This window comes from Gymnoscopelus microlampas (assembly GCF_963454915.1).
Source record: "Gymnoscopelus microlampas genome assembly, chromosome: 19".
Taxonomy (NCBI): domain Eukaryota; kingdom Metazoa; phylum Chordata; class Actinopteri; order Myctophiformes; family Myctophidae; genus Gymnoscopelus; species Gymnoscopelus microlampas.
The window spans coordinates 40318437-40385026 of NC_139956.1; the positions used below are offsets into that span (position 1 = coordinate 40318437).

At 41.7% G+C, this 66590-nt stretch overlaps 2 protein-coding genes across 2 annotated transcripts in view; both read right to left on the reverse strand.

The window, feature by feature from the left end:
- Positions 1-14423, reverse strand: part of cfap53 (cilia and flagella associated protein 53) — a gene marked incomplete at both ends in the record, with an annotated part of 19767 nt that extends 5344 nt beyond the window's left edge. The window contains 9 exons of the mRNA XM_084043207.1: positions 2496-2708; positions 4039-4112; positions 6264-6443; positions 7079-7297; positions 8387-8404; positions 8670-8973; positions 10673-10846; positions 11231-11466; positions 14364-14423. Of these exons, the coding sequence (XP_083899333.1) occupies positions 2496-2708; positions 4039-4112; positions 6264-6443; positions 7079-7297; positions 8387-8404; positions 8670-8973; positions 10673-10846; positions 11231-11466; positions 14364-14423 (1478 nt within the window). The remainder of the gene's footprint in view (positions 1-2495; positions 2709-4038; positions 4113-6263; positions 6444-7078; positions 7298-8386; positions 8405-8669; positions 8974-10672; positions 10847-11230; positions 11467-14363) is intronic.
- Positions 14424-29276: 14853 nt separating this feature from the next.
- Positions 29277-59083, reverse strand: LOC311035477 (uncharacterized protein). Its single transcript, XM_084043712.1, has 25 exons — positions 59026-59083; positions 47429-47482; positions 46626-47333; positions 44115-44813; positions 42827-42918; positions 41623-41649; positions 39468-40317; positions 38705-39049; positions 37294-37409; positions 36424-36472; positions 36283-36333; positions 36162-36197; positions 35849-35898; positions 35623-35675; positions 35107-35333; positions 34634-34890; positions 33619-33738; positions 33393-33531; positions 33054-33143; positions 32868-32939; positions 31671-31756; positions 30258-30351; positions 29939-29980; positions 29517-29762; positions 29277-29424 (listed from the first exon to the last, which is right to left on the reverse strand). The coding sequence occupies exons 1-25, from the start codon at positions 59048-59050 to the stop codon at positions 29405-29407; spliced, it is 4548 nt and encodes a 1515-aa protein (XP_083899838.1). The 5' UTR covers positions 59051-59083; the 3' UTR covers positions 29277-29404.
- Positions 59084-66590: the final 7507 nt, after the last annotated feature.

Here is a 66590-nt window from a genome sequence, read left to right on the forward strand (position 1 = left end):
GTCACATAGTGAGGCGGGGACCCTACTGTACATCCGCCACTGTACATGCTGTGTGTGTGTGTGTGTGTGTGTGTGTGTGTGTGTGTGTGTGTGTGTGTGTGTGTGTGTGTGTGTGTGTGTGTGTGTGTGTGTGTGTGTGTGTGTGCGTGCGTGCGTGCGTGCGTGCGTGTGTGTGTCCTATGCAGAAACAAGAAGACATGTCGAGGGAAGTGCGTATCAATAGTGCAACAAATGAGTTTCAAATATTCAGAATCAATATGTCAAAATGCATATTTGGCTAAAACTGTGTCCATTAAAAGTGAATATGCAATGTCCACTGAAAAAGAGAATATTACATTTATATATTTTTTCATGAAATGAAATGGACTGCATCGCCCGCCCGCCCGCCCGCCCGCCCACCCGCCCACCCACCCACCCACACACACACACACACACACACACACACACACACACACACACACACACACACACACACACACACACACACACACACACACACTCATATAACTATAACTCATGCCCTGTTTGACCTACAGCCATGAGACTGATATACATGAGGGGTGATTACAAATCAGATACAGCTGGGGCAAACAGGAACATAGAACCAAGAATACTAGACCAGGGAACAAAATACATATAAAATATAAGACCTAGAAACTACAATCAATAACAACAACAAAAAAAAGTTCAATATTTGTTTTGGAAAAAAGTTGGAACAATATAGGGCTAAAGTGGTTAAACTGATTTTGGCTCGGGACCCCCCAGGAATCCACTCAAGGACCCCTAGGGGTGTGGACCACCATAACTCTGAGAGGGTATAAATATACACTCTCGGAGTTGCAGTCCCTGTAAAGGTCCATTTGGTTCCTATTTCCTAACTATCAATCATTTAGCCGGGGTATCCTGACCTGAAAATGTATTTTCTGAAGAGCTGGAGAGACATGGAGATCCCTGTTACTGAACAAACACTCTATAGCAATGATTACTATCGCAATATAGAGCTTTAACCGTTTAACAAAAAAAGCATTTTGTTTAAAAGCCCATAAATATCACTCACAGCTCCGTCCAGTGCTTAATTCGTAAATTATTAGCTGCCAGAGCTCATGAATCCGGCACAGGCACAAATTAAGCCCTGCCGTTAACTTAACTCATTGAGTGGCAGATTTTTTTTTTTTTTTTTACGTTTGGCAATTCTGGCACTCAATTTTACTACCTACTGTATGAGTATGTAAAAGAACAAAAACTAATGAACAAAAATTATTTCTATATTATGTTGTCCCAGTGCCAGAGTTTTTTTCACAGAAAACAAAAAGTGCTTAGGAAGCGAGATACAGCCTTAAGTTAAACAAGGAGTGGATGGAGCTGCAAATCTTCAGATGATGATATCTTGGGTTCTGGACATGTTTTAAAAAAAAAAAAGTTTTCTTTTTCTTTTCTTTTTCTACTATTTTTTCAAAAACACGTCAAACACGTCATTGGCACGTTGAGCCATAGCGGTAAAAACACGTGAAACACGTTAATGGCACTCAATGAGTTAACATAAATCTTCTCTTCCGGGGGGTCCCTGGCACAAAACATTTTTCAGATGGGGGTTCGCGGCCAAATACATACAGTATGAATGTGGCTGTCCTTGAAATGAAAAAGTTTGAGAACCACTGTCATAAACAACACAGAGTCACATTTATTTTTTTATTTCTTATATTTGGAACACAGATCTTATATATGACGCGATCTAAGATTCCTCTATGGATATTTTCAATAGAAAAAAAATACTTTTGTGACCCAGGGGTAGCGGAAGCGACGTCAGGATTCCAGTCCTCTAATAGAGCTTTACCGTGACTACTGTAACGGTTGCTTTACATATATCTATACATTCATCTTTACAGATCTCCCTAAAGAGTCCATCAGACGACTGCAGGTGATTCAGAACTTGCTCGATGTTTTGTGTAAATCACATTGAATTGCCTTGTTGTTGAAATGTGCTTTACAGATACATGCACAGCAGCCATATTGGATGGAAATTGGGCCTCTTCCTTACTTCCTTCAGAGGTGTTACCAATGATACTAATGAAGGCTCTGTTCCATTTAGTGTAGCACAGTGGCTCTCAAACGTTTTAATTAATTCCAAGCCCCCATAACTCTGAGAGTGTACACATGGAACCAAATGGACCCGTAAGGGTCCATTTGGTTCCATGTGTACACTCTCAGAGTTACACACCCGTAAGGGTCCATTTGGAACCCCCCCCAAGGAACCCACTGGTGTAGCAGAGTGTTTCCAGTGAGCCAACATGCACAATATCAGCACCCTGACTCTGTTTGACCAGAATGGAACAGAGCCTTCAGTAGTATCATTGGGAACACCTGTGAAGGCAGTAAGAAAGAGGCCCAATTTCTTTACAATATGGCTGCTGTGCATAGAGCCAATTGCCTTGTAAAACCCCCCCCCCAAAAAATATCACTCACAGCTCAGTTAACTCAACTGAATGGACTGTGACCTGGCTGAGCGTCTGAACGGGTGGACGGCCAGGCTGCTAGAGGAGACCGGCTGGGACAGGATGTCCTCCATCTTCTTTTGGTAGCGCTCCTGGACCTTCAGACCCTGCTGATGCTCCCTCTCTGTCTGAAGCGTGTCTGCGTCCAGCAGACCCTGTCGGTGCTTCATCTGGGCCAGAAGATCCTCCTGGTACGTCTCGCATCTCTGCTTGTGACTGCAGGGTTTCAAGGACAGGTTAGGAATACGTATTATGAAACATTCAGTCGTATTACCTTGATTCATTGGATATTTAATGAATATTACACTATCGTTCATCACTTCCATTAAAACAAAAGTCTGAGTTTGATTGTTGAAAGCATAACAGAAGGCTCAGGCCTGCAGCCTGGTGGAGCTCAGGTCTGCTTCTGACGGTTTAGCAAACACATCAACCTGGTTGGAAGTGAGAAAGTCTCTTCTGCCTTCCAGTGGGTCTAGTGCAGGGGTGGGCAACTTTGATGATGGAGGGGGCGGCTATATTTCCACACTCACTCCAGAGGGCCACATTGCATACTGTCGGGCCATTCTATGTCACACAAAAGTAGCAAAAATAGCAGATCTACATGCTCAAAATGTGCCGCAGTAAGACGCGTTTTGAGCTTGTAGATCTGCTATTTTTGCTATTTTTGAATTGGAATTCAGATTTATTTTTTGTGAATTGTAATCCTGAAAAGTATCATTTTTATTTAATTTCAAATGCATTTAGTTACTTATGTTAACTTTATGAGCTTAAATACAAATACATTGGACATAGAAAAGACAATAGAATTGTAGTCATTAAGCTGCTAATATAGACTGAAGTAATTAAAGCGGGTCATGTTTGCGTATTTGGAATTGTAACAGCTGAAATCAATAATATATCAGTATTCCGATTAACACATTGACTGCCATCGGCTAATCTCAGAACGTCCATCGTAGTGCCACGCTATTTCTTACCTTTTTTGTTTTTTTGATTCCGTCATAGGCCCCGCTAAATCCGTTTAAAATCCGCGTTCATTTGGTTCGACACAAACACGGGACCCGACCGAACAAAACGCTGAAAACCGTGCGGCGATCCGACACTGCATTCTGGAGAACGAGAGGAAAACGCTAAAATGGTGGATGTGGTGAGAAAAACAACAAGCCAGAGATAATGGCGTCCAAAGTTGACCGCTAGACAGGAAACGGAGGCGGGAGAAAAACCGGAAACAGTATTATTTTGTTTCCGGTCCGCCCCCTGGCGGACCGGAAGTGCAAAAAAAATCCGGAATCTGCACCTGCACGATTTAACATGGGAAAACTACGGGACTACGGGCTACGGGAACGGCAGTTAACGGTTGGATTTAACGGCCCGTAGGACTACGGGCCTGGCAGTGGATGTGTTAACCTGTGGGATGCATTAAGTGAAGGTGGGGGCCGCATGTGGCCCCCGGGCAGCCATTTGCCCATGTATGGTCTAGTAGGAACCCTCTGTATTTATTTACTTTTGGTATAAATAAATCCTAAGTGTTAAGGTGTTTGTTACATACCATCTTTTCTGTTCCTCGTCCAACAGTTTGAACTCCTGGACAGTTCTGTTCAACTCAGTCCTCTCTTCATCCAACTGCAACTGTTGTTGCGCGCTCTGATCCACTATGACACACACACACACACACACACACACACACACACACACACACACACACACACACACACACACACACACACACACACACACACACACACACAATTGTTATGCCGTGAAAAGTACAATCTTTGCCTCTGAGTCGTTGCACCTACACCTAACCACTTAAACCCTCTAAACTGAACCTCAGCAAGGAAGCATACCAGGACCTTTACTGTTCCTGGTATATGTAAACGACATGTCATCAGCTTGTGACTGCAACCTGTTCCTGTTCGCGGATGACTCGGCTCTGCTGGTCTCGGACAGGGAGGCTGCAGGTTGAAAAAGCCCTCAGCTCTGAACTCGATACGATCCGCATCTGCCTCGCTGATAGAAAACTATCATTACACCAAACTGAATCCATTATCTCTGGGTCTAGTTTTAACCTCGGCGAGGCCGACGGCTTCACAATCAAAGTGGGTGACAATGTTATCACAAGAAAAGAGGAAATTACCTACAGTACCTAGGTTCCATTTTAGAGGCAAGCCTTTCCAGTGATAAAATGGCAACAAAGTAATCAAAAAAGTAAACCAAACAACACGATTGTTGTATAGGATTTCCAATCTAGTCAGTATGAATACTTTGAGGACTCTAACAGGGGCCCTCATGCAAGGTCACTTCGACGATGCATGCACCTCATCATCCCACAACACCACTAAGGCCTTAAAAACAAGGCTCCAGACATCCCAAAACAAACTGATAAGGCTAATGCTTGGCCTTAGATCCACAACTCATCTAACCCCTGCTCACTTTGCTAGGGTTGGATGGCTCAGGGTTGAGGACAGAGTACAGCACCTTGCAATGGGCCTGGTCTACAAGATACACCACAACGTTAAGACACCCATGTACCTGTCAAAGTACTTCAAAAACATAAATGAAGTCCACAATCACAACACCAGAGGAAGCTCCACTGATCACGTCCAACCCAGATTTGGCACAAACAAGAGGTTGAATTTGTTCTCCTGCTATGCCACAACAATGTGAAATGCCCTACCAAAAGCCGTGAAGGAGTGTAAAACCCTACTTTCCTTCAAAACCGCTCTAAAAGAGTACCTTCAGGTGGCTGCAATTCAAAAATGCCCCCTGTAAAAGTCAAATCCTAGCCTAACTCGTCGAATTCTGCTGGCGCATCCTTAACTCGTCGACAAGTTTTTTAATTGTTTTATAAAAGAACGCGCTGTGATCTATAATCCGGAGTGACCACTTTCACTGTAACTCACTCACTCCGTCCACTTCCTGTTTAATGGTTTCCTGCAAATGCTTGTAACATGAAATCATTTGTTTTGCCCTGAATTCGACGAGACACAGTGGTTTCAACATGCTCTGGCAAAGGAAGCGATAGTTCCGGTTAAAACAAATTTTCTCTGCACGGAGAACAGTGATCCCCTTTGTATTTACCAACCGTCTGACAAGCAATTATAATTTATATAAATGTTCTGTGGCCAGTTGGGGAGGTCGGAAAGACATGCATTTTTGACAAATGATGCCGTTTTCAGCGTGCCTGTGACAAGCTGAAAGTTACCTCACCGGTGAACTTTTTTTTTCTCTGGGGATTGGCCACAGATCCTGTTTGTGTCTACACGCAGTAGATCGATGTATTATTACGGATCTGCATTTTCTGCAACCAGTTCAACAGGTTATAAAACATGAAAATCGCTGGCAGTGGGTGAGTTTATTAATGTATACACTCTGGCAGTTAAAAAGTTAATTCATATTAGCTGACCTTGTATTGAACTGTACTTGCCATTATAATATATATATATATATATATATATATATATATATATATATATATATATATATATGTATATATGTATATATATATATATATGTGTATATATGTATATATATATATATATATATATATATATATATATATATATATATATATATATATATATATATATATATATATATATATATATATATATATATGTATATATATATATATATATATTATAATATGAATATAATATTACATGTGTGTTGAAGCTGTAGATGTCGTGTCTCCATCATTATACATATATTATAATATAATATGAATATAATTTTACATGTGTGTTGGAGCTGTAGATGTCGTGTCTCCATCACATCCCTCATCAGTCTGCTCCTGGCGCGTCCTTCCAGCTGTTTCTTCTCCTCTCTCTCGCTCCAGATGTGCTCCAGCTGTGCTCCTATGAAGCGCTGCGTCTCCTCCTCCTGTCTCCTCTGCTCCTCCCTCTCCTCCTGCAGGTACTGACGGTATCGCCTCTCCTCTTCCTGGAGCTGGAGCTACACACGCGCACAGTGGTGTAAAGTAACTAAGTACATTTACTCAAGTACTGTACTTGAAGTACAGTTTTGTGGTACTTTTACTTTACTGGAGTATTTCCAATTGCCTATACTTTTGTTTCTACCCCACTACATCTCAGAGGCAACAACTTTAGTTACAAGTTACTTTGCAGATATACATTATGACATTGTAAAACATACATTAAACCACTTTAGCCCTATGTTATACATAGGCTATTTGAAAATAGCCGATCTACAAGCTCACAACGCGCCACATCCATTATTATGTTGCGTTTTTTAATAATAATCAAAAATCAATACAAAGTAACAAGTAACTAAAGTTTTCAAATACTTGTAATGGAGTAAAAGTATAACATTTGCCTCTGAGATGTAGTGGAAGAAGTAACGTAATGAAAATTTAAAATACTCCAGTAAAGTAAAGATTACACAAATATGTACTTAAGTACAGTACTTGAGTAAATGTACTTAGTTACTTTACACCACTGGTATTATTATTATTATTATTATTATTATTATTATTATTATTATTATTATTATTAGTAGGCTAGTAGTAGTAGTAGTACTACAGTTACTTTACACTACTGAGAATACACTGTAAGTAATGATGATGTCACCTTCTTGTGGGCGGCCTCCTGCCGGTCGTCGGTGTCCTCAGAGACGAGCTGCTGGAGGAGACACATGTCCACGGCCAGCTGGTCCTGCTGCTCCCTGGACACACGCCGGCTCTTCAGGCGTAAACATCTGTCCAGCTGCCTGCGGCGTTCCTCCTGGTCCTTCTGCTTCTGGAGACGAGCCTGTTGCTGCTCCGCGCTTAGTGTCTGTCTCTGTCCTATCTGAGGGACGACACAATGTACACAACACACTGGCCCTCATTTATCAATGGAGTGTAAAAAACGGCTTATATTTTTGCCTATATTTCGTCTTACACCAAAGTCCAAAGTGACATTTATCAAGCGGTCGTATACAGCCAATTCTGGCGTACATTTGGTCGGAGCTTTGATAAATCTGACGGCTGAAATATAACACTCCCTAAATATTCTCGAAACCAGAATACGACCAAACAAAGCATGGAAAGCCAATAAGAAATAGTTTCGCCGCCTCGCCTTGCTGCCTGTCAAGTCCACACACACACACACACACACACACACACACACACACACACACACACACACACACACACACACACACACACACACACACACACATTTGTATACGGAATACGTTTGTATTAATTTATTCAACCCATACCGAGCAGTGCGCGTTCGAGTTACACTAAAATAAAGCAGTCATGTAGGCTATTACCATGTCCCAGTGAGACTCGGACGGGCGAGTCCCGTGCCGCGCCGCGTTAATGAGAGATAGCTAGCCTGGAGAGAACATTAATGGATGAAGGCTGGTGTGTGTTGGACCGTGGGTTAAATGTCCGATCTCTCGGTGGCCATGAAAAGATAACTGCGGCGCCGCGACACTGGTCCAAACTCCCGAAAATGCTCTCGGATAAGCGCTCGTATATTTTGAAGATAGCAGATCTACAATTGTAGATTTGCTATTTTCAAATAGCCAATGCAGCCAGATGTGCAATCTTATCTGAATGACTGTTGAAGCAGTTTGTTTAAATGAGTTTATAAAATGTTATATTTTCAGGGATTATATATTAGTGTGATATATTGGAGTGGATACATGTGTCCAGATGCCTGTCAGACGGTCAGACAATGCTGCTCCGCAGGTCTAGGATCATGGAACAAACGCGTGTAGCCAAAGTCAACAATTGCCTCCAACCTGACGTGAGATCTGTGCGTGCCATACGCTAAACTCAAAGTCAGGATTTCCATGTATTGATAAATGACGAAAGTTGCGGTGATCTCGCCGTACGTTTGTACACAACACAACACACTGTATGTCCTCTCTGAACAACGTTGTACACAGCACATCTGTCCTCTCTGAACAACACAATGTACACCACACCACACCACACCACAGGCAGCGGTTCCGGTAGGAGACACACAGGGTCTCCTTTGTGCCTCCTACCGGAACCGCTGCCTACCAGCCCACTGGTCATCAAATTGTTGGCTTAGGAATGCGACAAAAACAAAAGAAATATCCATGAATTCAAGTCTCCATGGGGTGACTAATCCATAGGAAAACATATTTTTGGGGGTGAACTATCTCTTTAATGGGTTAAAATATTTGCAACCAGTCTCTCACCAGAAGTTGCGCCTCCTCTTCTTTGAGCAGCATGGTCTCGCGCCTCTGCTGCTCCACCACCTCCACCTGAGCCTGCAGCTGAGCCAGCACCTCCTCGTTGCTCCTCCTCTGCCTCTGCCCCTCCTCCTGCTCCCGCTCCTCCTTGGCCAGCCGGTCCGCCTCCCACAGCCTGGCGTAGAGCTCCTCCTCTTCCTGCCGCTGCCGGCGCGCCTCCTGCGCGCTCCGCAGCTGAGCGCCGCGCTCCACGCACACCTGGTCCTGACGGCGCTTGGTCTGTGTCGCGCGCAGCTCCTCGCTTTGCTCCCTGGAAAACGGTTAAAAACGCGCGTTAAATAATAAACGCGTAGCAACGGAAAAGGTGTCCCGTCACAGTTTTTACAATGTACACCCAGGCTAACTTCAGGTTTTCCATCAAGAGCAGCTTGGGGACCCCCAGGGGACCCCCCAAATGATTTTGAGGGGTCCCCAAACGATTAGCTTAATGTGCAACTTTGTTTTCTCACTCAACACAACAGTAAACAAAAATATGATTATTTTGGGGGTCTCCACTTTAAATATGATTATTTTGGGGGGGTCGCGGCCTGAAAAGTTGGGAATCCATGAGCTAGACCACACTCTCTCATCACATCATTGCATCGTTAGTCCTATTATGACATCAATCAATCAACTTTATTGTCACGACACAGTTACAGGTAAAAGTGAGGTGAAACTCTTATTCATGCAGGCCTGGCTTCACGTGTGCAGTACAAAGGAATAAGAAAGAAGATGTGAAAAAAAATGAATATAAAATAAGAATACAAAAAAAAGAAGCCTGACTATATATCAGCATGTTAAAATCTATATCCTGTGAATTAAAAGAGGTGAAGTAATGCATTCACTGTAGTGCAAGTCAGTATCATGCAGCTTGTATTTAAAACTGTTTATTAAACGGCGTGGTTGAATGCTTGATTCTCATTGGTCAATCGCTGAATTCAGCAGTGTGTTATTTCTGGATATTGACCGATGAGCTCAATAACAGACCTCTGTCTAATCAAAGACTCAGAACACCTGCTCATATCAATCTGTCTAATCAAAGACTCAGAAGACCTGTTCATATCAATCTGTCTAATCAAACAGTCAGAACACCTGCTCATATCAACCTGTCTAATCAAAGACTCAGAACACCTGCTCATATCAACCTGTCTAATTCTAGACTCAGAACACCTGCTCATATCAACCTGTCTAATCATAGACTCAGAACACCTGCTCATATCAACCTGTCTAATCAAAGACTCAGAACACCTGCTCATATCAACCTGTCTAATTCTAGACTCAGAACACCTGCTCATCATCAACCTGTCTAATCATAGACTCAGAACACCAGCTCATATCAACCTGTGCTGCTTGATTTTATGCTGTATCCAACATGACAGCCACGGGAACAAACAGAATGTCATGTACAGCTAAATGTTGCTCTCAAGAATGTTTTTGAAAACATTTGAAGTGAGAAATAGACGATGCAGTAACAGAAAATGTATTCTGTTCGATCAACACTTCCTTGTTTTCCGAGGCGACCGTGTCCGCCCAGCGCAACACTTATAGAATACTTTCATGGCTGTAAGCAAGGGAATACTTTGTTTTGCTGTTTCTTTTGGGTCAATTTATTAATTTATTTATTAAGTAGCCGTGTAATAAGAGGGATAATTGATAGATGTTTTTTGGCTTTTATGACTTTATTTGACAGGAAATGGGGAGAGAGATGGGGAGTGACAAGCAACAAAGGCCGCCAGGGATCGGGATTCGAACACGCAACACTGAGCTTAGGTGCCTGGACCGCTACGCCAGAGGTCCAGGCCTGCAGGTCATTATTGAGAAATAAATCGTTTCAGGGTGATTATGGCCCCTCCGCTACGTGTCGGTGCCTAATCATCCTGTCGGGATTTATTTCTCAATAATGACCCATCAATTATCCCTTGCATAACTGCTCATAATATAATTATTATTAGTATTATCATTATTATTACCTGTATAACTGCTCCATCTTGTCTTCCACCAGCTGCAGTCTCTCTCTCTCTCTCTGCTCCTTCAGAGTCCTAGCTCTCTCTCTCATCCTAGCCTGTCTCTCCAGTACCGTCTCCTGCTTGGCCTCCAGTTCTCTCTGCAGTTCCTGCTCCTCTGTCTGCAGCATGGAGCGCAGCCTGCAAAGGGTTAATATTATATTAATGATATTATATTAACATAACGTTATATTACAACTGTCCGCAGCATGGAGCGCAGCCTGCAAAGGGTTAATTCATAGTGGGCCTTACCCATTATCCTTAAACTTCTTTGCCATTTTTTAAACTATTTTTAAAAACATTTTCAAATAGTTTAACTAGATCTACATCGACACGTTGTGAGCTTGTAGATCGGCTATTTGAACAATTTGAATTTATTTTTTTAAATAGTAAAAAATGGCAAAGACGTTTAGGGATAATGGGTAAGGCACCGGCAAAAATAGGGCCCTATATTAATGATATTATATTAACATATTGTTATATTATTATATTATATTATATCTGTGGTCATCATCTCATACTGACCTGGTCCTTCTATCCTCAATGGTCATCTCATAGTGGTCCAGGGCCTGCTGGGTCCTAGTGCCCACCGTCTCCAGGATAAACCTCTGAGCGGTGCTCTGCTCCCAGCTGTTCTTCAGCTCCCAGGCCTGCTGGTTCTTGCCGAACTCTGCTGCCCCCTGGTGGCGGGCGGCCTCCTGCCTCCTCCTCTCCTGGAACAGGAGGTCTGGGGGTGGTCTGGAGGAGGAGACCCTCGCCCTCTTCAACGCATTAAAAAACGATCGAATCAAACAGTCATCTTAGATTTGAACCACCTTAACCATTATTTTATATGTCGGCTATTAAAAAATAGCAGCTCTATTGATTGATTGAATACTTTATTAGCACTTTTTTTTTTTTTAAGCCCACGAAAGTACAGTTCAATACAAGGTCTGCTAAGATGATTTATTTTAACCCATTAAGACCGGGAAAGCATCTGTCATTATTTTAACCATTATCTTATACTTTGGCTATTCAAAAATAGCAGATCTACAAGCTCATAGCGTGGCACCGAGTGCAATGAGCTTGTAGATCTGCTATTTTTTGAATCATGAAAACTTGTGCAAATCTTTGAGTATGTATTTTTCAAAGTGAACATTTGTAACTCAAATCTTTGCTTCTGGGGGATTCTACAAATGTCTTCTAAATCCTAACAGTTTAAATGTTGCTATAAGGACCCCCAAAATGATATGTATTTGGCAACGGACCCCTCCATCTCAAAATCTTTTGTTTCCAGGGACCCCCACCAGAAGCAAGGATTTGAGTTACAGAAGTTGGCTTTAAAACATATATATTCAAAGATTCAAGGACAGAGACACTGAGACAGACAGTGTGTTGTGTACATTGTGTTGTCCCTCAGCAGTGGTGGAAAGGAACTAAGTACAGTTTTTTTTTTAAACGTATGTTGCTATAATATCAGTGGTTCTCAAACTGTTTCATGTCAAGGACCCCCACATTTATATGTATTTGGCGGCAGACCCCCATCTCAAAATATGTTGTTCCAGGGACCCCCAGAAGCAAAGATTTGAGTTAAAAATGTTCGCTTTAAAAAAGTATAATATATTCAAAGATTTGCACACATTTTCAAGATTTTTCTAAAATAGCAGATCTACACGCTCATGCTTATTTGATTTTTTCTAACAAAAATATGTACAATAAAATCTACAAGCAAACATATCTACAAGCTCATAACGCGTCACTTTGTAGTTACTCACAATATAGAGCTATTTATATAGCTCTATATTATATACCCCCCAAACTGTTTACTGTACATATTTTTGTTTTGAAACTGTTTATATGATGTTCTGCATAGTATACTATATTTGTCTGTCATTAAATGTTGTACTTAAGTACAATTTTGAGGTATTTTTTACTCTACTGGAGTATTTTCAATTTTTGGTACTTTTACTTCTACTCCACTACATCTCAGAGGCAAATATCGTACTTTTACTCCACTAGAATTATTTGAAAACTTTAGTCACTAGTTACTTTGCAGATATAATTGATTACGTTATAAAACATACATTAACCACTTGAGCCCTATTTTATACATAGGCTATTTGAAAATAGCCGATCTAAAAGCTCACTGCTAGATCTGCTATTTTCAAACATTTTAGTACTTTTACTTTTGGTACTTTAAGTACATTTTGATACCAATACCTTTGTACTTTTACTCAAGTACATTTTGAATTCCGGACTTTTACTTGTAACGGAGTACTTCTACACTGCGTTATTGATACTTTTACTTAAGTAAAACATTTGAGTTATTTTTCCACCACTGGAATTGAGTAGGCCTACAAAGGACCCCAATGGAAACAAGCCATAGGCTTTCTTGGGTTTTAAATCCTCTTAGCTGACCTTGTATTGAACTGTACTTGGTGTGCTTTTTTTTTTATTTTATTTTTACAAACGGCTAATAAAGTATTCAATCAATCAACCGAGAATCACTAAAGGCTGCAACAGAGATTCTCAAAGTGTGGTCCAGGGACCCTCAGTGTTCCTGGGGATTCTAAATGGACCCTTACAGTATCGTTCCAATTCTTAGTTCCAGTAAAAGTCCAAGAAGCAATATGCTTGACTTGAAAAAATCACACCTTGAAATATTTTAACTACTTTAGTGAATAACAAGTGCACAGAACAAACAAAAACATGAAATACAAATCCAAAAAGGTGTTCTAAGTTGGTTTCTGAAGTAGGGTAAAACAAACTGTGTTTGCTCCTAGGCTTCCAGCTCTAAACTGACAAACCTGCTGGACACAGCTGCTGTTAATACAGAATGAATTAGCTGACTTCTAATCATTGGCTGCTCAATCAATTGACTCATGAACTTAATTAACTCCAAACTCACAAGCCTGTACAAAATATTAGCAATCAAATACTACTCAAAATAGTCAAATACAGATTTATTTTAAATATGTCTCTTACAGGTCTGTAACTCTGAGAGTGTACAAATGTAACCAAATGGACCCTTACGGGTCTGATAAGGGTCCATTTGTTTCCATTTGTACACTCTCAGAGTTATTGGGGGTCATTGAAATGAGAGATTGAGACCCTCTGGCTACAACACAACAAACACATCACTATAAACTAAGCGTCTCTTAATATAAATGTTAAATGTTTCTTAAAGTCTCTGTCTTCGCTCACCAATGCACCAAAGTAAATAATAATAAGGGTAATAATAATAATAATAATAATAATAATAATAATAATAATAATAATAACAATACCAGCGGTGTAAAGTACATTTACTCAAGTACTGTAGGCCCTACTTAAAGAACACATTTTCTAAATCTTTACTTTACTGGAGTATTTTAAATGTGCAGTAGCCTACTTCCAGTTCCACTACATCTCAGAGGCAAATATTGTACTTTTACTCCACTACAATTATTTTAAATCTCTAGTTACTAGTTATACGCTTTGTAAGCTTGTAGATCTGCTATTTTCAAAATACTTTTTATACATTTTGAAGACTTGTGTAACAGAACATTCTGCATAAGGAGTACTTTTACTTTTTGGTACCGGACTTTTACTTGTAACAGAGTGTTTCTGCATTGCAGTATTGACACCTTTAACTTAAGTAAAACATTTGAGTACTTTTTCCACCACTTATACTACTCACCACGGCACCAGAGTGAGGCGTCGGTCCAATGAATTCCTTCTGAGGTTTTGTCTTCAACATTTTCATTAATTTGTCTACAAACAGCAACACGGATCAAACTGGTCAAAATGGTGCTGGGCGACGCTTATAGGTTCCCATGGCAACCGTCAAACAAGGAGTTAACACGTGGATGACGCCAGCTTCACTCTGTTTACATTCCACGGCCTTTGTCTCCCTCCAGTGGACACGGTCAATATTACAGCTAAGTATACCCACACGTCTCATAATATTCACATTGTTTATTAAACAATTGTTTGCAAACATTATGTTTTTGTCATGTGTGTGTGTGTGTGTGTGTGTGTGTGTGTGTGTGTGTGTGTGTGTGTGTGTGTGTGTGTGTGTGTGTGTGTGTGTGTATATATATATGTGTGTGTATATATTTATATATATATATATATATATATATATATATATATATATATATATATATATATATATATATATATATATATATATATATTATAGGGAAAGAAGATGGGGATCAAATATCATAGACCCCTGGAGGACTCAGGTTAACACAGTATATAGGGTTTAAGTGGTTACTTTAAGTATGAGTGAGGTCATACCTCTCATACTGTGCATCGGTGTGAATTGTTGCTAGTGTAGACAGTTGACTGATCGGACATGCTTTTGTCTTAGATACTGTGTGACTATGTCCATCAGTGGTTCTCAACCTTTACAGGCAGTGACCCCCCAAAATAATCATATTTGAACTGGGGACCCTCCACCCTGACAAGCACTATAAGGTAGGAGTTGAGGCGTTTAATTATTTATTTATTTTTATGTTGTACTCAGACTGGAGTCAACCCCAAAGGGAGATTCACTGAAGACCCAGAGAGAGGGGGTCTTTACTTGTGTCAAGTCTACACTCATCAAGCAGGGTGGTCTTCAACGTCAACGTGCCCCCTCTGCTCCTCCAGCTCGCGTGAAAAATAAACACATCGTGCCGTACATTATAGCAGAAAACCCCCCAGAGAGCAACAAACAAACCACTCGCCTTAAGAGGAAGTCAGCATCCATTAGTGGTATTGCAGTACTTTGACAAACAGCAACAGGCTCACGAATGCTCTGAACACCCTCCCCCGAATGCCATACAGCAGGACTCTGTCTCTGTGGTTCACACGTCTTTGTAATGACCTGTTGTCACAAACATCACTCACACAAAGTGCAAAAGTCAGTCAGTCAGTCAGTCAGTCAGTCAGTCAGTCAGTCAGTCAGTCAGACAGACAGACAGACAGACAGACAGACAGACAGACAGACAGACAGACAGACAGACAGACAGACAGACAGACAGACAGACAGACAGACAATAAAGATGATTCTGATAGGGAGCTATTGAGAAAGCCCATAGAGTGCTCTATGGCCCTAGTGCAGTGACGCTGACTGTCCTGCAGAGGTCACCATAGAACCTCTCATAACAGAGAGAGAGGAGAATTCCAGAGAACATCAGCTGGCCCTATTCAGTAGTACATTTACTCAAGTACTGCACTAATAAGTGCAACGTGTCGCTTTGGGACGCGTTGTGAGCTTGTAGATCTGCTATTTTCAGAAGATGTTTTATCCATTTCATACATTGAGTATTTGTACTTTTGGTACTTGAATTATATTTTGATGCCAATACTTTGGAACTTTTACTCAAGTAAAGGTTGAATACCATTTTACAAGTAAGCCTAAATAAGCAACTACACTTTGAAAACAAGCGCCAAAAAACCCTGCAACCCGAAACTACCAATATTCACAAGCGACCCTCGGTTTGACCTATGCCCTTCAAAAATGACTTGAGGCCACATAGCATTGACGACCGTCATGCCTGTGTCTACACTGTCCCAGCTCATTTCACCCTTTTAATACAGTTTGTATACACCATGTGTCTTTTGTGGGAGTATGCTCTATAAACAGCAGCCATATTGAAAATAAATTTGGCCTCTTCCTTACTTCCTTCACAGGTGTGACCAATTATACTAATTAAGGATTGACACCCACGGTTTGCTTAAACTCAGGGACCAAATGGTTACATTGTTGCATTTTGCATTTGGTCTGGTTAGCGTTCACACAGGACCTTGTTAACACATATACTGCCAATCCCGAGATATCTCGGGACATTAAATCCACCCCGTTACCTGCGTATCCCGAGATATCTCGGGATCGTCTTTTTATGTGGTTTAATAACGAAAAAACATTTTTTTGGTACCATCCTTGATTATTTTTTTTTCCCCGTGACGCTTCCGACCCATCCTATGAGAAAATTTCCGACAACCGTTTCCGGTTCGTTTTTATCTTGAAAAAACAGTTTTTCCCTGGTTTTGGCTAAAGATCATGGTTTTCACACGGTTTAAAAAACGAATGGTAAAAAAGGAAATGGTATAAAAGGAATGGGACATGACACTTTACATCACTTTTAAAACTCTTACTGTCCTTATTTACAGTCATTGCTTTAAAGGCTGTGATTGTTGTTATTATTATTATATTTATGTGATTCCGTTCGTTTTAAATTTGTGTTTAGATTAGGGGTTGTAATATTATTCATTTAAAATTGTATTTAAAAATTCTGTATTTAAACTATACACATCTGTAGGTATTGTTGCTGGCACAGCTATTTACATTGATATTCACACAACAACTTAGGCACCGCACAGCATCGGCGATTGCAATGTAAGCCTGCCCTATAGGCTACTGTAAGCTATAGGCCTACAGCTGACATCAATAGCTGTCTGATTACAGACAGAGCACCCATGGTCCATAAAGTTATGTCTTTCTTTCTAGAAATGACACAACTAAAAAAAAAGGTTGGGAAACACTGCACTATAGGATGCCAGGTCTACATATGGCCTGGCATGATGTGGCATATCTGTCTACATAACATGCTATATAAGTTATTTTAGCCTTTGCATAAGCCTGCAAGGTCATCAAGGCTAGGGCAAGTGCTACGGCTATGGCTATGATATGAACTGTGGATATTCCCTTAGCCAAAGTCTGCATGGATGCTGCCTAAAAGAAAGGGTGCATAGCCTCAGCCTGAGCCCTCATTGACTTACAGAAAGGGTGCATAAAGGGCTCTGCCTGAGCCCTCACTGACTTACAGAAAGGCTGCATAAAGGGCTCTGCCTGAGCCCTCACTGACTTTTCAAACACCCATTTCAAATAGGAGGGACAGACAGCCCTCGAAGACGTTCACGTGAACACACACCTAAATCAGTGAGTCAGTAAGGGAGCGGATTGGAATTGGGCCAATATCTGTTCACTTCCTCCCTAGTAGGCTGCAGGTGTAATGGAGGTTTTTTCCCCGTGACGCTTCCGACCCATCCTATGAGAAAATTTCCGACAACCGTTTCCGGTTCGTTTTTATCTTGAAAAAACAGTTTTTCCCTGGTTTTGGCTAAAGATCATGGTTTTCACACGGTTTAAAAAACGAATGGTAAGCTCCGGTTGTATTTTCTTGTCTTTGATCGACGAACGGTTATCCTCTTTGTGTTTAAAAACGATCTGATAGCCGATCGGATGCTAAGCTAATCTAAGATGGCCGGTGGGGAAACGTCACAGCCACGTCACAGCCAAACGGATATGACGTTTGCAGCCTCTTTGGGCCGCTGATATCACAGAAGAAGAAAAAGAAAAAAAAGTGTCAACATTATGAGGGCTCGAACGTCCGTCGTTGCTGTTTATAAACACCATCCGATCGCGGATTTTAATGAATATAATTTTTTTTGTGAACGGTTCAAAAGGCTATAAAACTCAAAAACGCTGGCAGTGGGTGAGTACCTTATGAATAAACTCTGGCAGGGAATGTGTTAAGCGAACCAAATATGTAAACAAATGACGCGTGGTCAAACAGACCGTTGATCTATTGACAGAATAGGCTATTTCTAGGGAAAATTACTTCACTGACAAACTACGCACATTTAAATTAAATATGTGTTAATCAAGGCCCCGGCCGCTTTTTATTTAAACCCACCAGCCCTATGTAAATTACGCCACTGCTGAAAAGCATCCAGCCCAAACATTAAGGTAACTAATAATTGGGCCGCGCGACCCGGAAATGACCGTAATAATCCTAAAACGGGAGCAAAAATATTTTTCTAGTGGCCCAGCGGCCCACTGGCACAGCGACCCACCGGGCCCGGTATGACAAATGGCCAGTCCGCCCCTGCAGGCACCGCACAGCATCGGCGATTGCAATGTAAGCCTGCCCTATACTGTAATAATAATAATAATAATACATCAGACTTATATAGCGCTTTTCTGGTACCCAAAGTCGCTTTACAAAACAGCTTAAAAACAATTTTATTAGGAGCAAAAGAAAACAAAAGACCCGTAAGCTATAGGCCTACAGCTGACATCAATAGCTGTCTGATTACAGACAGCTACAGCACCCATGGTCCATAAAGTTATGTCTTTCTTTCTATAAATGTTCAAACTTAGCTGTAGTTTATAGGCCTATAAACAGTTTCGGGCAATATTACTTATTTGCATATTGGAACAATAAATATCAATATTCAAGAGATGTCACAAGGATGTATGACAAGTAGGCCTACATGCACTGTGAAAATCTTAGGTTGGGGTGCTCCATTGATACACAATACATAAATAACAACACTAAATAAATCATATTTGAACTGGGGACCCCCCAAAATAATCATATTTGAACCGGGGACCCCCCACCCTGACAAGCACTTGGAATTGTAGGTATTACATTTAGTTTGACTCAGCTCCACAGATAAATATTGTGAAAATAGCCGATCTACAAGCTCTGTGAGCTTGTAGATCGGCTATTTTCACAATGTTTGCCTCTATCTCATGTAATATTTGACAATTTGGCCAATTCGGTATTAAAAAGTTATTAAAAGTCATTAAGTTGTAACTTGGTAAATGTGCAGATACCCTGTATACACTTATACTGTATGTTGGTTTGTTTACTGTTGAGTGAGAAAACAATGTTGCACACTATAAGCTAATCGGCTGGGGACCCCCCATAATAATTTGGGGACCTCTCTGGGGGCCCCGAACCCCAGTTTGGTAACCAGTGGTCTAAGTTACTACCAGCAGAGATAAATATGAGGATTTATATTTCTATATATTATATTTTATGTTTCTCTACAGAGGCTGAGTGACATTTTAGTGCCACGAGAAGACATGAAAACATGGCTACCATCATCATCATCATCATCATCACCATCATCATCATTTATTAAACTAAAGACCAGGGGTTTTCAAAGTTTTTCAGGCCAAGGACCCCTTAGCTGAGAGAGAGATGAAGCAAGGACCCCCACTACATATTGGATTCATGTTAAATGTGTTTTCAGACATTTACCACTTGAAACCTCAATACTTTGTAAACTTGACCTTTGGCTCTGTACTTGGTCTGCTCTTTTATCCCTCTACTACACCAAACCTCTTTGCAGAGAATAGCCGATCTACGATCTAGATCTGCTATTTGTTCCCCCTAGAAGAGATGCGAGGGTTCAAGTGGTTAATGTTGCTTCATTGGCCCAATTCCAATGTCCGCCCTGCACCCTCAAGCCCTGCTCCCTCACTGACTGAAGTGACGTCAGCTGTTAAGTGCTTGAGGGAGAGAGGCAGCAAGGGCTCCAAATGGTATAAAAGGAATGGGACATGACACTTTACATCACTTTTAAAACTCTTACTGTCCTTATTTACAGTCATTGCTTTAAAGGCTGTGATTGTTGTTATTAGGTTTCGAGAGCCTGTAAGGCTTCGAACCCTATTACATCTCTACACTTTCACTATTTAGGTTTCGAGAGCCTGTAAGGCTTCGAACCCTATTACATCTCTACACTTTCATTATTATTATTCTTCCGCCGGTTTTGCCAGTTCTGGCCTAACCGCGTGGTCACTTTTTATGAAATTCGGCAATATGGTAGAGGGCTATGCCAAACGGCGAAAACCCGAAACTCACAAACATTGGCCAAAGGGTGGCGCTGTAGCACTCAATTGAAATATGCCAACTTTGAACAGGTACAACTCATGCCCTGTTTGACCCACAGCCATGAAACTTCGATGCACACATGCGTCTCCTCATGCCTAACAACTTTCACACTCTGACTTTTGACCTCTGACCTTTAGATCTCCCACCATTTCGAATTCTATGAAAAGCAGTAAAAAGCAGTCAAAAAATCACTTCTCCTGGGATTTATGAGCAATCTGTACGAAACTGTATACACATGAACTTTGGACCAATGCCGACAAACGTAACTTAGCGGATTTTCCATAAGTGAAAACGTTAAGCTTTTATAAGCCAATGAAAATTGCAGCTTTTTTTAAATTATTCATCTGCCCCTAACACATACATGCAGACTCACATTTGTTTGACACTTTGCAATATTGTAGAGGGTCCTTCCAAGTATCACTGAAACCAATCTTACTCCAATTGGTCAAAGGGGGGCGCTATAGCAATTTTTTGAAAATGCAAACTTTAAACAGGCAAAAGTCATGCCTCGTTTGGCCGACAGCCGTTAAACCTGCTTACACATGTGCCTTGACTCATGAGGAACACATGTATCACTTTGACCAGTAAGCTCTGCCCTTAGATTGTCTGCAATTTTGAGCAGTTTGAAAAACATTTAAATCCAGGATTTCTGAGCAATTTGCATGAAACTGTGTCAAATACATGTTTGAGGCCCTTTTTCACAGGTTCAGGCGTGTTGGTTCAATAGCTTGATCGCTTAATCATCTGCCTTGAAACCATAGGGTAGCCGGTTCGAATCCCACCTCAGGTAGACTTAATTATAATTGCATTGCACACAACATGACTATACCAATGAATACATGTGCAATTGTTAAAGATGACGAGAAATGCATACTTGAAAGTAGTTCTTTTCAATGTATGACGTACTTCATTCGCGCTTTTGTTTTGTTTTGTTGGATTCTCCCTTTTCACTGTCTAAGGCTGTGTATTGGATAGCTCCACCAGTAGAGTGTGAGTCTCATGTGCCGAAGGTCCCTGGTTCGAATCTCACTTATTACAGTTCACATTTAAATTGCATTGTACAAAACATGACCCTGTTAATTCAGACAAGTGCAATGTTTAGACAATAACACGAAATGCTTTTGAGAGTAGTTTTTTTTTATGTATGACATACTTTCTTGTGAAAATAGCCGATCTACAATCTCACACCTTTTTAGATAGCAACGCGTTGTGAGCTTGTAGATCGACTATTTTCCACTAGTTTCCATTCCGAAATATATTGAGCAGTTTGAAAAACATTTAAACCAAGGATTTCTGAGCAATTTGCGTGAAAGTGTGTCATGTGTGTGAACTCCCTTTTCACTAGTACAGGTCTGTTGGCCCAATGGCTTAATCATCTGCCTTGAAACCACAGGGTTCCTGGTTCGAATCCCACGTCATGTAGAATTCATTATTAGGTTTCGAGAGCCATCAGGCTTCGAAAGCTATTACATCTCTACACTTTCACTATTATTATTATTCTTCCGCCGTTTTTGCCAGTTCTGGCCTAACCGCCTGGTCACTTCTTATGAAATTCGGCAATATGGTAGAGGGCTATGCCAAACGGCGAAAACCCGAAACTCACAACCATTGGCCAAAGGGTGGCGCTGTAGCACTCAATTGAAAATGCCAACTTTGAACAGGTACAGCTCATGCCCTGTTCGACCTACAGCCATGAAACTTCGATACACACATGCGTCTCCTCATGCCTAACAACTTTCACTGTTTGACTTTTGACCTCTGACCTTTAGATCTCCCACCATTTCGAATTCTATGAAAAGCAGTAAAAAGCAGTAAAAAGCCTACTCCTCCTGGGATTTATGAGCAATCTGTACGAAACTGTATACACATGAACTTTGGACCAATGCCGACAGACGTAACCAAGCGGATTTTCCATAAGTGAAAACGTTAAGCTTTTATAAGCCAATGAAAATTGCAGCTTTTTTTAAATTATTCATCTGCCCCTAACACATACATGCAGACTCACATTTGTTTGACACTTTGCAATATTGTAGAGGGTCCTTCCAAGTATCACTGAAACCAATCTTACTCCAATTGGTCAAAGGGGGGCGCTATAGCAATTTTTTGAAAATGCAAACTTTAAACAGGCAAAAGTCATGCCTCGTTTGGCCGACAGCCGTTAAACCTGCTTACACATGTGCCTTGACTCATGAGGAACACATGTATCACTTTGACCAGTAAGCTCTGCCCTTAGATTGTCTGCAATTTTGAGCAGTTTGAAAAACATTTAAATCCAGGATTTCTGAGCAATTTGCATGAAACTGTGTCAAATACATGTTTGAGGCCCTTTTTCACAGGTTCAGGTGTGTTGGTTCAATAGCTTGATCGCTTAATCATCTGCCTTGAAACCATAGGGTAGCCGGTTCGAATCCCACCTCAGGTAGACTTAATTATAATTGCATTGCACACAACATGACTATATCAATGAATACATGTGCAATTGTTAAAGATGACGAGAAATGAATACTTGAAAGTAGTTATTTTCAATGTATGACGTACTTCATTCGCGCTTTTGTTTTGTTTTGTTGGATTCTCCCTTTTCACTGTCTAAGGCTGTGTATTGGATAGCTCCACCAGTAGAGTGTGAGTCTCATGTGCCAAAGGTCCCTGGTTCGAATCCCACTTATTACAGTTCACATTTAAATTGCATTGTACAAAACATGACCCTGTTAATTCAGACATGTGCAATGTTTAGACAATAACACGAAATGCTTTTGAGAGTAGTTGTTTTTATGTATGACATACTTTCTTGTGAAAATAGCCGATCTACAATCTCACACCTTTTTAGATAGCAACGCGTTGTGAGCTTGTAGATCGACTATTTTCCAGTAGTTTCCATTCCGAAATATATTGAGCAGTTTGAAAAACATTTAAACCAAGGATTTCTGAGCAATTTGCGTGAAAGTGTGTCATGTGTGTGAACTCCCTTTTCACTAGTACAGGTCTGTTGGCCCAATGGCTTAATCATCTGCCTTGATACCGCAGAGTCGCCGGTTCAAATCCCACGTCATGCAGACTTCAACTCAATTGCATTGCACACAACATGATTGTATCAATGAATAAACATGCAATTGATAAATGAAATGCTTATTGAGAGTAGTTATTTTCAATGTATGACGTACTTCATTCCCTCTTTTTTTTTGTTTTGTTGGATTCTCCTTTTTCACTGACTAAGGCTGTGCATTGAATAGCTTGATCAATACACTGTTAGTCTCATGTGCCAGAGGTTCATGGTTCAAACCCCACTCGTCACAGTTTACATTTAAATTGCATTGTACAAAACATGACCCTGTTAATTCAGACATGTGCATTTTTTAAACAATAACATGAAATGCTTTTGAGAGTACTTGTTTTTTATGTATGACATACTTTCTTGTGAAAATAGCTGATCTACAATCTCACACCGGAAGAACCTATAGGACGGAAAAACCTATAGATATCAACAGACACCATCAGGGAGGCCATATCTTTAGCTCAATGAGAAGAGAGGCAGCCTGTGAATCCATAGGTCGCTGGTTCGATCCCTGTCCCCAACAATGCGTTGAGGTGATCATCATTTGGAATTCCCCCTATTCCCATGGATTGGATCCACCCCTCTCACCTGCTCTCACTCATCACCAATCACACCTGCCACATGCACAGTACAATTTTTAGGTACTTTTACTTTACTACTCTACTCTACTACAATTACAGCAGATGACAGCTTTAGTTACTTGTTACTTTGCAGATGTAATTATTAATACAACACCTACAGTAACCACATACAGCCGATCTACAATGTGACGCGTTATGAGCTTGTATGTATATAATAAGCAACCCATGCTGTATGATAACTTACCACATATGAAATCCAATTCTGTCTATCCAATGGCTCAGTCTGTACTGTGGCCATAGCTGAGTGGTTAGTGAGCCCACCTAGGGAGCCAGAGGCCCTGGTTGCCCCAGGTACTATTCCAGGCCAGGCCAGCAAATGTGTCGATGAAATGAAATTTGTCCCTGAGCAAGACTCTTAACCCGTAATTGCTCACAGGCCCTCATTGGAAACAAGACCGCAAGGACTTTCATGAACGGACCTGGAATTATCCTTATCCTTTACACTGTCTACCGGTCCCTGGTTCAAACCCCAATTTAACCGGTCCAAATATAATTTACTGAACAAAAATCATGACTTTGTTAATTAATGCATGTTCACTTCTTCTCTCTCGCTCTCTCTCTCTTACTGCCTCTCTCTCTCTCTTACTGCCTCTCTCTCTTTCTCTCTCTCTGTCTCTCTGTCTCTCTGTCTCTCTGTCTCTCTGTCTCTCTGTCTGTCTGTCTGCCTGCCAGTCTGCCACTCTGTCACTGTCTGTCTGTCTGCCAGTCTGCCAGTCTGTCACTGTCTGTCTGTCTGCCAGTCTGCCACTCTGTCACAGTCTGTCTGTCTGCCAGTCTGCCACTCTGTCACTGTCTGTCTGTCTGCCAGTCTGCCAGTCTGCCACTCTGTCACAGTCTGCCAGTCTGCCACTCTGTCACTGTCTGTCTGTCTGCCAGTCTGCCACAGTCTGTCTGTCTGCCAGTCTGCCACAGTCTGTCACAGTCTGCCAGTGTGCCACTCTGTCACAGTCTGCCAGTCTGCCACTCTGTCACAGTCTGCCAGTCTGCCAGTCTGCCACTCTGTCACAGTCTGCCAGTCTGCCAGTCTGCCATTATTCTCGAAACCGCTCATTGCTGCTTGCAGCTATATTATTATTATTATTCTTCCGCCGTTTTTGCCAGTTCTGGCCTAACCGCCTGGTCACTTCTTATGAAATTCGGCAATATGGTAGAGGGCTATGCCAAACGGCGAAAACCCGAAACTCACAACCATTGGCCAAAGGGTGGCGCTGTAGCACTCAATTGAACATGCCAACTTTGAACAGGTACAGCTCATGCCCTGTTCGACCTACAGCCATGAAACTTCGATACACACATGCGTCTCCTCATGCCTAACAACTTTCGCTGTTTGACTTTTGACCTCTGACCTTTAGATCTCCCACCATTTCGAATTCTATGAAAAGCAGTAAAAAGCAGTAAAAAAATCACTTCTCCTGGGATTTATGAGCAATCTGTACGAAACTGTATACACATGAACTTTGGACCAATGCCGACAAACGTAACTTAGCGGATTTTCCATAAGTGAAAACGTTAAGCTTTTATAAGCCAATGAAAATTGCAGCTTTTTTTAAATTATTCATCTGCCCCTAACACATACATGCAGACTCACATTTGTTTGACACTTTGCAATATTGTAGAGGGTCCTTCCAAGTATCACTGAAACCAATCTTACTCCAATTGGTCAAAGGGGGGCGCTATAGCAATTTTTTGAAAATGCAAACTTTAAACAGGCAAAAGTCATGCCTCGTTTGGCCGACAGCCGTTAAACCTGCTTACACATGTGCCTTGACTCATGAGGAACACATGTATCACTTTGACCAGTAAGCTCTGCCCTTAGATTGTCTGCAATTTTGAGCAGTTTGAAAAACATTTAAATCCAGGATTTCTGAGCAATTTGCATGAAACTGTGTCAAATACATGTTTGAGGCCCTTTTTCACAGGTTCAGGTGTGTTGGTTCAATAGCTTGATCGCTTAATCATCTGCCTTGAAACCATAGGGTAGCGGTAGCCGGTTCGAATCCCACCTCAGGTAGACTTAATTATAATTGCATTGCACACAACATGACTATACCAATGAATACATGTGCAATTGTTAAAGATGACGAGAAATGCATACTTGAAAGTAGTTCTTTTCAATGTATGACGTACTTCATTCGCGCTTTTGTTTTGTTTTGTTGGATTCTCCCTTTTCACCGTCTAAGGCTGTGTATTGGATAGCTCCACCAGTAGAGTGTGAGTCTCATGTGCCGAAGGTCCCTGGTTCGAATCCCACTTATTACAGTTCACATTTAAATTGCATTGTACAAAACATGACCCTGTTAATTCAGACAAGTGCAATGTTTAGACAATAACACGAAATGCTTTTGAGAGTAGTTTTTTTTTATGTATGACATACTTTCTTGTGAAAATAGCCGATCTACAATCTCACACCTTTTTAGATAGCAACGCGTTGTGAGCTTGTAGATCGACTATTTTCCACTAGTTTCCATTCCGAAATATATTGAGCAGTTTGAAAAACATTTAAACCAAGGATTTCTGAGCAATTTGCGTGAAAGTGTGTCATGTGTGTGAACTCCCTTTTCACTAGTACAGGTCTGTTGGCCCAATGGCTTAATCATCTGCCTTGAAACCACAGGGTTCCTGGTTCGAATCCCACGTCATGTAGAATTCATTATAATTGCATTGCACACAACATGACTGTATCAATGAATGCATGTGCAATTGTTAACCAGTAAACTCCGCCCTTAGATTGTCTGCAATTTTGAGCAGTTTGAAAAACATTTAAATCCAGTATTTCTGAGCAATTTGCGTGAAAGTGTGTCATGTGTGTGAACTCCCTTTTCATCAGTTTGGGTCTGTTGGCCCAATGGCTTAATCATCTGCCTTGATACCAGAGCGTCGCCGGTTCAAATCTCACCTCATGCAGACCTCAACTCAATTGCATTACACACAACATGACTGTATCAATGAATAAACATGCAATTGTTAAATGAAACGCTTATTGAGAGTACTTGTTTTCAATGTATGATGTACTTCATTCCCTCTTTTGTTTTGTTTTGTTGGATTCTCCCTTCTCACTGACCAAGGCTGTGGATTGAATAGCTTGATCAATACAGTGTTAGTCTCATGTGCCAAAGGTCCACGGCTCAAACCCCACTTGTCACAGTTTACATTTAAATTGCATTATGCAAAACATGACCCTGTTAATTCAGACATGTGCACTTTGCTCTCTCTCTCTCTCTCTCTCTCTCTCTCTCTCTCTCTCTCTCTTCTCTCTCTCTCTCTCTCTCTCTCTCTCTCTCTCTCTCTCTCTCTCTCTCTCTCTCTCTCTCTCTCTCTCACTCTGTCACAGTCTGCCACTCTGTCACTGTCTGTCTGTCTGTCTGCCAGTCTGCCAGTCTGCCACAGTCTGTCTGTCTGCCAGTCTGCCACAGTCTGTCACAGTCTGCCAGTCTGCCAGTCTGCCACTCTGTCACAGTCTGCCAGTCTGCCACTCTGTCAAAGTCTGCCAGTCTGCCAGTCTGCCAGTCTGCCAGTCTGCCAGTCTGCCACTCTGTCAAAGTCTGCCAGTCTGCCACTCTTGTCACAGTCTGCCAGTCTGCCATTATTCTCGAAACCGCTAATTGCTGCTTGCAGCTATATTTATTATTATATTTATGTGATTCCGTTCGTTTTAAATTCGTGTTTAGATTAGGGGTTGTAATATTATTCATTTAAAATTGTATTTAAAAATTCTGTATTTAAACTATACACATCTGTAGGTATTGTTGCTGGCACAGCTATTTACATTGATATTCACACAACAACTTAGGCACCGCACAGCATCGGCGATTGCAATGTAAGCCTGCCCTATACTGTAAGCTATAGGCCTACAGCTGACATCAATAGCTGTCTGATTACAGACAGAGCACCCATGGTCCATAAAGTTATGTCTTTCTTTCTAGAAATGACACAACTAAAAAAAAGTTGGGAAACACTGCACTATAGGATGCCAGGTCTACATATGGCCTGGCATGATGTGGCATATCTGTCTACATAACATGCTATATAAGTTATTTTAGCCTTTGCATAAGCCTGCAAGGTCATCAAGGCTAGGGCAAGTGCTACGGCTATGGCTATGATATGAACTGTGGATATTCCCTTAGCCAAAGTCTGCATGGATGCTGCCTAAAAGAAAGGGTGCATAGCCTCAGCCTGAGCCCTCATTGACTTACAGAAAGGGTGCATAAAGGGCTCTGCCTGAGCCCTCACTGACTTACAGAAAGGCTGCATAAAGGGCTCTGCCTGAGCCCTCACTGACTTTTCAAACACCCATTTCAAATAGGAGGGACAGACAGCCCTCGAAGACGTTCACGTGAACACACACCTAAATCAGTGAGTCAGTAAGGGAGCGGATTGGAATTGGGCCAATATCTGTTCACTTCCTCCCTAGTAGGCTGCAGGTGTAATGGAGGTAATCAGTTTGTTGCCAGATTTTGCAAGAGAAATAAGCAGCCAGGTATATGAAAACACAGCCCAAAAGAAGCAACTAGGCTAAGTTTTACCACTTTCGGCTATTTGAAAATAGCAGCTCCGCACCCCCCGACTCCCCCTATAGCCACGGCCTGCTGGGCATGGCCGTGGGCCAGAAATAAGGTGAATAGATCATTTTAAAGAAACTAGGATGGCGCCCCCATGGCCCCCACAATAGGGTTAGGGTCAAGGTTAGGGATGTTAAGCGGAGTGCGTTGCGGCTGAGATTTAATTGAACTCTCATGTAACACAGTTCATCTTTAGCCTACCATAGGCATATTTATTGTATCGGGCGGGAGAGATACGACGTGCTGCCGCTCTGTATTTGATCACAATAACATCTGACCGGAATAGGTACAGGTTACAGGTAGTGCAAAGGTAGAGTCAGGGATGTCACGTCCTGGACACACTGCACACAATATTGCCATCTGCAGGACACAATGAGTAAGGGCGCACATAATGTTGCATTTAACACCCCCACTCAAACTTAGCTTATTGTGGTACATATTCATAACAGAAAACATATTATCATTATTCACATCCAACTACAGTTTGAACATCAAACAACATAAGTAGACATACAATCTTGTTGTCTTGTCATCTTGTTTACATACTAACACAGACATGTATAGGTAACAGTATCTACAGTACAGAGTTATCTACAGTATATATATATATTAAATACAAATAAATAAATAAATTAAGATCATTCCATCAATATATTTCTTTCTGTACAACATCCTGCAATCTAGCAGAAACAAGTAGTATAAAAAATAATAATGATCACCTCACATGTTTCTCTCAATTAAAGTACAAATCAAAGAGACGTGTCACTGGACTAGTTGTTGTCTCTTCATTCCTCTTCAGTGCTTGTTTATCTGCCAGGACCTTCTGCTGGAATGTGAAAAGAAAAAGAAAAATCATGTCTCACAGAACTCCACCAGACTGGACTGAAAGAAGGATTTGGAGTCGTTTTTTTTTCTTACCCAGATCGTTGAAAAGACACGACTCGTGCTTCTGCAGAGCCTCGTAGAATGCTGATATTGCTGATGTTCCTTTTAGTTCTACAGTGACGAGCATTTTTCTCATTTGAGTTTGATTGGGCGTTGCGCTCCAGATTTCGTTATACATCTCAATTGTGAGAATGCCTTTTTCCAAAAGCTCATCTGCTATACCCATAACCATTGTGACACGTTGAACTAGAGCACTCCAGTTCTTCCTCACAAAGTTATCTATCATGCAAAAAAGAAAAAGAAAAAATATAGACTTCTGCCGTCAGAAAAGTAGAGGTGTAATGAACTTGTTAATGGTTAATGACTGAGGGGAAAAGGGACATCACATTAATTAGTTTATGATTCATGTCTTTTTTTCAGGGTCAAACATAAAGGTCAGACAGTAAAGATCTTACTTGTTGTCTGGCTAATCAGAGGTTCTTTCACAGCTGATGCACCTGAGAGCAAACAAGAATCAGTTGATACTGTAACAGAAATGAGAAGTAAAGAACAAAGAAAACAAGTAGCTTCTGAAGTCACAAGCTGCATCAAACACTAGACACAATATTCATGAACTGATTCACTAAATTACATCATCAGCAATCTGAAAATCTGACCAATTCAATGTGTCTTCAGTTGATAACTTAAGCAACACTATGTTCATTTAAATGCTATTCCATGTTAAAATACACGCTGTAATAATAGTTTGAATGATATTAGAAACAGGAAACTAACCTGCAACCTGCATTAAACCTTCAGCCACCGTTGCATCATTACTGAATCCACTAGAAAGGCTTGGTTTTAATGCTGTTGTACTTGCTACATCACTCTGTATGTAGAAAAACATATATTAAAACTCCACAATAAGTTACTTAACTATACATTAGAAATGCGCGGATGGCCTCTCACGTCACCCGAATCCAAATGTACAAATTAATTATCCGCCCGTTATCCAACCGCAATAATTATATTATCCAATTTAAATATCCGCACCAACCGTTTTTCCCGTATGTCAAAATATTATTATTTTCTATTATTCCCCGTTAGTTTTAGTATTAGTTGTGCCGTGCGATGCGATCATAAAAATGCATTGATTTAGCCTATGGAATGTCGGTGCGTCTTTTCTTTTTTTTAAACCAGTGCTGCGCTGAACATACAGAGCACACTGGTCTGCTGCGCTCAACATACAGACTCCGCGCGGCATCTAGCATACAAGCATCCAACATAGATGCGGCATCCAGAGCGCACTGCTCTGCTGCGCTGTTCAGCGCAGCACCGGTTTAAAAAAAAGAAAAAAGACGCACCGAGATTCCATAGGCTAAATCAATGCATTTTGTGATCGCATCGCAGAGGCTGCTCTACACACTCACACAGACACAAGCACGCAGAGATTTAGCTATTTTATGGATAGATATATTAGATGTCATTAATTTATTTACCGCAATATTTCACCCGCGGTTTATCCGATATTAATTCATAATTATATTTGATTGACCCGAATCCACCCAAACCGCGGTTAACTGCGGCAACCGCGGCTAAAACCGCGATCCGCGCATCTCTACTATACATGTATTCAGTTGTAAAACTGAATAGACATTATGGCTGCATTATATATGCTTATATGGACATCCATTAATAATTTATTTAATCATAAACACATTCTAAGGGAATGATCAGTAGGCTGTCCTGAACAGTTTCATTGGAAATACAAATTAGCTGGATATGTGTTTTTGGTGTCATGGTTGTTTTTGAAATAAGGAGAGTGTATGTTCCTGAAACTATAGAGCAAGTAGATCTCATATTATTTTACAGAGCTCACCAGAATAAGTGCACACATTTTAGTTACAACAGGTATCAAAAGCCCTACAGCTGACACCCCAGGGTAATGACTGGGTCATAAAGTCTGGTTCGGCAAGTTTAGTCTACTCTCTATATCATTTTATAATTACAAATACTCAAGTCACTTTCCAAAGCCCAGGTTAAAACCATAGGTTACTGTGACAAATAAACCCTCAGAAACATCATTAGGTTGAGTTGCTCCATCACCACAAACCATTGTATTTTCAGTCTTTCAAACAGTGTCATGTGTCCCATGTCTCTGACAGACTTCAATCAGCTGTTACTTCTGACTCCCACTCAGGTATTTACCTGAACATGATGTGAGTCAGGCTCTGTGTTTGGTTCTGACTCAGGATGAAGACTCTGCTGTTCTTGAAGAGACACCGTAGCCTCACCTACATACAACAATACATAGTTACATTACACTGCTGTTCTTGAAGAGACACTGTAGCCTCACCTATAGACCAGAATATATCGGTTACATTGACATGTTCTTCCGTACAGATGTGATCACACTGATGGTGACCATTTATGACAGAGTAGCTGTCATTTGTCGCAAAACGAATAGTGGATGTCAGTGTAATGTTGCCTTTGAGTTTCCTCATGAAAAGTTTTCATGCATCAGTGGCATACGGTATACTGTAGTTATGACTTAATTTATGGCAGGCCCCAGTGCATGTTATTATGACAGGCCCCAGTGCATATGACAGGCCCCAGTGCCTGCTATTATGACAGGCCCCAGTGCATGCTATTATGACAGGCCCAAGTGCATGCTTTTATGACAGGTCCAGTGAGGCCCCAGTGTATGCTATTATGACAGGCCCCAGTGCATGCTATTATGACAGGTCAGTGCATGCTATTATGACAGGTCCAGTGCATGCTATTAGAGGCTGTCCTAGCTTATCTGATTTCTTGTCTAGAGGGGTGGGTTTAAAATCAGCGGAGAGAGACTGCGCCTGATCCCATTGGTTCACCGATCTGTCCGTCACCGTTTTATTTTTCAGCAAAAATAAAAAAATAAAAGCCTGGAGATCGAGGCTAATGCTATTATGACAGGCCCCAGTGCATGCTATTATGACAGGCCCCAGTACATGCTATTATGACAAGCCCCAGTGCATGCTATTATGATAGGCCCAGTTCATGCTATTATGACAGGCCCAGTGCATGCCACGTTATGACAGGCTCTAGGCGCTAGAGCAGGGGTTTTCAACTGATTTTGACCCAGGGACCACCATCCTGACTAAGAGCAACCTGGGGACCACCACTATTGTGCGTATATCGTCGTGGTGCATCGGTAAAGTAGAGAGGTCAAAGAGAGATCAGAACCATGGACAGCACTGAAGTTATATGAAGTAACAGACACTCTATCAAATCAACAAGTCAACTTTGAACAGGAGCCACGATACGATATGGATATCAGCTGCCATGCCAATGATGACCGGATGATTGTTCTTTTTTTTTAAAGATGAATAAATGTATCTAACGAGTAAAGAAATGTAAACTCACCTGGCTGATGTAGGAGAGGATGTCTCTTACTGGTGATTCCTTCATCTGATGCATCAGTTCTCTGTTTTCTGACTGTAAGAGAGATGGCAATTATACTGTCTGGTTCTACAATACTGAGAAGCTTGATATCACACAAATTGAACTAATTATTATTATTACATTGTAAAACAGATTGATCACACTTACACGTTTTCTTTTTGCTCGAGCCCCGCTGAAAGTGACCAAGTAGTTGTTGTAGTATGCTGGGCTTTTTCACTGTGCTGCCTTTTAAGTCATCTGACACAAGAACAACAGATAGGCAACATCATTTAGAAATACACTGCAGTTAGCAAAGCAACGTTATGATCAAGCACAAATAAACACAAACATTCCCTTAGACAGGTGACTGTGTGTGTGTGTGTGTGTGTGTGTGTGTGTGTGTGTGTGTGTGTGTGTGTGTGTGTGTGTGTGTGTGTGTGTGTGTGTGTGTGTGTGTGTGTGTGTGTGTGTGTGTAGACAGGTTACTCTGCAGATATGGTAGTGTACCTTGACGAATGGTTGCAGTCCATGCAGTAACATCAGTAACATCACTGACTTTAAGAGTAAATTTGAATGGAGGTGGCTGCTCATAGTAGGCTTCAAAGAAACCTCTGAACTCAGTTGATTTCAGGGTGAATGGCAAGTCCTGCACAGACACATAACATTAACAATTAACTCCATCATTAACACATACAACGTGTTCATAGCTACACCTATCTACACACAAACACACCTCGGGATCAATTTCCCCACTTGGCTCACTCATCAGATGGTAGTTCCCATCTCCCAGTCGACAGAAGGTGTTCTTGTCAACCGTACTGAAACGTCCCTTCTTCAACCTCTTCTTGATGTCCTGCCACACACAAGCACAACAGGACAGGTGGACAAGGTGATGACAGCAGGAGAGAAGGAGGGAAGGGAAGAGGCAGGGGAGTAGGGAATGATTTAAAAAAAAAAAAAACGTTATCTTGACAGGTTTGATTGATTGAATACTTAATTAACAGTTTGCAAAATAGTGCAGAGGTACGATTATACACTGATGCTAAAAGGATAACACAAAAACCCCATGGGCTTGTTTCCATTGTGTATTCATTGTTGTCAGTAATATCGAAGACCAAGTTAATGTTTTTGTCAAAATAAGAACACACTGATGTGATGTGATTCGACTAGTCATTCAAAGCACAGGTGAAATAAAGTCATCAAAGTCGAGCAATAATAGTCACATACAGTAGATTTTGATGGTCATCGATCACTATGATTGATAGAGATCTAATCAAAAATAATTTAATCCTGTAGTGACATTGTGTTCAATGAATACAAAACAGCTCATATTGAGGCATTCTTAATCTATTTTATTTGATATTTCTCTTGATTTCTGCATATCTTTCGATGCAGTGATGATTTAATAGTTAATAAAGACACTGCCTGTAGTTGTTAATTCAACTACAGATTGCTACAAAAAAGGACTCATATCTGATGAGTCAAAACCAAAGTTAGACTGTGTGGACAGATAACCAATAGAGGTACAAGTACTGTAACTTCACACAATATAGGCAGGAAAGAGGGAGTAAACAGTTTGTTATTGTTTACAGGTAGAGGATGACATGCGTTTACACTCCTTTGCAATCTATCCTTCAATAGCTCTAAAAGTTTATGATTTGAAAAGTTAAAACATATTCTGATAACGTTTTACATGATCATCATTATACAAAAAAAAACGTTTGTCTCTATCTTGGTGGATTTCTCACTTTAATATGTGATGAGTTGCAGCTGGCGAGGTAGATGCGGAAAGTGTGAGTGTTGATACTACTCCCCAGATTCTTGTAGACCAGCACCGCTCCGTGGTGTTCATCCTGCTGTGTGTCCAGGTCCAGGACGATGGAACCCACAGGTGACAGGGAGGACACTGACCACTTTAGATGACTACCAGAGGACTGGACTCTCTCGATGGCGGGATCCTTGCCAGTGATGTGTAGGACACCAAATACCTTCTCCTTTTCCTGGCCTGCAGGTGAAGATAATGAGGAGAAAGGATGGAGGGACAGTTTTATAGAGACAACAAGACAGAATGCATGGAAGCCAAAAAAAGTCTGAAGACAGACAATAGTGACTGTAAAATGTTGTTATTTGGATTCACCATAATTATTAATAATATTAGACATGGAATATGTGCAGTTGTACAGTCAATAATTATTATGTCAGATGCAGCATATCTTCTCACCAGCCAGGCACAGGGAGTGGGGGAGCTGGATAGACTTGAGGGCATGTGCATCCTTGTCGACTGTCTGTACGTTGAATATGGGACCAGCAATCATCCAGGGGTTCTGGACGAACTTTTTGAACTCGGACCAGGACAGGATGGAATAACTCACCAGAACTCGCTCCGACGGCTCAAATATCAAGCCTGTTAATGCACACTCATATGTCCCCTGTCCTTCCAGCTGAGCCCTAAAAAATGAACACACATGTGTGCACGCACACACACACACACACACACACACACACACACACACACACACACACACACACACACACACACACACACACACACACAGTCTTATAAGGAATATGCATATAATTACACCAGATGAAGTTAACGTGAGGGGTATTTTCAATGTAAAATATATCTCTGTGACGCAGGGGGATATTGGCCTCTAGCGGCGGTGATGTCACTCTTCGGTTCTCTACAGTATGAAACCAGATAAGCAGATGATGTCAAAGTGATGTCCAGACTCACTGCAAGCGTCCTCTGGAGAGTGTCTCAGGAATGATCATCTCATTGCCGTAGCTCTACCAAGCAAACACACACACACACACACACACACACACACACACACACACACACACACACACACACACACACACACACACACACACACACACACAGGAGATCATTAAGGATCACCAACAGCCATACATACTGTACGTACATCACAAAGAGTATCGGATTTGAACAAACTGACCTGCTGGACGTGTTGGCATTTGTCACAGCATGATCCCAAATACACCTCATCTGGAGGGACAAATAACAACAGTTACACATATTTACACAATATTGGTGATACTGTATTATATATCCCATTGAAAAGCTCAGCTTCAGGACCAGGGCTTAATCATGGACAGAAACATAAGAATCATCAAGTCAAATGTTATCATGATGTGATGTTAACATTCTGAGAGAGGAGATACTGTACATTCCAGAGTTTGAACAGGTGTAGATTTACATTTATGAGTCATATATTTATAAACATATGAATTCATGAAAATCTCACCTACCATTATCATAATCATCCAGATCGGTTTTCTTCAGCTCTGCAGGAAGGACTTAACTCAATGAATAACAACAATGAACTCACAGTTCATTGTAGAATTGATTAAGGAGAGTTACATTATTTACCTTCCTCTCCACTTTCTATCTTCATCATCTTCATCATGTTCATGCAGTCTTCTGTAAAGAGTAAAGACAGTAGACACTTAGTGGATCAGAGGCAGCTCGGAGGCTTACAGTGTAAAGGATGAATAGATCCATGTCTCTCACCAGAATCCTCACCCTCCTCTTCTTCTGAAGACATATTTACACATAGTGCCTAAGAATGAAGAGGCAAAAAACATGAAACAGAATGTTCCGCCAGATTCAGCAAGTCTAAAGAGATGAAAATTCAGAATACTACAGCATCTTTTAAGGACCTAATCCATGAACCCAGTTCAACTGTAAAGGCTTACATAAAGCATAGTCCAAATGCATCTACAAGGGCCTGTGTCCACCAAAGCCAGAGCTGAAATATTCTCAACTCAACTTTAGGCAAGAGCCTTGTGGAAACACACACTTGGTGAACACACAGCCTATTTATAGCATAGCAAGATATCATATGCATTCATAAACATCTTGCATAGAGCCTGTTTTCAGAGAACAAAAGCTGAATTCAAGGGAAATTGTCATATTGTCACATTGAATATACTGTAGACTGTGGATAAAGAGTTGACTTGTTAAAAAGATGTGAAGCTTTGTGGATTTTCTCTTTACAGAACTTGTTTCTTAACTGTCAGAATGATGATTATTTAAACACAAATGTCATGTTATGACACATTTGTTGGAGGTGAGTTTTTAGGTTTTGGGTGAATCTCATAAGATATGTCTTTGCTGTATTGCTGTTCTTTTATTTTTCTCTAATTTCAACTAATCTCGTTTCTTGTCTATGGACAGATTCTAGGACCTACTTGAACAGTAATTAATTATATATGATTGTGTCCATTTGGAGATACTTTTAGCATGCATACTATATTATACAAATCGTATGCATCTGCACAAAGACTTATTTTGGAGGTGCAAATATGTCCCTTATTGAAACCAATAATTAATATATGTTTGGTAATGTGTGTGATTGATGTCAAAGTCAATCGTCATCACCTCAGTGTCTGTCTGGTTAGGAGCTTCACTCGTGGTGTCAGCTCCTGAAGAGGGCGCTATTGGTCGAGGATCAGGTGACAAGTGTATCATTGTCTCAGATGACGTTCCAACACTCACTGGAACACAAGACAGCAAGACATTTACAAAGATAATAAGACGAAAAAAACTGCAACTTATAGTTTCATTATCAATAATAATAATAATAATCAAGCTTAGCTGCTGAACAAATAGCACATTTATTAAAGTCACTGTAAGAACGATCACTTTAACCTATTAAAACCTGGAAAGCATCTGTGTCATTTTAAATTTTAGCTCTACTGTTTAAATAGCAACCCAGCCAGCACGCCCACGTGGGACCCATATGGGTCCAATGCAGGCTACTTGGGTACCAAGTGGGCATGGGCTTAAACTGGGCAAATTATGAGGGTCCCACATGGTCTACATGTGGGCTAACTGGGCATAGGCTTGAACTGGGCAAGCCCATGCCGGGCCCACATGGTCTGCATATGGGCTAACTGGGCGTGGGATGGAAGTGGGCAAGCCCATGTGGTTCCCACATGGTCTGCATATGGGCTAACTGGGAGTGGGATGGAAGTGGGCAAGCCCATGTGGTTCCCACGTGGTCTGCATGTGGGCTAACTGGCGTGGGATGGAAGTGGGCAAGCCCATGTGGTTCCCATGTGGTCTGCATGTGGGCTAACTGGGCGTGGGATTATTACTTATTAGTACCCAAGTTGGAAATCAAAGGGACCATTGAACACCTAAGGCAAACCAAACCCAGTTAGAACCACCTCGGTCCCATATAGACTTGCCTAGTTGGGGCCCACCTAGGGCCCAGGTAGAACCCACCTAAAGCCCACATGGGCATCCCAGTTGGGACCCACCTCGGTCCCATATAGACTTGCCTAGTTGGGGCCCACCTGGGGCCCAGGTAGAACCCACCTAAAGCCCACATGGGCATCCCAGTTGGGACCCACCTCGGTCCCATAAAGACTTGCCTAGTAGGGGCCCAGGTAGAACCCACTTAAAGCCCACAAGGGCATCCCAGTTGGGACCCAAGTGGATCCTGTTGACATTGCCGACATGGGGCCCATATGGTTTAGCCCACCTTGAACCCATATGGGACCCATGTGGACGTGCTGGCTGGGAACGTACGTTTTAAATCTTTAGAACAATGGTTTAGAACAGTGGTTCCCAAAAATAGCAGATCTACAAGCTTGTACATCAGCTATTGTTTAAGTGTTTGAACATTTTTTAATTTTTTTTTTTTTTTTTAACGCAAATCTTCTCTTCTGGGGGTCCACAAAAATGTTTGAGAACGACTGATTTAGAAGGCCTTTGTAGAATTGGCATTTGTAGAAACGGCCTCAGGGTTAAAGTCTGTTGGCAGATCAATTATATTGATACTCACTGCTTGGAGGACTGATGCTGTTACTTCTCCTGGCAGATGGCAGGCTTGGTTCTTCAGGCTCCATCACTACAAACTTCAACATCCTGTCTATCATCTCCTGCTCTCTCCTCCTCAATTCTTCTTGTCGTCTGTTCCAGTCTCCTTCTGTTAATCTTTGCTTTCCTTGCAGTCTATGAAACATCTTCTTCATTAATGAAACTTTATCCTCAGTGGAGGCCTGGCTCAGAACATCACTCATGCTGCCATATCCTGAAGAGGGCGCTATTGATCCACGATGGGAGGATGAAACCTCGTCAGATGACCAGCTGCATAAACTTCCTATCTCAGATGGCGTTCCACCACTCACTGGAACACAAGACAACAGACAACAAGACATTTACAATTATAGATATACAAGAAGGCTCCAATGTAGCCTGACAGCACATCGTGGGTTCGAGTCCCAGTCCCATTCTCGACGATCTTTGCGGCATGTCTCTCCCCATCTCTCTCTCCCTGTTTCCTGTCCATCTCTATTATACACTATACATAATGGCAGAAAGGTTTAAAAATATATATCTTGAAACAACCAACTCAGCATTATTATCGAAAATAATATGACATAGTGTTAGGATTTTAATGTTACAATGTGATAATTTTAAATGATATGCACAATTAATGAAAGAGGAATCTCTATTAAAGTCTAGGCCACTGTTTTCCAACTGTCTTTGTGAATTTATAAAAGTCACTGTTAGAACGATTAAGTCTGCATATCCATTATACTCACTACTTGGAGGATGGTCCATGCTCCATACATCTTCTGGATCCATGCTGTTCCTTCTCCTGACAGCTGACATGGTTGGTTCTTCTGGTTCCGTCACCACAAACCTCAACATCCTCTCTCTCATATCCTGCTCTCTCTTCTTCCATTCTTCTGACAGGGTTGGTTCTTCTCGCTCCGTCAACACAAACCTCAACACCCTCTCTCTCATCTCCTGCTCTCTCTTCTTCCATTCTTCTTCTCGTCTGTTCCATTCTTCTTCAGTTAATGCTTTCTTTCCTTTCAGTCTGTCAAACAGTGTCTTCTGTCTTGTCTCATGTCCCATCTTGAAGTGTCCTGTGTCTCTGACAGAGTTGTCTTCTCTTGACTCTAATGGTCCAGTGTGTCCTCTGTTCACCATGACCATTTCTTCTGTTTTCTCCATCAGCTCTGCCACTTCTGAAATGTCCCACTTGAAAACATCTAGAACATGGTACCTGTAGCCACATTTCTCCAGGAGCCACCTCAGAGGTTCTCCTTCAGACTCGATGTACTCCTCAACACGTCTCCAACCCAGCCAGAATCCCCGTGTGAACAGAACCAGAGTGTGTCTCCAGACTCTGTCCCCCAGCAGCTCCATATGTTCCTCCACTGATCTCCTGTCTGCTTCAGAGAAACCCGACCTGACATCAACAGTCACCAGGACAGCGTGGGGTCCAGGAGAACACAGAGTCACACCGTGTAGAAGGACGTCTTTGATCTTCTGTGATGTTGGTGTATTCGGCCAGTCTGGACAGATCACCACACTCACTTTTCTGTCAGCAACTCGTCTCTGTTGTCTGACACATTGTGTCAGTTTAGTCAGGGTTTTAAACTCCTGGAATATGAGGTGTTCTGTATGTTAGTGATGATAATCAAAACCTTCATTCTATTCATTTTATTTTCATTAAAAAAGCAGATCTACAAGCCCATGACGCATTGTGAGATTTTACTTTTACTTTTGCTTTTACTTGCTATTTTTATTTTTAACTGTGTTTTTATTAACTGTCAGAATATTGGACTCATTTCAGTGTCATATAAGTATCATATAGTTTGGTTACGTTGTAACCTCTGTTCTCTGAGTGAAGAGACTATCTCTCCATCCAACATTTTTCATGTATGGGGAATGGCCCCACCTCACTTGTGACGTGGACATTTATTTAAGACACACCAGTCGTACTGGCACGCACGGGTATATAAGCCATATATAGACGAATCCACAGACGTGCTGCCTGTAGCTGCCTGTAGGCGGCCATTGCTGCGGTGTCGCGGTGTAGGTGCGTTGACACCGCAGCTATGACTGCCTACAGGCAGCGCGTCTGTGGATTCGTCTATACCCATGCGTGGTTGGATGGAGGTAGAAATCACGCACACTTGTGATTTCTATCTCCATCCTCTTTTTTTAAATACATATATATGTTTTTATTATTTATTTATTTTCCACTGTTTAAACCATGCTTAGAACAGGGATTTATATAAATTGTGCTTGAAACATGAGGGGTCACAATTTACCTTATGCGTAAATTCCCACTACCTGCATTAACGAATCAAGGCACGAGGTACCCTAAGACATCCCCGTCACACAGGACTCCAACAGTGTCATTGGAGTGCTCCAAACTTTTTTATTTCCTTGTTTTGGAATGCGCGCCCCACGAGTCACGTAACGGATCCACAGCGTAGCAACGCGATTATCTAGGGATGAGAAGGGAGCTCACTCCGTGGCTTCATACCAATAACCGGATCCCACCACTCAGAATTACACCTAGGTGCGTAAATGCTTGTGTGAGGTGGGGTCATTCCCCATACATACTGCATGAAATATGTTAGGTGGAAGGATAGATATATGAATATTATATGATAATATGTTCTCTATCGTATTGAGACTCACATATGGCTAATATAAAATAGAATCACAACGTCACTATGCAGCAGGTTGTGAGCTTGTAGACTGCTTTTTTTTTAATCTGGGGGGGAAAAAGTTAATTGTGAAAAATTGTGGAAAAAAGTTGAGACACCAGGGTAAAAGTGGTTAAACATTCATGGCAGCAGATACTTTCACATTATCATCAGAAAACATTTAGATTTCATCTCTTTACTGTTTACTTCTTTCATTATAACATCACACACATATCATATTACTCACCTTGTGTGGAGTTTCTGTAAACACATAGGCCCTCATTTATCAACGCAGCGTATAAACCGCCGTATATTATTCCATATATTCGGCGTACACCAACGTCGAAGTCACATTTATCAACGCATCCTACACAGCTGATCCGAGCTTACACTTGGTCCCAGCGTTGATAAATGTCACGGCTGAAACGAGCGTCATTTAAATAACACGCCCCATAAATATTCTCAAAACGCCCCGATTTTACGACATGAAGACGAACCAGAATACGACCAAAGACATGAAAAGCCAATAAGAAACAGCCGCCCCCCCCCCCCCCCCCCCCCCGCTGGCCTCGCCGCACACGCACACGCACACGCCTCTCTCGCTCGCTCTCTCTCACACACACACACACACACACACACACACACGCCCGTAGCGTATTGTCACGTAGGCTTGTAGCCTACATGAATGACATATTATGATACCAATCACATCGGCATGAATGGAATACTTTTGTAGATTAATGTATTTAACCCATACCGAGCAGTGCGCGTTCGAGTTACACTAAAATAAAGCCCTCATGTAGGCTATTCCCATTTCCCAGTGAGACTCGGACCGTCGGACGGGCGAGTCCCGTCCCGCTCCGCATTAATGAGAGATAGCCTGGAGAGAACATTAATGAATGAAGGCTGGTGTGTGTTGGACCATGGGTTAAATGTCTGATCTCCCGGTGGCCATGAAAATATAACAGCAGCGCCGCCTGTTAGACCGGTGCTCGCGCAGAAGAGTGCTCTCGCAGAAAGCGCCCGTATATTTTGAAAATAGCAGATCTACAAGCTCACAACGCGTTGCTGGCTTGTGAGCTTGTAGATCTGCTATTTTCAATACAGACAGATCTACAATCTTATCTGAATGACTGTTAAAGCAGTTTGTTTAAATTACTTTATAAAATGTTATATTTTCACAGGGATTATTTATTAGTGTAGATATACAGATTTATGAGTGGATTAGGTGTCCAATGCCTCTCAGACAGTCAAACAATGCTGCTCCGCAGGTCTAGGATGGAATAAACGGGTGCAGCCAACGTCAACAACTGGTCCCGACCAGACGTGAGATCTCAGCGTACCGTAGGATAAAGCCCACGTCAGGATATATTGATAAATGCCGAAAATTGCGGTGATCTCGCCGTACGCCCATTATTTGGTCTACACCGCGTTGATAAATGAGGGCCACTGTTCTGCAGTATGCGATTTCTAGCTGTGTTCCTCTCATTCTGCTCTGAACCAACCAACATCAGCTTCACATCTGGTAGACTGTGATGTTCTCCTGACACACACACACACACACACACACACACACACACACACACACACACACACACACACACACACACACACACACACACACACACACATACTCTACATTAGTTCACTGAACACTCATTTAAATATTTATTTATATTTGAGTTACATGAGTTATTGATAATTATTTTGACTGAACTGACCACAGAGCAGTAGACTTAATGTATCGCTCATTTAGTATTACTAGAGGTTCGCGGTCCTCACATCGCCGATCCGACCAATATGCCCATATATGGAGATCTCTGCATCTGTCAGTCCTTATAACTTTTATTCCCCCCATGTATGGAGATTTCTGATATGCCCATATATGGGCATATCTCCTTTTGTGCCCATATGTGGAGCTGACTGATTTGTTTGAGTCATGGTGACATGAGCTTGATGACGTGGTCTGGGCTGGTCCTCCCTTAAGACAATTTTAATATAACAAGAATATATGTTCTCGTGTGATTATTTATGTAAATGTGTTGACAATTAATTAATTAATTAATTAATTAAGTAACTAATTAACCACTTGAACCCCCTCATCCCTATTCTGATTATACATTAGCCAAAAATCACGCTGGGCAAGACCTGGCCGGTTGAGGGTAAGCGGTCATACTGTAGGTAGGACTGTGATAGTTGTTCGTCATGAGTTAGTGTGTAAATTTCATGGCAATAGCTAAAACAGGGCATGAGTTATATCTGTTCAAAGTTTGCATTTTTCAGAGTGCTATAGCGCCACCAATGATTGTGAATGTCATTTCTCCGTAGGTTTTCATGACCCTCTTCCATACTGCCGAGTTTCGTAAAAAATGACTGCACGGTTCGGCCTGGAGATCTAAAGGTCAGAGGTCAAAAGTCAGACCGTGGTAGTTCGTCATGAGGAGACGCATATGTGCATTGAAGTTGCACGGCAATAGCTCAAACAGGGCATGAGTTATACCTGTTGATAGTTTTTGCATTCAATTGATCGCTATAGCGCCACCCTTTGGCCAATGGTTATGGGTTTCATGTCGAAGCAGGGTGACATAGCCCTCTACCATATTGTAGATTTGAACGACTGCATGGTTAGGCTAATTCTGCGATGTATGCATAAGACGCAAACAACAAATCAGAAGAATAACAAGAAGGGATCCAAGGCACTACGTGTTTAGAACCCTTAATCATTTCTACAAACATTACCTTCAGAGAGAGCTTTCAGAGCATTTATTTGTCTGTGTGTCTTCTTCAGAAATGTCTGGACATGTTCCTCTATGATCCTCTTCCTCTCTGACATCTTCTCATCTCCATCAACTTCATAGTGTCCACCTCTGTTTCCTGTCACCATCTCCTCTATCTTCTCCATCAGCTGTGTGACCTGAGTGTCATCTGTCTTCTCATTGCAGGAGACATGATACCTGTTCCCACATTTGTCAACAAGCCAGCGGAGGTCTTCCCCTTCAGCCTCAATGTGCTGCTCAATGCTTCTGTCTCCCAGAAAGTCTCCACAGGTGAACAGTACTATAGAGTAGCTCCATGCACTCGGTGACAAAAGTGTCATGTGTTCCTCTACTGCTACTCTCTGTGCTTTGGTGAATGCGTCATAAAGAGGAACCGTCAGAAGAACAGCATGTGGTCCAGGAGGACAGAGCCACACACTGTTCTGGATCTCCAGTTTGTCCATCTCTGAGGTGTCCTGTAGTGGACTGTTGTAGAACCAGCCTGGTGAGTCCACCACTGTCACATGTCTCCCGGCTACTTTACCCTGTCTCACGTCACACTGCACTGACCTCTGACCTCCCTGATGAACTTTAAAAACACTTCCTCTCAGAATGGTGTTTCCTGCTGAACTCTTCCCAGATGCAAACCTTCCCAACAACACAATCCTGAGGTCAGTCAGTCCTGCCAGAGAAAACATTGTTTACTTTCACTTTGGTTAGCCACATTTTCAAGGTCTTTGTTTGTGTTATAAATAGCGGAAATAGCCGATCCACAACCTCATATTGCATCCCAACGTGACACATTGTGAGCTTGTAGATCAGCTGTTTTCGCTATTTGTCAAATAACAAAATATATCGTTGCTGTAAATTAATGCCCTACTTCACCATACAAGAGTGTCACACAAAAGTAGTGAAAATAGCACAATTTCATTTGCTGGCAAAATGTTATAGTTTAAACATGCTAACCCGGGTGTCCCTATTAACATATTGAGCGCCAAACACGAGAATCTACGCGTTTGCAAATACACCCGTTGAGTGCCATAAACGAGAATGTACATATACATTTTTATTTTCCACAATGGGCGCTCTAACACAACTTAGGAATGTGTCAGCCCAAAAAACGCCACTTCCGTCCGCTCCAATGATAGGATTTGGAGAAAAAGGTCCATATCTCCATATCTTTTTACAGTGGTCAAAACAAGCCATTTTCGACGCGTGATCACTCTGCAATGGCGGATTGCGGACAGCTCTAAACAGATCGCCATTAAACGGTAAAAAACGCTGGTAGGCCTACTAACTGTACCTTGTTTTAAAAAACAATGTTCCCCAAAATAGTGACAATAGCTGATCTACAAGCTCACGTTGTGAGATTGTAGATCTACTACTGTCACTATTTGGCATATGATGAAGTATATGAGGCTTAACCACATGAAACCTAGCATCCCTATTCTGGGGAAATAGCTGATCGACAAGCTCACAACGTTGTGTTGTGAGGTTGTAGATCGGCTAGTTTCACTCTTTTTAAATGTTTTTAAAATAATAATAAAAAAGGAAGGGTTTTGGACAAAGTTTCCGCACAACGGCAACGATATGTTTAAAACATTGGGGGGACTATAGTAACATACAAAAATAACATACAAAAAAGTTAGGAAAATGTAATTTCTGGAAAGGCATCATTTTCAAGATGGCACTATATTCCCTCCCAGCTTATAGGCATTTTAAGCTTCCGCCATCTTGAAAATTATGCCTTTCCAGAAGTTTTTTCCTAAATTGTTTGTATGTTATTTAACATACCCAATAGTGACAGAATCCATTGAAAGTTCTATTCTATCAACTATTTGGGGTTTCAACCAGATACCTATACCTCTCTAATATTGGAGTCATTGCAAACAGGCCACTAGGGGGCGAGGCCAAATCGTTTGCGATGGTTTTTGAAAACCTTATTCCCATACCTAACACCATGCCAAAAATCTAAAACTTGTCACCAAGTGCACGATTTTTACCCTCCCAGCTACTAGGCCTCCTCCTGTTTTCACTCTACACTTTAGCCCAAAATAGCCGATCTACAACCTCACAACACAGTGCAATGCAACACATTGTAAGCTTGCAGATCAGCTATTTCCCCAGAATAGGAATGCTAAGCTTCATGTGGTTAAGCCCTAATATACTTCATCATTATGCCAAATAGTGAAAACATCCGATTTACAAGCTTGTTAGCTTGAACCAGAACATTTTCAAAAATAGCAGATGTACAAACTCAGAACGCTGTGAGCTTGTAGATCTGCTATGTTTGAATAGCCAACGCTAAAATCTAAAATGACACAGACACTTTCCTGGTTTTAAAAGCTTAAACAATAACATTTCAGCAATTAAAATGACAACAAAACAAAAGACAATATATATTTTTTGCCAGTACAATTTCCTCACATCAGAAAAATACCATTTAGGTTAAAAATGTGCAAATTGTTACTTAAACAAAGTAAACAAAACATACCAATGTGTTTTGGAAGTCCAGCTGTTTCTTTCTGAGCGTCTCTCCTCCTTTGTTCTGCTCTTGTTCTGATAGTTCTCTCCTTCTCCTTCAGTTCCTCTGAGACGTGTTCTTTTGTCTCATAGTGACAACCATTACTAGTCACCATCTGGTCAATCTTCTCCAACAGCTTTCTGACCTGACTTCTATCTCCTCTGTCATTAATGTTAAGCACATGGAAGCGACCTTCACATTTCTCAGTAAGATATTTGAACTGATTGTCAGATCTAATGAGATCAGGGCTCATGTTGTCTTTATCAGCTACAGTAAATACGACAATTGTGTGTTTCCACACTCTGTCACTGAGGAGAAATCTCACATGCTCCTCTGCTGACATCCCTGTTCCTGCATATGGGCTGTCCAATCTGATCACTAGGACAAAGGCATGGGGTCCTGGAGGACACAGATTCACACTCTGTTGGATTTCTAACTGAGTCAGTTTTGGGGTCAGATCTAGGGGATGAGAAGACCTCCATCCTGGAGTGTCGACCACAGTGACCTGTCTCCCAGACACTTCCTCTTGTCTTATGACACTCTTGAATGTCCTTCTCTTTGCTTTAAAAACATTTCTGCCCAGGATGATGTTTCCTACTGAACTCTTTCCACTGGGTCCACCTCCATGTCTTCCCCCGATCAGAACCATTCTCAGTTCTGACGGGTCGCTGTTCTTCCCTAGTTGCAAAGATAAATATAATATTCATAAAGATCACAGATGTGACTAAAGCAGTATCAGTTTGTTGGTTTTCATGTGTTTTAATAGAACTCACCTCTGATGGAAGCTGAGGTTCCACTGGACATCCTGTCTGCAGCTGTTGTAGAAACTGGAAAACAGTCAAATAAATCACATCAATTTATTAGTATTATTATGCTCAATTTATCTGCACTGCTACATTTGACATAAACATGTTACAGGTTCACCGTATCTCAGTTAAAGTTCTATAGATTTAAATAACATTCTAAATGTTATACATTTTACTCTTAAATGCCCTTGTTCTCAAAGGTTTTCATGTCTAGGACCCTCAAATTGTATTTCGCTGCGGACCCCCATCTGACACAAGATTTGTGTTAAGAATGTCTTAATTATTCCCCATTTTTGTCTAAATGGTTCGACTGATTGCGATACTGTATTAACTAGTTTAGTTCACGCCATCTAGCGTAAACACTGAAAACACGGTTTGGACGTGTAATACTGTACGTCCAAACCGTGTTTTCAGTACATGGCACTGTTTGCCAACCTATGAGTGATCCTATGACTTCTGGAGAAGAGTAGACCCGGAAATAATGTGATCACAACAAAACAAACCCAGACCCGTCCGTTCTAATGTTAAAGGATTTAGAAAGATACATTTATCTCTGCTTTCCTGTTTTTTTGGCGAGAACAAGCTATATTCAACTGCTAATAACTAAAGAACGGAGGGTCGTTGTGACATGCTTTTCCCCCCCGATGGAAGCAGAGACACTCTTCCGTCTTTTGCGACACTTGGTGTGTCGATCGTCCAGGAGCAAAATATTCTGTGGCTCTTGAAAGGTTAGTAAAAATGCTCAAAAACGGTGGCACTGGTTGACTTAATTAATTCTGGCACTCAATGAGTTAAAGCAAGATTTCAGCCTCATCTGACCACCATTGACTTATTTAAATTATTTCAAAAAGTACGCTATTTCTGAAACGCTGTTGAGGTACCTCTGTGGCCTATTGGCAGTGTGCCAGACCGACCCTCTTATAGATGAATAGGCTCCTGCAGACCCACAAGAACTTCTGCATTGTTGCTAGGAGGAAATACTGGTGACTGTTTATCAAAATAGGAAGCTCATGTAACCCAGGTTTGAGAAATATAAACATGTATGAGTATGCCCAGTGAGTAAACATTATGCAGAAAAACGTCAGCTAAGACAAGCACTTATTCTGAAATAGTACTTTTATTTTGAACATGTCACTTCCTGTTGAGTCAAGCTAAGTCTAGTGTGTAGAGCATGTGACTTCCTTTTCCTCATCCCATGAGAGACAGACAGCAGAGCTGTGTGGAGCCAGAAGCCACTATATTGACTAAAAGTTACTAAAAGTTGATAAAGTCAAGCTAAAAACAGTCCAGAAGCTGTTTATACATAAAACCACTCATCTGGGTGCAACCAGATGAGCCCTGACTTCGTGTTTGAAGTTAGAGGAGATATACCAGCATGGTGAGGCTTGTTGTGCTAATGTGCTAAAAACGTTTAGCATGCTAATGCTAACGCTAGCCGCTAATGCTAATATACACAGGACTATGCCATTGACTAAGCTGTAACCGTTAGCATGCTAATGCTAGCGCTAGCATGCTGATGCTAACTTAGAAGTGATAATGTGATGAGAATGAGGTTGATGTTTACTGTATCAATGTATAGCTGGACATGCTGAATGTTTTTGGAGAGTAGTGTTAAACACTCTGATCCTGTGTTTTTCACACTAAAAGGATGCACTTTGGTGTAAAGCTAATTTTTACTGCATGTGACTGTATAGGCTGCCTTCCCTGCACTAACTATGGAGGTAGCCATTGCAGTATACAGGTCACATAGCCAATGTTTTATACTGGTGTAGCAATGTTATGCCATTATTATGTGAAGACAGATTTTTGAAAGAGATTTATTTGTAATTGTCCTGATTATTTGAATTTGATTCATTTATTATTTATTTATTGTTGTTTTGATGAATGGAATTTTACAGTAATTAATGTTATTGGTTACATAGTAATTCCTGTTGATGTGAGAAATAAGAGTCATTTCATGAATGAAGCTAAGCTTTATTTTATGTTAGGGGACCATAACATAAACCCTATACCATATAAGGAAATGAATACATTCTGACCTTACTTATTGTAGGTCAGGTTTTTTGGAACTGCTTGGAGTTTGATTCTGCCTTGATGAAACACCTTGATGGCGAGCTACCCAACCCAATGGAGATGAACCAGAAGATCAACTAACAATAGCATGCAGAAGAAAGAAGGTTGAATTCACTGACAGTCTTGATACACACGTATCGTCCCAATCCTCTACAGTGTGGTAGGACAAATCCAACCTCCACTGCACATCCACTGTGCAGTGGGACCAACACACCCACATCACATCCACAGTGGTGTGAATTGAACCAGTAGTGGTGTGAACTGAACATCGGTTACAGAGACTAAGGGGAATTTGATTGATTGAATTTAGATATTGGCCAATTAGGATTTATTTTTGTTTTGATTACCCGGGTTGTATTTTGTATTTCTAAAGAGTATTTGTATGTTTTTCTATTTTCATTCTATTTACATTTATTGTTGCTAATAAAAGGAAGTGGTTGCATTTAACCCTCCAAAGAGTACAACTGTGCTGTGGTGCTCATTCTGGTGTAATTAATGGTACCTGGCTCCATAGTCGATCCTAGCAATTTCTGGTCACTAGTCCAAACCCAACATAACTATAATAAGTATTTACAGTTATGCCACTTGATATAACCACTCTAATATTGTAACAAGGATCACACAGGTTACATAAAACTTGGCGAGCTAGCCAGGAGCCAGATTATACCATAACACCGGAATAGACACCACATTGTTATATAACCCACCGTGCATTACCACAAGATGGATATTGTTGAACAAAAAGGTGTTAAAGTTCCAAATGCTGTTCTAGTGAGTATAACAGGGACAGAGAAAGGGACCGAGAAGGATGCAGAGATTAAAACCTTCTTGGAGACATATGGTTCAATAAATAGGATTCTTAGTATAGATGACCAAACGTCAGAGTTCTATACAAACCTTATAGTTGAGTTTGACAGTGGTACCGCCTTACAAGCATTAGAACCCATTTTGCCTTACAGTCAGCCATTGTCAGACAACACTGATGTCACATTCAATGTGCGGGCCTTAGCAGCAGTCTACACACAAAGGGTGGGGAGCAATGTTACACAGACTTATCTTGATGAGTTAAAGGACATAGCCAAGCTCAGTGGGAAAGATTTTACAGAGGTGTTAAGGGATGTCATGTCCCAAATAGCAGCGTCTATTGGTGGAGGTGAGTCCCCTGAACAAAGCACTTCTAAACCTACAGAGAACCCTGAGCAGAATGCAGAGCCCAGCCCACTGTCACCACCTCTGTCTGTCACTGCCCCTTCCTTTCAACCTACCCTTTCTCCCATTGATACTGCCCCTTTCCCCATTGGACCTGCCCCTTCTTTCACTAGGCCTGGTCTGTCTGATGTTCACCGGGGTGCAACATCCACCTTCTCACCTAGATCAAGGACCTCCCTGACTCTAAGCCCCAGTGAGCTCAATCCACCTGAAGTGCAAAAGATTGTGGTGGAGCACATCGTTCGAAGTGAGGACAGATCCTCCCATCCTCACTATACCTTGAAATTGAGAGCCTTTTCAGGGAAACTCCCTAAACCACACAGTGAAGTTGACTATGACACTTGGCGTTCTCACGTCGACTTGATGATGAAAGACACATTGTCTGACCTTGAGAAAACTCGCAAGATCCTTGAAAGCCTTCTTGTCCCAGCTGCTGATGTTGTCAGGCATCTTGGGCCGGAAGCGCCACCTACTGCATATCTGCAGGTACTTGACTCTGCATTTGCCACAGTCGAAGATGGTGAAGAACTGTTTGTCCGGTTCATGAATACACTACAAGATTCTGAAGAGAAACCCTCTAGCTACCTGCAACGCCTTCAGGTGGCGCTGAATAATGCTGTACGTAGAGGAGGAGTCACAGTGCAAGATGTAGACAGGCATCTTCTCAGACAGTTTTGCAGAGGCTGTTGGGAGAACAGTCTGATTACTGATCTCCATCTAGAAGACAAAAAACTAAAAGATAATCCCCCGGCATTTGCAGAACTGTTACTGCTTATACGCACCGAGGAAGACAGACAAACGGCAAAAGCCACAAGAATGAAACGGCACTTAGGAGTCACAAAGCAGAAAGCTGTGTTGCGTGCAAAGAGCGTGTGTGACGACAATGAAAGTCAAGCCAGCTCTGACACAAGTAGCATACAGGAGCTCAAGAAACAAGTTGCAGATCTGAAGAGTCAGCTAACGACGCTGATGAAGAACAAGCCAAAAGCTCCCAAGAAAGAACAATCGAAAGAGACTAAAACTCAAAAACCTGACCATGCACAGACTGAATCCAGCCCACCTCCCCCTAAAAGCAAAAATTATAAGCCAAGGCCCTGGTACTGTTTTCGCTGTGGAGAGGATGGACATATTGCTACCACCTGTGAGTCCGACGAAAACCCTGATCTCGTAGCAGCAAAAAAGAAAGAATTGAGAGAGCGACAGCGGAAATGGGAAGCAGACGCAGCTTCTTTAAACTGAAGTCAGCTCCTGTCGAGGGACAGACCGGAGCTGCAAATGAGCAACCATGTCCCATTGAAAACAAACCCAAAGTTACTGCTAACCAGCGTGCCCTGATGAAAATGTCTCAAACAAAAGATACTCCCTTCAAGCTACCAAAAGGCTTAGTAGGCACAAAGAGCACAGCACAAGTTGAAATAGAAGGACAAGTTGTCAACTGTCTACTCGACACCGGTTCACAAGTCACCACGGTCCCTCAGTCATTTCTCCAGCAATGTCTGTCTGAATATCAGATCAAGCCACTCTATGACCTGCTTGAAGTTGAGGGGGCCAACGGTCAGTGTGTACCTTATCTGGGATACATCGAGCTAAGTGTCACCTTTCCCAAACAGTTTCTTGGTTCACAAATTGAGGTGCCCACCCTCGCTTTAGTAGTCCCAGATATCAGAACTGCTTCTAACTCACTTGTGCTGATCGGAACCAACACGCTTGATGTCTTGTATGAGACCTATTCTGAAAACACTTCTGAGACCCAACAGCCAGTGGCACATGGCTATAAGGCAGTGCTAAAGGTCCTTGAACTGAGACAGCGGCAAAGCAAGAATGGTAACCACGGGCTAGTTAAGATGCATAGCAAGTCCCCAGTTAGTCCCAGCGGGCCGAACGGTGGTCCTGGAAGGTCATGTCACAGCAAATCAATGCACTACTGAGAGTTCTGTAGTTTTGGAGCAGCCTTCCTTGTCCTCCTTGCCAGGTGGACTGCTGGTGAACACCTGCCTAATTGACTTGCCCGCAAACCAACCTTACAAAGTACCAGTAGTACTAACCAATGAGTCTGAACATGACATTATTATTCCACAGAGGTGTGTCATTGGTGAGCTCAGTGCCTTTCAGAGAGTCCTCTCCCAAGAGCATAGTGCCACTTCACCAAACTCAGAATCTCCTCAGAAATCCAATCCAAGGTTCAACTTCGATGACTCTCCTGTCTCTGCTGAGTGGAAGGAGCGTATCACAGAGAAGCTGAACAGCATGCCCGAAGTATTCGCTCAGCATGATATTGACTTCGGAAGAACTGATCAGGTGAAGCACCAAATCAAGCTCTCGGATGAAACGCCCTTTAAACACAGAGCCCGTCCCATACACCCTCAAGACCGGGAAGCCGTCCGTAAGCACCTGCAAGAACTTCTGCAGGCTGGAGTTATCCGTGAGTCGGAATCCCCATTTTCTTCGCCCATAGTAGTAGTACGAAAGAAGAATGGAGAGGTCCGCCTCTGTATCGACTACAGAAAACTCAACCTACAGACTGTAAAGGATGCTTACGCGCTCCCAAACCTGGAAGAGACATTCACGACACTCACTGGATCCAAATGGTTTTCAGTTCTCGACTTAAAATCTGGCTACTACCAGATCGAGGTTGAAGAGTCAGACAAAGCCAAAACCGCTTTCGTCTGCCCCATGGGATTCTGGGAGTTTAATCGTATGCCCCAGGGCATAACAAATGCTCCAAGTACATTCCAACGTCTGATGGAAAAATGTATGGGTGATATGAACCTGAAAGAAGTGATTGTATTCCTTGATGACATCATTGTTTTCTCAAAGACGTTGGAAGAGCACGAGACGAGGCTGATGCAAGTCCTAACCCGCCTGAAGGAATATGGCTTGAAACTCTCCCTCGAGAAATGCAAATTCTTTCAGACATCAGTCAAGTACCTCGGACATATCGTATCCCAACATGGAGTGGAGACCGACCCTGAAAAAGTGAAAGCCCTGAAAACCTGGCCAACGCCCCAAACGTTGAAAGAATTAAGAAGTTTCCTAGGTTTTTCGGGGTACTATCGCCGATTCATAAAAGACTACTCCCCCATAGTTAAGCCCCTCACTGACCTGACCTCTGGATACCCGCCACTGCACAAGAATGCCAAGCCCAAGGTGAAAACTCAACAGTACCATGATCCGAAAAAACCCTTTGGTGACCGCTGGACAACCGCCTGTGAACTTGCTTTTAACACCATCATTGTCAAACTTACTACAGCCCCTGTTCTCGGTTTTGCCGACCCCAAGTTGCCGTATGTCCTTCATACTGACGCCAGCACCATCGGGCTTGGGGCAGCCCTGTACCAGGAGCAAGAGGGTTGCATGAGAGTGATTGCATATGCCAGCAGGGGTTTGTCTCGCAGCGAGTCACGGTACCCGGCCCACAAACTGGAATTTCTGGCCTTAAAGTGGGCGGCAGTCGAAAAGTTCAATGACTACCTGTACGGATGCCAGTTCACTGTCGTGACCGACAGCAATCCGCTAACATATATTCTTACCACTGCGAAACTGGATGCCACTAGCTACAGATGGCTAGCAGCTCTGTCCACTTTTGACTTCAAACTCCAATACCGTGCAGGCAAACTGAATTCTGATGCAGATGGTCTTTCCAGAAGGCCCCACGGAGAGCTAACTAATGATCTGATGTCCCAGAAGGAACAGGAACGCATAAGCCAGTTCACCCAAACACATCTGGCTGACCCTGAAGCTGGTCTAAGTCAAGCAGTTGTGCATGCTATCTGCGAGAAGCACATGGTCTGTAACACAACAGACGAAGACAGTGACAGTGATGGAGCCCTAACTCTGGTGCAGTCACTAGCAATTTCGCCTGATGCCTTACCAGATGACTTTGTGAATGAAGAACAGCATGGTGGTCTACCTGATCTTCCCCACCTGTCTGAAACAGATATCCGAGACTTACAGCAAGCTGACCCCTGTCTCAGGGAAGTCATTGCCCACATTGAAAGTGGAGAAAAAATCCCTCCAACAGTCAGAAAAGAGCTCCCTGATATTCCATTACTTCTAAGAGAGTGGAATCGACTAGAACTGCGCAACCAAGTACTGTATCGAAGACGGCAAGACAATGCCCGTATCACTTATCAGCTTGTCTTACCTGAAGAGCTCCGAGCTGTTGTTCTGCAAAGTCTTCACAATGATATGGGTCACTTAGGTATTGAGCGTACCATAGACTTGGTCAGAACAAGATTCTACTGGCCGAAGATGGCAGCTGACGTTGACAGAAAAATCAAGACCTGTGACCGGTGCATCCGCAGAAAAACACCACCAGAAAAAGCTGCACCATTGGTCAACATAACATCCACCAGACCCCTAGAGCTTGTCTGTATGGACTTCTTGTCGATAGAACCTGACAGAAGTAATACAAAAGATGTCCTAGTGATAACAGACCATTTTACGAAATACGCTGTTGCCATCCCAACACCAAACCAGAAGGCCCAGACGGTTGCAAAATGTCTCTGGGATAACTACATAGTCCATTACGGGATCCCAGAACGTTTGCATAGCGACCAAGGACCGGACTTTGAGTCGCGTACTATCAAGGAACTATGCAAGGTTGCTGGTATCCGTAAGATTCGTACTACCCCGTACCACCCCAGGGGGAATCCAGTCGAACGCTTTAACAGGACGTTGCTGAGTATGCTAGGAACGCTGGAAAATAAAGACAAATCGCAATGGAAAAACTTTGTGAAACCCCTGGTGCACGCGTACAACTGTACGAAGAATGATGTAACAGGATACACGCCCTATGAACTAATGTTCGGTCGTCAACCAAGGTTGCCTGTCGACCTGGCATTTGGGTTGCCCCTGAAAGAGGGTGAACACAAGTCGCACTCACAGTATGTGCAGAATCTCAAGTCACATCTGGAAGAGAGCTACAAGATAGCCACCTTTAATGCCAAAAAGATAGCAGAAAAGAACAAGACAAGATTTGACAGACACATAACCGCTTCTAGGCTAGAAGCTGGTGACAGAGTGTTGGTGAGAGCTGTCCGCCTTCGCGGTAAGCACAAGCTAGCTGATAAATGGGAGTCAGCCATATATGTGGTGGTGAAGCAAGCTGGAGATCTCCCAGTCTATACTCTCAGACCAGAGAACAAAGATGGTCCTCTGCGAACTCTACATAGAGACCTTCTACTCCCATGTGGATCTCTCCCACTGACTGAAGAGAAGCCTGAATTGCCAAAACCACAAAGGCCAAGAACACGAAAGTCTGCTGAAGAACCTGAAGATGTGAGTGTACACTCAGACCACTCAGACTCTGAGGATGAAATTCCTTATGAGTGGTTCAGAGAACAGCCTGATATGGGAAACACAAGACTTACAACCATCTGTGAAATTCCCAGAGCAAACAACGGCCCTGAGCCAATCTTTCAAGATAAGACCGAGACAATACCTGATGATGACCTACCTGCTGATGCTCCAGTGGGTGGAGATCACTTACCTGATGTTGCTCCAGGAGGAGAAGATCACTTACCTAATGATGCCCTAGAGGGTGAAGAGAACCTACCTGATCACTCCCGCAGTACTGAAGTGAGAGACTTACCTGATGTTCCACCAGCCGCTTCTGGTGATGAATGCTTACCGTCTACTGCTAATGAGATACCTGAAAAGGAGAAAAAGACTAAAGATCCTACCGATGTATACTTACCGATGAATGCCCACGAGTCTCCTGAAGAGGAACCACCTACCGATGAAACTTCACAAACTCCTACAAAGGATGTCCCTGTGGAAGGAAAGGAAATGGAAATTGAGAAAGTTCCAGTGGCAACTGATAATGCAGTGCCAACTGAAGATGCTGAAACTGATGTACAAGCGAGTGCTGTCCGACGTTCGACGAGGAACAGAGAGGAACCTGAAAGATTTCAGTATCTAACTCCTGGGAACCCACTGATATCCGTTGTCCAGTCCTTATTCCATGGTCTGAGCACCGCTTTCACTGAAGCCTTAATGAACACAACCAACCCTGATACTTACCTCAGCCAATCCCTTAAACCTGTCACCAAGCAGCCGTTCCAATGCACAGGGACGTGCATAGCTTCAGGGGGGGAGGGTGTAACCCAGGTTTGAGAAATATAAACATGTATGAGTATGCCCAGTGAGTAAACATTATGCAGAAAAACGTCAGCTAAGACAAGCACTTATTCTGAAATAGTACTTTTATTTTGAACATGTCACTTCCTGTTGAGTCAAGCTAAGTCTAGTGTGTAGAGCATGTGACTTCCTTTTCCTCATCCCATGAGAGACAGACAGCAGAGCTGTGTGGAGCCAGAAGCCACTATATTGACTAAAAGTTACTAAAAGTTGATAAAGTCAAGCTAAAAACAGTCCAGAAGCTGTTTATACATAAAACCACTCATCTGGGTGCAACCAGATGAGCCCTGACTTCGTGTTTGAAGTTAGAGGAGATATACCAGCATGGTGAGGCTTGTTGTGCTAATGTGCTAAAAACGTTTAGCATGCTAATGCTAACGCTAGCCGCTAATGCTAATATACACAGGACTATGCCATTGACTAAGCTGTAACCGTTAGCATGCTAATGCTAGCGCTAGCATGCTGATGCTAACTTAGAAGTGATAATGTGATGAGAATGAGGTTGATGTTTACTGTATCAATGTATAGCTGGACATGCTGAATGTTTTTGGAGAGTAGTGTTAAACACTCTGATCCTGTGTTTTTCACACTAAAAGGATGCACTTTGGTGTAAAGCTAATTTTTACTGCATGTGACTGTATAGGCTGCCTTCCCTGCACTAACTATGGAGGTAGCCATTGCAGTATACAGGTCACATAGCCAATGTTTTATACTGGTGTAGCAATGTTATGCCATTATTATGTGAAGACAGATTTTTGAAAGAGATTTATTTGTAATTGTCCTGATTATTTGAATTTGATTCATTTATTATTTATTTATTGTTGTTTTGATGAATGGAATTTTACAGTAATTAATGTTATTGGTTACATAGTAATTCCTGTTGATGTGAGAAATAAGAGTCATTTCATGAATGAAGCTAAGCTTTATTTTATGTTAGGGGACCATAACATAAACCCTATACCATATAAGGAAATGAATACATTCTGACCTTACTTATTGTAGGTCAGGTTTTTTGGAACTGCTTGGAGTTTGATTCTGCCTTGATGAAACACCTTGATGGCGAGCTACCCAACCCAATGGAGATGAACCAGAAGATCAACTAACAATAGCATGCAGAAGAAAGAAGGTTGAATTCACTGACAGTCTTGATACACACGTATCGTCCCAATCCTCTACAGTGTGGTAGGACAAATCCAACCTCCACTGCACATCCACTGTGCAGTGGGACCAACACACCCACATCACATCCACAGTGGTGTGAATTGAACCAGTAGTGGTGTGAACTGAACATCGGTTACAGAGACTAAGGGGAATTTGATTGATTGAATTTAGATATTGGCCAATTAGGATTTATTTTTGTTTTGATTACCCGGGTTGTATTTTGTATTTCTAAAGAGTATTTGTATGTTTTTCTATTTTCATTCTATTTACATTTATTGTTGCTAATAAAAGGAAGTGGTTGCATTTAACCCTCCAAAGAGTACAACTGTGCTGTGGTGCTCATTCTGGTGTAATTAATGGTACCTGGCTCCATAGTCGATCCTAGCAATTTCTGGTCACTAGTCCAAACCCAACATAACTATAATAAGTATTTACAGTTATGCCACTTGATATAACCACTCTAATATTGTAACAAGGATCACACAGGTTACACTCAGGTGGTGCAGGGGTAAAGTACCTGATTAGCTTAATGTGTAACATTGTTTTCTCACTCAACAGTAAACAAACCAACATACAGTATAAGTGTTACAGGGTATCTGTAAAATTATAAAGTGAAAAGTTAAGGACGTTTAAGACCTTTTTATACCTCTAAACTTGAAAAGAACAACAACTAATAAAACCATTACTAAGTGAAAAGTAACCAACACACTATACGATGAAAATATTGTCCAAAAAAAAAGTGGGTTCACATCAAATGTGAGCCCACACATGAAACAGAGTAGTACTGCCTGACTACCAGCACACACTCATCAAACAGAGTAGTACTGCCTGACTACCAGCACACACTCAGAATAGTACTGCCTGAATACCAGCACACACACTCATTAAACAGAGTAGTACCGTCTGAATACCAGCACACACACTCATTAAACAGAGTATTACTGCCTGAATACCAGCACACACTCATCAAACATCCTTACCTGTCATGAACCCTGTCTTTTCCATGGTCCTGGACTGTAGACACTGAACTATGATTATTTTAATGTCTTGTTGTCGAGCACAGCGTCAGATTGAGTTGAAACCTGATAATAACATGGTTTCTATGTCCTGGTCAGATGAAGTGTTGAGCGGAGCTGAGAGACACAGAGAGAAAGAGAGAGGTTGTTAAACTGGTTTCCTACTCACATAGCAACCTATCATCTATCGTGCCTGTGTAGGATCTGAACAATGGTGACACAGTGTCTGTGTCTCTGTTTACGTTACATGCATTGCCCCCACACACACACACACACACACACACACACACACACACACACACACACACAGAGAGATGTACTGTAGCACACACACCTAGCTCCGTGCACATCCAACACACACAAAGGCAACGTATGCAAGTGCATAGACACACATGTGAAGTCTAGATATAAATACTGTGAGGAAAAATAAACCTGGCTCTTGCGATTGCTCCGGCCCCTTCCACCGACCACATGTAGCAGCAAGGCCTCCTGTACCTCTGTGCTGTTTTATACAATAAACCAACTTCAAGGCCCAGATTCTTTTCAAGTTGTGATGATTCCTGGCTCTGTGGGGGGTATTTATATGCAAATATCCTGGCCAATGGCATTGTAAGACTAAACAATAGGACCCAATGAGGATTTAGAGGTGAAAAAAAAAATAACAGAAAAGAAAAATGATTTAAACTCATTTCTTTATAAAACATACATGTGATCGTGCGATCACACTGGGCCTTGCAGGGTTAAGGAACTTGTACTTGTCTGGACCTTCCAACTTTGTTTCACATTTGTACAATATACTACATCTGTACATGAACACCCTTTACCTCTCTGTGTTGGTAAAAAAAATATTGAACCAATGAGAAGTATTAAAAAGTGCTTCTGACAAAACCAGCTAACTCCATTGGACAGTGGCGGGCGGTGCATTTTATACCCAGGCAGAAGTGCGCACGCAGAGCACTGATTCGCACTGATTCACGTTATTACAGTGTCATTCGACATAACCAGGCAACAACAACACCGAGTGCAATAACCTGATTCAACACAAAGCGTAATACTTTTGAGAGTTACAATTAAAATATATATATATAATAGACGTGAGTATAGCCCCCATGATTGCAAAAATCCACAACAATCTGCCAGCATTGCCCAGAACAATAAACTCACAACCAGTCAGTTTTTTCTTATACAACAAGAAAGCACGCAAAAACATATGTGGAAGTGGAACATGCTCAGGATTCGATTCAACAGGCTTTGTCACATATCCCAGACAAGCTGCTGGGAGTGGACCACACACACACACACACACACACACACACACACACACACACACACACACACACACACACACACACACACACACACACACTGCACACATGCACACACATGCACACACAGCTCAGCGCACAGCCAGAGCCACTGAACTTGAGGCTCGGTCACACACCGGCAGCAACAACAATATAGCCTATAAAACGATCAATACAAAATAATATAAAGATTGATTAAACTTGCCATGGCTGCTCATGCGCTCATCATTTGAAGACAAAGTCCATCCTTCTTTCTTTCTTTAGAAAAAGTTCAATGATGCGGTTGTGCAGTACTGTGTGCTTTAATTCCAATAAAAGGTCCTTCTCGATTGCCATGGAGGCCAATGCTGAGAGTCCAGTCTGTCCAGTCGTATTTCTTGCATATGTCTTTTAATCAGCCCTGGTACTGTAACTCTGGGGTCAGTCGACCCTTCTTTACAATGGCAAGCTTTTCTTAAAGTCCTTCACGAAAAAGGCTTTACCAGTAAATCCACCACCATATCTGTTTGTTCTCCTCCTTTTTGGTGAGTTAATTTAGCGAACTCAATCAACTAAAGAGACGACAACAACAAACCTCACAGCAGCAGTTTGAATGAATCAGTTCTCTTGTCTCATTGGACAACATTTCTTCCCAGCCATGGGATGCAAGCAAGATGTTAACGTCATCAGGCTGGCCATCTAGAAGGCTCTGATACCTGAAAGAATACGCCCAGCAGGGCATACTCGAAATCTGATGGGTTAAAGGTAGGGTAAGTGATATTTTTGGGTTAAAACAAAAAGTATTTTGTTAAAAGGTTAAAGCACTATATTCTGATAATAATCATTGCTATAGACTGTTTGTTCAGTAACAGGAGTCTCCCCATCTCTCCAGCTCTTTAATAAACAGAAAATACATTTTCCGGTAGGTGCCAAAATCTCAGCAAAGTACCCATTTTTAAGCTTCATTTTTATAGTGTCCCAGTTCCAATTTTGCCTGCTCATTTCTTAGTGAATCACTTCCAATTTCACTTGTTTAATCTATATCCTGATTGAGTTCTCTGTCCTGATTGGATAAAATTGGAAATGAAATTGAAACTGAAACGAAAATGCATTTTCTGTTTTATAAAGAGCTGGAGAGACAAGGAGACTCCTTTTACTGAACAAACACTCTATAGCAATTAGTACTATCAGAATATAGAGCTATTTAACACTTATTTTAACCAAAGAAAATCACTTACCCTACCTTTAAAGAGCCTGCCAATCTAAATATCGGCCCCATTCACTTCAACAGCAGGTGGATTCAGTTGAGATTCTGAAGGCCTCACGGTGGAGATTTTTACCCGGAGACAACACAAGATAAAAATCTGATTGGTTGAAAAAAAAACAGGCACTATTTTAAGACCTGCACAGAATGAAAGCAGCACATCGGCGCGTCCAGTCTGACTGAGAGACAGTGCAATGACGGCAGCAAAATAAATACAATGTGTTCGTGAAAAAGAAATATATATATTATGAAATATACATTTCTGAATCAGGCAAGTGCAGCAGGGCCAGCAGAGAAGGCCTTGCTGGCCCTGACAGCTCGCCACTGGAAAACAGGCCAAATGAGAGCCCTCTACATGAGCCCTTCACTTTTAGAACAGCTTTGCCTGTAGTGTCTTGCTATAGATCTACCTTTAGCTAAATATTCACGCTTAGTGTCTACTCGTTGCTGTTCGGCAGAAACCAGCTAACTCCATTTTGACGCTTTTGCATTTTTTCCCATAAATCAGTGCTATTGAACACCCTTTACCTCTCTGTGTTGGTAAAACAAATATTGAACCAATGAGAAGTATTAAAAAGTGCTTCTGACAAAAACAGCTAACTCCATTGGATCCTCAAACTTTCTGCTAAACCAGCTAACTTCAGCAAAGGGGGTTGGAGTTAGCTGGTTTTGCTGACTCCAGGCTCCACCCCCTTTTGACCTCCAACCTCATTGTGAGCTTGGAGGTCCATTCAGCTGTTCTTATCAATGATGAACAAAACCTCCTAACTCCACTTTTTGTTTTGTCTTTTCATTTCATGAAAAATTAACATTTTGGAGTTAATAACATTACAAATGTCTCTCTGTGTCTTAATGTGTGCACGTAACCAGTGGTGTAAAGTAACTAAGTACATTTACTCAAGTACTGTACTTAAGTACAATTTTGGGTTATATTTACTTTACTGGAGTATTTCCAATTGTCAGTACTTTTACTTCTACTCCACTTCATCTCGGAGGCAAATGTTATACTTTTACTCCACTGCAATTATTTGAAAACTTTAGCAACTAGTTACTTAGTAGATTTTGATTATTATTACAAAACATACATTACCCACTTCAGCCCTATATGCATTTCGGCCATTTAAAAATAGCAGATCTACAAGCCCAGATCTACAGCCCAGAAAATAGCAGATCTACAAGCCCACAATTCATCGCGATGCGACTCATTGTGAGCTTGTAGATCTGCTATTTTTCAAAAGATTTTTAGACATTTCATACACTTGAACACTTGTGAAATGGGTCATTCTGCATAAAGAGTACTTTCTACTTTTGGTACTTTAAGTACATTTTGTTACCAATACTTTTGTACTTTTACTAAAGTAAATTTTGAATTCCTGACTTATACTTGTTACAATGTGTCGCATCGCGACGCATTGTACGCTGGTAGATCTGCTATTTTAAATGGCCGAAATGTATATCTGAAGTGGTTAATATATGTTTTGTAATCTAAAATCTACAAAGTAACTAGTAACTAAAGTTTTCAAATAATTGTAGTGGAGTAAAAGTACAATATTTGTAGCTGAGATGTAGTGGAGTAGAAGTAAAAGTATTGGAAATTGGAAATGCTCAAGTAAAGTACAATTACCTCAAAATTGTACTTAAGTACAGTACTTAAGAAATGTAGGCTACATAGTTACTTTACAGCACTGGTTAATTGATAAAATATTACTGTTCGCTTACCTCAGATTGTGTTTTTCTTTTATTTCAGATGGAAAAATGTTCATTTAAAGACATGCTTGTCAAATGAGCAGAACATTGTGTCTGTCTAGTTATGAGCAGAAAGTTTTGTCTGTCTAGTTCCTGTGTCTGCCTGTGTGTGTCAACATATAGGGACAAAAAGAGAAAACAGGAAGTCATGCGACCTATTAGGTCACATTCTGTTCTGGTTAGCGTTCACATGGGACTTTTTTAAGCGAACAAATATGTAAACAAATGACACGTGGTTAACTGGTTATACAGGCCGTTGAGCTATTGACAGAATAGGCTATTTCTGGGGGAAATTACTTCACTGCTAAACTACAATGGAGCAACAGAAGCGTGTTGTAATCGTTTAATTGTTTTAATATTTAATCAAATAACAGTGAAAACAATATGAGCACATTTCAATTCAATACAGTACGTGTTAATCACAGGCCGGCGGCTTAAACAAAAAAAAAAGCCAAACGCACGCATTTCAGGCAGCACCACAGGGAATACAGCGACTGACGGACGGACGGATCAGTAGATGATCATTAGGTACTGTACATCATGTGGTTTCTCTGCAGGGTCACAGTGTTCTTGCTGACATGAAGCTGTTATTCACCACATCCTGTAGCTTCACCGTGGCTCAGTGGTTTGTGTGCACATTCTGCATGCACTGTGCAGGTTGACCTTCCCAGCAGCCCTGAATAAAACACCTCTCTGTCCTTCACAGAGTTCAGTCACCTTTATTTGTATATAATAGCACATTTAAAAACAACACAAGTTGACCCAAAGTGCATCAACTCTTTTAGACCAGTGGTTCTCTAACATATTCATTTGAGGAACCCCCATAACTCTGAGATTGTACAAATGGAACCATATGGACCCGACCTGTGAGGGTCCATTTAGACATCCCTCAAGTTACTCTGAGGATGCCTGGCTGGACTACACTTTGAGAAAAAAAAAGTAGAAAAAAAAGAAAAGCAATAGAGAAGATATATTGCAGGCATCTTTAGGTTGGATTTAAATATTCAATGGTGGAGCTGGAGCTAATGTGTGATGGGAGATTAAGCGCAGAGAATGCCCTTTAGATCACCTTTAGATTTAAGACGTGTTTGTGGTACTGAAAGCAGTTGTTTAATGGATGACCTACAGTAACTAGGGGGCAGGAAGAGGGGTTAGCACATCAGAAATGTTTTGGAGCTACAGTAGGCCACCAAGGGCTTTAAAAAAAAAGTAAAATATTTTAATCTATTTGATATTCCACTGTTAGCCAATACAGTTCGGCCAAAACAGGGCTGATATGCTCTTTGTTCCAATGTATTTCAAGCCAACACATATTTTCACATCATTGTCCCTATAGGACATCATGAATATGGGGTTCCATGGCCCAATTAAAGTCCATTTTGGGGTCTGTGAAAAGTTTGAAAACCCCTGGACTGTTTTCTCATCAACTTTCTCCCTCTGTAGAATCAGTGACTGAGAGTGTACGAGCCAGCCCACAACCACATGCTGCAGACTCACCAACCCCTGGCACACTGCCAACCAGCTAGCTGTCTGCTACTATGCTAGCTGCTAGCTGTCTGCTACTATAATAGCTGCTAGCTGTCTTCTACCATGCTAGCTGTCTGCTACTATGCTAGCTGCTAGCTGTCTGCTACTATGCTAGCTGCTAGCTGTCTTCTACCATGCTAGCTGTCTGCTACCATGCTAGCTGCTAGCATTCTGCTAGCTGCTAGCATTCTGCTACTATGCTAACCAAACCCGCACCCTAACCCTAACCGCACGCGGATGCCACATAGTCGGAGAAAAGGTCTGTCGGATTAACGCATGCCTCCCGGCAAATAGTGGCCCCCACCTTCACTTAATGTGGCCTGCGGGTCAATAAACATGCATGACCTTTTTTAGTTACTACACTCCATTTTATTTTATGTCCAGTCTGTTTGTACTCAAGTAAGTTAATTTTGGGGGTGTTTGTGACACGTTATCTCTCCTCTCCATCAGTGTCTTATAGGTACATAGTATTTATATTTCTAACACCTTATCTCTCCTCTCCATCAGTGTCTCATCATTAGGTACAGTACATCATGTGGTTTATCTCCAACGTCACAGTTTTCTTGCTGACATGAAGCTGTTATTCACCACATCTTCCTGTAGCTTCACTGTGGCTCCGAAATGGACACACTTTAATCCACTAACTTATAGGTTCATCTGAACTCATATACATACACGTAAACACACACACACACACACACACACACACACACACACACACACACACACACACACACACACACATTATTATTATATCATCATATTGTCTCCGCCAGGAGAGTTTGTTTTCACTTTCCGTCAGCCAAGCAAACATTGGTCGAGCCTCACGTGACACTTGACAATACGGTGAAATAGTGTGATCTGATTGGCTAGTGACATATAACGGGCTATAATTGTGTCACTTTGAAAGAGTCTTTGCCTCTTTCAAAGTGAGGTAAGACAGGAATAATCACGAAATGGCTGAGAAATGGCGGATACTGTAACAATTGGATAGGACACTTACACAGACAGGACATATAGGACACTTACACAGACAGGACGGATAGGACACTTACATAGACAGGACGGATAGGACACTTATACAGACAGGACGGATAGGACACTTATACAGACAGGACGGATAGGACACTTATACAGACAGTACGGATAGGACAGTTATACAGTAACTCCAGGTGGGGATACCAGTTTTATCCAACTAAGGTTTGGATAAAACAGACGGATAGGACACGGATAGGACACTTGTGTCATGTTACTATGACACAGTAACATGCTCTAATTAGAACATATAAGAATTAGAACATTCCCAACATTCCCAACACAAGTCTGCTGGCGGAGACTTGTGCACCGAGGAGCACTTTTTCTAGTTGTCTCCGCCAGGAGAGTTTGTTTTCACTTTCTGAAACTGGGACTAACATTGGTCAAGCCTCACGTGACACGTGACAATACGGTGAAATAGTGTGATCTGATTGGCTAGTGACGTATAGCGGCCTATAAATACATGTCCTGTCACTTTGAAAGAGTCTGTGCCTCTTTCAAAGTGAGGTAAGACAGGAATAATCACGAAATGGCTGAGAAATGGCGGATACTGTAACAATTGGATAGGACACTTACACAGACAGGACGGATAGGACACTTATACAGACAGGACGGATAGGACACTTATACAGACGGATAGGACACTTGTGTCATGTTACTATGACACAGTAACA

Bases quoted from the DNA above. Each gene is read 5' to 3' on its own strand.
- LOC311035477 (XM_084043712.1), bottom strand. From the start codon at position 59,050: ATGGAAAAGACAGGGTTCATGACAG. The intron at 42,919-44,114 runs GTAATGTTTGTA...TGTGTGTGTCAG, and splicing joins TCTGAAAGCTCTCTCTGAAG to GAGAACATCACAGTCTACCA. The intron at 35,334-35,622 runs GTGAGTCTGGAC...TTCATTTTTTAG, and splicing joins CTCTCCAGAGGACGCTTGCA to GGCTCAGCTGGAAGGACAGG.